At 35.4% G+C, this 72089-nt stretch overlaps 1 long non-coding RNA gene across 1 annotated transcript; it reads left to right on the forward strand.

Moving 5' to 3' along the window:
* The first annotated feature begins 25115 nt into the window (after positions 1 to 25115).
* Positions 25116 to 48908, forward strand: LOC128822145 (uncharacterized). The gene is made up of 3 exons (XR_008441368.1): positions 25116 to 25271; positions 25552 to 25681; positions 47574 to 48908. It is a non-coding gene; the product is annotated as an uncharacterized LOC128822145 (long non-coding RNA).
* Positions 48909 to 72089: the final 23181 nt, after the last annotated feature.

The following is a 72089-nucleotide window of genomic DNA, read 5'->3' on the forward strand; positions in this document are numbered from 1 at the left end:
CAGCAAAATAATGTTAGGATCATCTTGATCACCAGATAACATGGCTTGACAAAACTTACATAATCCCAGATTTTTTCTTTTAATTAGCCTTCATCATAATTGTTTAATTTAATAAAAAAAAACTCCACAGAATATGCTGAATTGGAAGGGAATCACAAAGATTATTGAGTCTAACTCCTGGTCCTGCACAGCACCATCCCCTAAGAATTACAGTGTTTTTGAGAGAGTTGTTAAAGACTTTTTGTTCTCTGTCAGGTTGGTGTTATGACCACTGCCCTGGGGAGCATGTTCTAGTCTCCCAACACCCTCTGAAAGTAAAGAAACTTTTCCTGATGTTCAACCTAAGCCTCCCCTGACACAGCTTTTGGTCATTCCCTTGGATCCTGTTACTGGTCACCACAGAGAAGAGATCAATGTCTGGCCCTCCTCTTCCCCTTATGAGGAAGTTGTAGATTGCAACAGGGTTTCCCCTCAGTCTCCTCTTCTCCAGGCTGAACAGACCAAGTGTCCTCAGCCACTCCTCATATGGCTTCTCCTCAAAGCTCTTTATGCTCCTTGTGGACACTCTCTAATATCTTAATATCTTTGTTATACTGTGGTGCCCAGAACTGCCCCCAGCACTCGAGATGAGGCTGCCCCAGCCCAGAGCAGAGGGGGACAATCCCCTCCCTTTCCCAGCTGGCAATGCTGTGCCTCATGTCCCCCAGGACAGGGTTGGCCCTTCTGGCTGCGAGGGCACTGCTGACTCAGATTCAACTTGCCATTGACCAGGACAGCCACGTCCCTTTCTGTGGCACCGCTTTCCAGCCTCTCATTCCCAGTCTGCCTATACATTGAGGGTTGCCAGGTGCAGAATCCAGCATTTTACCTTGTTAAACTTATTACCATGTAAAACTGGTGATTTCCCAGCCCTTTGGTTTGTTGTGATCTTTCTGCAGGGCATCCCTGCCTTCAAGGGAGTTGACAGTTCCTCCCAATTTCATATAATCTGTGAATTTCATATAATCTGTGAAATATCCCTTCCAGTTCTGCATCCAAGTCATTTATGAAGACATTGAAGAGCACAGGGCCTAATGTTAGGCCTGTTGAAATTTGAAGACTATAACATGTGGTGGGTAGCATCTAAAACCATTGAAATGACTGTATGATGAAAAGGTTTCCTAAATAAATGCAATGAATCCCAAAATTATTTAAACAAACATGAAAATAATGTGACCATCAATAAATACTTATTGATCTATTGAAATCAATACTTAGGAGGAAAGAGTTGAAAAAATTTGAATTTAATTGTATTTAGAGTTTTAAAAATTCTAATTGAATTTCAATAAGATCAAAAAGTATTGAAATAATGTGTTCTATATTAAATGGATAGATTTTTTGTATTATTCCATGAAGAAAAAATTTGAGATCAAAGGCATATCTTCAGTATGAAGAGTCTCTGTTCATACACAATATGGTAAGAGATCAGTTTTACTTTCTCAGTATCTTCAGAATTTCAGGCCACAAAGGAATAGCAGAAATAGTTTTGACATGAAAATAACAAATTCTACCTTTGTCCTTAATTTTCAAGATTTGTTGGTGCTATTAAAAGAGGAGAATTTGGGCATGTATCAATAGTTAGAATAAAGAAATCTAATTTGCAGTCTGTGACTTAATAGATGGAAATTCTTTGAAATATTTTTAGAAAGAATTAACTCTAATAGGAAAATGCTCATTATAAGATTTACTTGTCTGATTTATTTTCTCTAAGAATTCTAAACTTAAATAATCAAAAGTTTTGAAGTATTTGTATTTGCTAAAATCAAATCTTTTGTTTGAACTAAATATCTAAAAGATGAAAGGCAAAGCTCAACAGAAACAAATGCAGGGTTTCCCCTCCCACCCAATGAACCCATTATTGATGAATTTCTAATGATTAATTTCTGCACATTTTATAAGCAGTGTTTTTCTTTGAGAAAGGTAACCTACTATTTGAACAAAACATCTTGAAATCTTGGAGCTAGTGGAATTAGTATCTCTGATGATTTATTGTTCCTAACAGCTTCTATATCCAGCAAAGTAGATTCAGATCATCTCTTTGGTTGAGAGAGAGAAATTATCTAATAGCCTTCCTTTAAAAACCTGATGAAAATCAACCTAAAAAATAGCTCTATAGTTATATACATATAGATAGATTTATGCATATATTTAGTGCATATTTAAATAATGATTTCACAAAGTGGTAGAAATTAATAAGATTAGAACAGCAGTGTATTAGGGCTGTGCGAAACAAGATTGAACAATAGCTGTAAGCAATTCCATTTTCCCTTTGTTTTAAGAACATTTCTTTCTGTCTCCTATCATTATTTGCTAGGAGAAACACAAAATGCAAAATTCTGACAGGTTTTCTAGAAGGGTTTGGATGGGCTCTTCTTGAAAAAGAATTCTAGGGTTCTATTCACACACTTAAGCCTTAGGAAGTGATTTGTGCCTCATCAGTGTATGACATGGAATATTTCTCATCCTTTTCAGAGCTGGATTTTCATCCATTCCTGCAAATCTTATGTTTATTTTGTGTGTCCTCACCTATGAACTCACAATATTTTACTGCTTTGCATATGTATACATACTTTCTGGGGAAAAAAGGTCAAATATGATGATGATAATGATGATGATGGTGATGATGATGATTTAAAGTTACTATTTCCAGCATGTTTTGATTCTCCAGAAAGAATTCATGAAGGTTTTTGTACTTAAAAATAGTTATGATTAAATGTTTCTGTGGAACACTCTGATTAAATAAGAGACAAGAATGAAAAATGCTTATTTTGATGAAGTAGCAATACTTTAAAATACGTTTAATTTCTCCAACTTGTGTTTTATTTCTCATTATCATAAATTTTAATTTAAGTGATCAGAGGTACATGCATTGATCAGTTGCTCACTGTCTGGGTCTGGAGTAGGGCAAAACTTCAAAAATTTAAATATTATTAAAAACAGAATTATAAAAAAAAGAAAGTGAAAATGTTCTGAAGACTCTTCTTGTCATATAGTAGTCTTAATACCCTTTATTATTGTACAATTATGAAACCACCCAATGGTTATTTATAATGATGAACAGAGTAACATTGTTATTATTAGTAGCAAAATACTTTTGCTGCCCATGATTCAGTTTTTATGTGCTCATTTTTTGTGTAATCAGCAATATCTTATTTTGAGTCTTCTGTCAATAATCTATTAGCATAGCATTACATAGATAAACAACACTTGTTTTAAATTGCTTATAATTTAAGCTAAGAAGTAATAATAGGAACAGGAACAATAAGAAAAGGAAAAAAGATTAAATAGGCTTTTTGATTTCTTAGATAATCTCTGTAACTGTGAAATCTAACAAAACTTATTACATGGTTCCTATTGTTCGTTTTTTACCTTAACAGCATTCTCAAATTAAGAGCAGGTAGCTGCACCTCACAAACTGTGCGCTGGCATGTGGATTAGCAGCACCAAGATTCATTGCCTGTTTACGGTACTATTTTTTGAGCACTGCTTTGTATTTTTTAATTCCAAAATTGTTATCAGTGAGGCCATTGCTGTTACTTATCCATACCAGTGACTATGGGCAAATCCCTCTCAACCAGCCTAAAGGAGCAACTTTGAGGGGCACCCCACTCATGGGAGTAGTGTCGTGGTTTGACACAGAAGTGAATTTTTTCAGGAAGTTAGTAGTCAAACCAATCAGTAGTCAGGTTTAGATATTGGCATTTAGACTAATCACTGAAGGTATGGACACGCCTCAGAACACAGGGGGTTAAAAGCAAGAACTCCGAGAGGAGCTCTCTCTTTGGTTCTGGTCAGAGTGCAATGCAGACCTCCCCTGCCCAGCAACGGGCTGGGTGGGTGAGGGGAAGCCATGCGGCCTGAGAAAAGTAGGCCGGAGCCCCAGAGAGAGAAAAAGGTGGGGGGTGAAGGGAAGGGAACCAGGCTAACCCCCCTACTCCTCCCCACAGGTCCGAAGGGTGGAGGAACACTAAGATGTCCCAGGCAGCCCTCCCGGAAAGAAAGAGACAGAGAGCCTGGAGGCACCTGGAAATCGCTGCACAGAAGACAGAGGTGCGGGGAGAGGCAGGTGCCCAGCCTGGGAGTGTGGGAGTTCAGCAGCCTGCTGTGAGATCTCAGCAGGCTGAACTGTTGTCCCAAAACAAGAAACTGAACTGTTGTTCTTTTAGTTCTTAGCAAAGCATCCTTAAAAGAGCCCTATGGGCAGTCTGTCCATGCACGGTGGTGAGAGCACTGTAACATGGAAAAAAGAGTGTCACACTGACAGGTTATCTCCGGGCGGTGCCATGTGTGACATAGAAACACAGGAGGTGGCAACTGTGCTTCCTAAGGAGTCTATGGCACAGGAGAGGCTCCTCTCTCCCTTAATAGACTAAGTATTGATTAACTAAAAGATAAGAACGTGATTGATAGTCCAAGTTGTGTCTTACTGTAGTTTTGTTAGAATTAGGGGGAGGAGGAGGAATGTTTTAGAAAGTCTTCATCCTAGATTTAGGGTGTGTGTTTTTTATAGTAGTAGTAGTAGTTTAAATAAAGTTTTTTTTCCCTTTATTATTAAGCTTAAACCTGCTCTACTCTGTTCCTAATCACATCTCACCGCATTTATTTGAAAAGATGTATTTTCACAGGGGCTCTGGCATTGCGCCAGTGTCAAACCGTGACAAGTAATCGTCACACACACAGATAGACTGGGTGTTTTAGAAACTAAAAGTGATGCTTGGCTTTTATAGTATGAAGTGATTCAGTCAGATGTCTCCAGGCAGGCACCATCAGATCAGCAGCTCTAGGTAACTTATCAATGCTATCACTTTTTGGTTACTTTATCAGGAACTTTGTCTGCCACATCTTCACCAATGCCAGTTTCTGTTAGGAAACACTATTCTCCATATACTCAGGAAGTTTAACTTTGGAATTGGTGAATTAGGTTGATCTCAGCATTCTTCAGCAGCAAAAGCAGCATGAGGCCCCTTCCCCATCCACCACTGATAGATTTGCAATAAGGATTTATAGGATTTTTGTCACCATGCATTATGTTTGCTATGTATATATAAAGTAGCCAAATTCTTGCTAATAAATGATAATGTCTTTTTTTAAAGATCAGGTGTACCTGTGGAATGGCTTTGCAAAGTCAGAGTGACCTGTTGTGCTGGAGGAAGTAAAGAGGCATAGTGAGACTGTGGTTATAGTGCCTTGTTCAAGTGTCAGTGAGCCCTCTGAGGACCACTGTTATATTCAGGCTACATTAAGTTCTGTGAAAATTTCCTAGTGGCTGGTCAGGCAGAGTCGTAGAGATCTGTGCTTTGTTTCTTGATGGTACTTTTATCTTGGTAATTCTTTGTGAAGAAACATGGAAAATGGACACAATTTTACTTCAAGGAAATAAAACTGAGTAACACCATTCACCAATTTTGTGAAGATTTTTAATGAATGTTACAATCAAATTTTCAAACAATTAATTATTCTGTCATTGCTCTTAGGAACTTACATCTTATTTTGGCAGAGGGAAATGAAGCTACATTTAAGATGAATAATACTCTAGGACAAATTAATAATACACTGGGACATATGAAACTTTTTATATAGACTTATTACTGACAAATTTGTTCACTTTGCCTTCTTCCAACTTTCCTCATCTTGATATCTCCCTTTGTGATTTCTTCACATCTGTTCTAAAGAATACAGAGTACTACCCCTAATGATTGAGATATAATTGATGAATTTTTCTGTATGGCACTGGGTAGCTGAAGGAGATGTATGAAACAAGTATCTTCCTGCTGGAAGATATACATTATGCCATCTCAAACAAGTTGAGCTAATCGTGATACACGTCTAACACCTTTCTCTTAAAATTATAGTCAGTGTACTAATCAACTTTACAAATTTTACTTTCTATGACTAAAAAAAAAAACAAAAACACTGTACTGGTCTTTTTACATTTTATTCAACTGTTTCAGTAAGTCACAATGCAGTTCTCAGTGCACACTTGTTTCTGAATTAGCTTTCAACAATTTCATTGTTTTACCTTAGTCTCAGTAAAGCCTTTTATCAGCCTATGATGCTGCTTTTCTGAGTCTTTTTGAAGTCTATTTCCACCTCTATATTCACTGGCTCCATTTTTTTAAGTGTTTTAAAAGAATTTTAAGAAATTTTAAATTCCACCAAGGCACACAAGATAATCTCTTCCAAACCACTGATTTACAAAGTGAACAAAATCAGCTCTAATTTTAATGCTTATACTACCATTTCAGTCAAATTCTGCCACAAACTGTTTGATTTTCTGTGTCTAATAGCCATCTAGTTTTCTAACTTCAGGATTTTCAGCCCTTCTAGCATGTCAGCTATTTTTTGTCCACTTGTTCTGTTTTGTTTCTGAGGTAAACTTGTGGCAGGGCTATTTCACAGAAAGATGTGTAGAAGAGGGAGAGAGCCATGGGAGACTCTAGGATTAGCAAACACCAAAATTTTTAATGGTCTTTAAAGATCATTGAGACTAAATATGGTGAAGGTCAAGGAATATGTAGAGGCTTCATAGGTCTTAGATGAGACAGCATTCTGTTTTGCTCTACCCAATAAATTCGCACTGACTTCTGTTTTTTTAAATAAAAGGTTAGAAAAATTCCAAAAGGAAGATTGAAGATTAAGAATGTGGCAATGTCTATCATAAATAAGAGAGATGAATATTTGGAAATAGCAACACAAAGCAAGAAAAGAAATTTTAACCCTCAAGTCACACCTCACACAGCTGTTCTCACTGCTGCCATCAGTTACCAATGATAAGCTCTGCCACACCCTGCAGCCTGAAAGTATGAACAGCTGCATGTTTTTGTGGGAGCTCTTGTTGCATGCCGGGTTGGTTCAGTTAGGGGTTTTAATAAATGTTAGTTAGTCGGTTCTATGTACCCCCATTTTCCCCTCACAATGGTTTGCTCCAGGTTGTCTACCGTAGGAGCTTTCTCATCCATCTTATAGCCACCCCCTGTTCATTCCTGAAAGTTCTGTGTCAATCACCCCATCCTTGCAATCCCATTTGTCCCAGAACCCTGTACCCACCTCTGTTGTGTTCCCGTAGGTTGCTGTGATCCACGTCACTCCCCCGTTGTCTGTCCCCATTGGGCGAGGGGGGCTCCCGCCCCTGTCTGCCCGCTCCCTGTATAACCCCATGCTTCCTTTGTTCAATCTCCATTTTGTCCGTGTGTGCGCTTGGAGACGCTGCTCCAGCCACCGCAGCGGCCACGCGGGAAATAAACATTCTCCAGCCACGCAGGACAAGGTGTGCCTCCCTCGTCCCTTTGTGTCCTCTCAGCACTCGGCTGATAAACTGGCAAACCCACGCGGAGGCTCAGCCTTAGAGCTCCGCACATGTGGCAGCCCCAGTCTCCCGACCTAAAGGCAGCGCCACTAGCCGGGCACCCCAGCTGCCCAAGATCGGGGCGAGAAAAACCGAAGCCACAAGCTCTGGCTGGCTTGCCACACCAGATGAGTGCAGAAAACGTGTCCTCTGCCATGTGGATACCACAGCTGAGCTGCTTCTGGGAGGGTGATGACCAATTGAACAGATGTTTTGGCCTGGTGCGGTGACAATAGCCTTCCTTTGTGAGCTGTAGCCGTGCCCTGTTAGACTGCTCTGTCCACAGTTCTGCTGGTCATTTCTGCTTCTGAGGCTGCTCTGTAGAGTAGTGGGGTCAGCTGCAGTCCTTTAGGCAGCATGAGGCCTTCTTCAGTGTCTCTTCTGAGAGATGCCTTGTCCCAGCAGGTCTCTCTGCTGCCCTGATGCTTTCCTACTAGGCCTGCCTGGGACCTGCTTATCACAATGACTGACTGATTTAACTATACTATGTTCATTTTGATTTCATAGCTGTTTTGAATGAAAAATTAAGTGAACCAAAGTGGTCAAAAAAAGAGAAGTTATTTCAAAGGCTACTTTTCCTCAGCCTTCCAAATTTTTCCCAGAACTTGTTCCAGTAACTCGAGAACATGCAGCTGTTTGAATGTATCATGGTGTGGTGTTATCTATAGCTAAGCATAGGAAGCTGATACCATCTATGTTGTTTTTTTATGGCCTGGTTATTTGGTAGCAGGAGGGGTAGTGAGCACAGAAATTGGGGGGGGGGGTAGGGGGGGGGTCTTCTGTGAGAAGCTACCAGAAGCTTCCACCATGTCTGGCAGAGCCAATCCCTGATGGCTCTGAAGATGGACATGCTGCTGGCCAAAGCTATGCCAATTTGAGATGATGGTAACACCTCTGGGATAACATATTTAAGAAGAAAATAAAAACAAAGTGGTGTGCAGTGTTAATTCCAGCCAGAGAACAGGAGGAGGTGAGAACATGTGAGGTAAAACAACATGGAGACACCAAGGTCAGTGGAGAAGGAGGGTCAGGAAGTGCTCCAGGCACCAGAGCCGAGATTCCTCTGCAGGCTGTGGTGAGACCATGTCACCAGATGACACAAGGAAAAACGACGCACCACAGCTTTGGTCACGATGAAGAGACTAATTTATTTTTTCTGACTCCAATCTTTTATAGTTCTCAAAAGATGCCAGTGGATTGGAGGGTGAATGTGCCACCTCTCCAACGACACTGGACAAACTACCTGTACATCAAATTTCTCCGCCTCTATGAAAGAATGCAAAACAATAGGTTGTTTACAGAAAGTTGTGTGGGAAAGTTCTCGACAAGAATGTAAACTCAGAAGGATTTAGAAAACTCTTGATAACCAGGGCGACAAGACCATGCTGAAGCAGCTGTGCCCTGCAGCCCATGGGTCCACAGGGAATGCAGAGATCCACCTGCAGCCCATGGAGGAGGTGCCCATGCTGGAGTGGGTGGATGGCTGGAGGAGGCTGTGATGCAGTGGGAGACCCAGTGGAGAGAGGGCCCTTGCTTCCAGGCTGGAGCAGCCTGACCTTGGAGGACTGCACCCCGCTGAAAGAGAGAGACCCATGCCACAGCAGTTTTGGGAGGGCTGTCTGCCCATGGGGGCAGTTCATGCTGCAGCAGGTGCAGTATGGCTGCTGTTTGTGAGACTGGACCCACACTGGAGAAGTTCAGGGAGAGTTGTCTCCCATGGGAGGGACCCCACGGCCTCATAGGGGAAGGACTCCTCTCCTGGAGCAGTGGAAGAAAATCTTGGTGATGAACTGACCAAAACCCCCATGCCCTGTCTCCCTGTGCTGTTGGTAGGTGATGCCTTGGGTTTTAGCTTTTCTATTTTTCAGATTCTCTGCTGCCTGGTATGTAACTCTGAAACTTCATACTAGGTGTTAGTAAGTTCTCCTCACAGGGTAGTCAGGCAAAACAATCCCTTCCCAGCTAGAGAATCAAGGACAACCATTACCTAAAAAGCATAAACAATTGTGGAGAGAATGGGGCAAGCCAAGGGGTTGAAACTTCATGACCTGGAACTGTAATTGGACTATTGAACCCAGTATGTAGATGAACCAAAACAAAAGTGTAAAAACTCGTGACCAAGATCCATCTTGGATTCAACCTGGGTGTAGCCCTGGCCAGGCTCTTGTGCTGCCCAAGATGTATCCTTTAAGGCCTTTCAATAAATACCTATTTTGTCCATTTAGCTCTGTCTAGTCTCTGTTCCAGATCAGCCTTTTTAGGCATCAGTTCTGGCACCCCAGATAGGGCAGCGAGGCATCTGGAAAACCCCTGTACTGGAGGGGAGGGAGGGGTCTGGGGGGTGTGGGGGGGAAGGTATTTTAAGGGCTTATTTTACTTCTCACTATCCTCCTCTAATTTTGTTAGCAATAAATTCACTTTGTACTTCTAAGCTGAGCCTGTTTTGCCCTTGGAGTGTTTTCTCCTGGTCCTTATCTCACCTCATGAGCCCTTCATTAAATTTCTCTTTCTGCTGCTCAACTGTGGCAGGGGAGGGTGAGTGAATGACTGTCATGGGTGCCAGGCATTCGGCCAGTGTCAAACCATAACACCATCCAACAATGTTTTATCTGGGAGTACATTTTAACCAATGTGGTTGCAAAGAGCAGAAATAACGGTTCAATTCTTCAACACCGTATTGAAGAATTGTAATAGCATAGTTATACTAAGAAGAAAAATTGTGATTAAGGAGGTCACATTTCAGAGTTTGTAGGCTTTTTGATGTGGGAGTTTGCACAGAGGTAATGTGAACCATTCAAGGAAGTCCTCTATTTTGCCCTGGCTTCAGAAATAAATGCATTAATATTAAATTATTATTATATTTTATGTTAATCAGATCATATTCCCCTTTTTTCCCTAAATGAGTTATTGTTTAGCTAACTCTTATGTCACTATAATATCAGAATAACACCATTGTCTTTACTGAGGCTGCTCAGGCAAAGCAACCTTCTCAGGTGATCTTTTATCTGCTGATTTTATAAGTACATGCTTGTGTCTCAGCTGTTACACATGAATGATATTTAAGGCTTTGTGAAGACATCCCATAAAACCTTTCCAGCTTTAAGAAACATGTGAAAGAAAATGTAGTATTTTTATGGAATAGAAAAGTTTTAGATAGATATTAAGATTTATGTGACAGTAACACCACTTCTTTCATTGTAAATATGTATGTAAGTTGTGTCATGCATTATTCACTAATTTAAACAATATTTATAATGCCAGGAACTTTAAATTTATCTCCAAAAATTTTTAATTATACTACAATTATTACAAATTATTATTTGCTTTACTCTGCAAGTGGTCTACAAAGTCTCAGCTAACAATAAATTATCTGCCTTTTTCTAAAGACTCATATTCCAGACATCTTAATAAGGAATTTATATTTTTGAAAAGATTCCAAGTAATTAGTAAGAGTGAGATTTCCCTAAGACCTCTATTTTATATAAATGGTTAAATTATTTTATGCTACCAAATAAACATTACTGGGTTTTAAATGTCAGGTATTTAAATTCTCAGTTTAAGGAGATTAGTTTTCTAAAAGTCTATTGAATCTGAGGTCTGTTGCTTTGAGTATAACTTTTTACTACTGTATGAAAAAGCCATGAAAAAAAAAGAATTTTCTTTGGCAAGGAAAATCACCAGTATTTTATGTGCCACAAAATACTGCTGATGTATTTCCAGTGCCTAGAATATATACAGGTCAATATATAATATCTAAAATTCCTGCCTGTATGGATTCAACAACTGAGTTGTTTTAGGGTATTTTTATTTGGTAAATGAATGGGAAATCTTAGCTTTAACTATCATCTAAAAATGAATTTTTACTAAGCAGCTCTATATTTTTTGTCACATCCCAAACTGCTTATTTGCACTTTGATCTGTAGATGTTTGATCACGAATTTTAGCAAATCCATCATTTTCAGTGCACGAGGGAAGAGAACTTACAAAGTCAGGTGGTTGGCAGGAAAAAAAAATAAAAATAAAATTTTTAATGCTAATAGATATCCGTTTATGTGGCAGTAAAACTGTGGCAGTCTCTCATTTGAGCATTACTGGTAATTGTAGCTGCGCAACTTGTAAAACATGCCTTGAAAAGCTTGCTGTTTCTGGGGAAAGAAGATAATTATAAATCTGTGCGTCAGATAACTGGATCATTTTTTAGGTAAAATAAAGCTTGAGGCAAATACAGTCATAACCCTCACCATCATTTTTGTTGAGTGATTTTTCTGCAATCAGTTTTTTTAAAATTCTGTCTGTGCTCAAGTAGCAGCAGCTGCCAGAATATCAAGAGATCCAAACGGATTTCTGATACCTTGCAACTTACTATCAAAAGAAGATTGTGTAGGTATCATTTTCCAGTTTATGCTGCTCCTCTATTTCATCATTAAATGGTTCTTCAAGAGTTAAAAAGAAAACTGTGAGCACTCTCTTTGCTCAGGAGCCAACCAGCACGTGTAGCTGAATAGCATGTAGGTCACGGGCCTTTGGGTGTAATTCTAATCTCTGCTGACCCTGGAAGACAGCATTTATAAAAATGCATATCTTTGCACTTTTAAAGTGTTCTTTGAAAACACTTTGAGTGATCTTCAGCTGTTTTAGCATAAGAAGCCAGATATTCTCAATTGTCAGACATCTGTGTGGATGGGATTATACTTTTTTGGCAATTCTAACATGTAGCCATGACATTGTTAGGTATCTGAAATGGCTTTAATTGTTTATGTTTAAGCAGCGGAATCATACTAAGTATATATAGTCATTTGTAGAATTTTGGGAAACCACAGAGTTTGTTTTGATTTCATTGCAAATATGTTTTAGATGTATTTGTGGGAAGGGCTTTTAATGACTCTGAAGTGAACCCAGTCATCAAGAACAAAAATGATGTCCATATGTTGATAGAAACCCATTTTCCTCCCAAATATGCCTGTTGATTTTCCATTCTTTTCCTGGAATGATTTCACTTGAACAAAGAGGTTGTACTACCTGTAAATGTTACCCATTATCTTCTACAGGAGCTGCATATGTGTAATGAAGCTCAACCAACTTTGGAGTGGGCATATGATTACCTCTGAATGGCAGATAGCACAGGGATAATGGCATCACTTCCTTACTCTCCTCCAGTGATAGTGACATACTCTATAACCAACCTCAAGCAGTGTATGCAAACTGAGTGATCACATTGCAAGCAAATGGATTTATAATTCCTTGCCATATTGACACGTCTGTCATATTATTGCAGAGTTTTTCTTATTAGAATTGATATTTGATCTGTCTTCCATGCAGTGCAAGTAACCATACTGATTGCACCTTACCCATATCTTGCTTGAATAACTCTGCCAATTTTTTCCTGTGAAACTCAGTTACATTTATTAGGGTCTTCAACATGATGGCCATTAACATCAAGCTTCCGCATTTTCAGTTTTTAATGTAGTCTCCCATACGCATTTAACAACTCTGATTCTAATCACTGTATGTATTCTTTAGATGTTGGCTGTTAACAGCACCTTGTGACCAGTTTATTGAAACTGGCTAGCCAGCCTAACCTGCAAATTGTGTGGTGCATTGAGATAACTGCAGGCTGGGAAATTCTGGGGAAGATTATTACAAAGATTTATAATATTGCTATTGTACTTTGGGTATACAAATAGAAGTAGCATGGGCACAGCAGCTGTGTTGGAAAGTCAGTTGTTCTGTTGCCCTACAAGCTATGGATTTTCCATTAATCAAAATTGTCTGCTAAGTTCATCAAATAGAAAAAAAAAAGGAAATATCCATGACTTTAAAAATCCATTAACCAGACACAAGTTCTTCACCAGTTGCGCATATGCAGTACCATACACTTATTAATATTTTTTGTTCCTTGTTATGGGCTGAGTCTTCTAATGATTCCTTCTTTAATTCCTCTACAGATGCAGTTAATGTTCTATATGGCTCTACACTGGCCCTCAATTTTGCTTGACAATGAGACCTCTGATAAAAATGATATCTGAACACAGGGACAAAAAAAACATTGTAGTACATCTGGAGTAGTAGCATATTTGATAGAAAACCTGTTCTGCTTTTTCAAAAACTCATATGATGTTTTTAGCAACTGCAGATTAAAATTTGTAAAAATGATTTGAGAAACCTATGAGGGGAATAATTATATGTCAAGTATTAAGACAAAATTATCATGTCCGGAAATTTCACCAATAGAAATCTGAATGCTATGCTCAGCTATGGAATTTTAAATTAAGAAGGAGAGAGGTCTCTAGGTTGCATTCATTTTGGTACCTACTTTAGACTGTGACTAAAAAAGAAATACACATTTCTACAGCTGTTAAAACTTGTTCCTGCCACAAAAGGAAGAGGGAGAATCTCTCTTAAAATCTTGCTACTTCCGTGGAAGGTGCAAAGACTGTGAAACATCTGTGTTCCATCTGCATGAAAGGCATTTTATACATCATTATTTTTGAAGATTATTTCTGCTTCAGGGCATAGTAAAGTGTTGCCTTTTCACAATCAGGATAGTATGATGAACTTTTCTTTTTTCCTTTTTTTATTACATAATCGCTGAATAGTGAGATTAGTGAGACTGTCCTCAAGAACAATCCTCCTCATCTCAGAGTGGCTGGGGAGCAGGGCAAGCTGGGGGTCAGCCAGGGCAATCCCATCCCTGAAGATCAGGTGCCTTCAGGGGGATGGGGACAAGCTAAAACCCAGGGGGATAGAACACACCATCCAGACACTGCCCATGGAAACACAGAGGAATGTCTGCAGACAATGTGTGATCTGCTCCTTGAGAATTTATTGATTCAGGAAGGAAGTGCCTCCTGGTATGATTTAGGTAAGCTTAGGTTACTTCTATACCCCATGCTTGATTGCTTGGTCCTCTAGCTGCTCACACTGGTGGTTTGCTAGACAAATCTGTTTCTTTCTGACTGCCTGCCAACGTGCCCCAGACATGGGAAGCCTGTGGGACCAGGGTCTGGCAGCTGTGGAGAGCTATGAGTCACAGCTCTTCCTTCTGCTCCCTGTGGCTGCAATTATGTCTCTTGCATCTGTGCTCGGACTGTGTAGGAGGTGGTGGTTTTCATTGGGTGCATGTGCTGTGGCATACTTCTGCCCAGCCACAGGCATGAAAAAGTTCCTTTGTGTCACCACAGTCCTTTTACACAGAAAAGGGAGACAAAAACATTATATTTGGTATATTCTGCTATGCTATAAATAATTATTTATTCATTTATACATTCATCATTTCCTTTACTTTAGAATCTTTACCCTTTTCCAGCTTAATGGAATATTTTATAAATTTGAATGGAGTTGCGATTTTTCGTGTAGTTCTAATAAACACTACTGTTGTCCCTAATTGGCAGAGGGCAGTAGTGCATCTGGTAATTAGGACAGACATGTTTATCCAAATTTCATCTGCCTAAATTAGGGGATTATATTCCAACGTGCCTCACTGACACCCAAGAAAGAGAGAAGAAAAAGGCCTTTAAATAGGCTTACACAAATAAAAGCTGTGGAACGCATGTGTTATCTTTCCTCTTAAGTCAAACTGATCTTGGTTTTAATGTTTATCTAGCTTAGTGCAACTCCAGTTACATGAAATCCTGTTTAATTTTAATTCTCTTGTTATACTCACTCACAGAGAAGCTTATCTTAATTTCACTTTGTATTGTGTCAATGATACAAACACCACTTAATGTTTTTCTTCCACAGAAATGCTGGTCATGAGCATAGATGAGACTTATTTGTGTTGTAGTCAGTGCCCAATGCAATTGAGGCTCCCATATTTTCTGCAGCAGTACAACTAACCTGAATTGTTTGTTAAGAGTACTGAAGTCTGTAACACTACAGTGTTGCAGGCTGGAATTCCTTGTAGCTACAAAAAAGGTTTTGAAAATGGAGGTTGTGTCCTTGAGGTATTTAATTCAATTACATCATGTATTGCCCCTAGCTTTATATTTCTCTTGAATTACATATTGATTATCTAAAGTAGCAGAATAGTTTTGTGTGGAGAAATTGAAGGTTAGATAGATACGGAACAAAGAGAAGTGAACTTTACTTGGATATGTTTCAAGGATTGCTTGAGAACAATTTATTCCTGGTGAAAGTGGATAGCACTGAAATAGTTGTTAAGCCTGGTATTTCAAAATTATCAAATTGCTGACAGGGAAGAGACAGTTAATTTGTGTACCAGAGCATCTACAGAGTCATTAACCACAATTTGTTTACCACTTGCTGTGCTTTTGCATTGTGACTTTTTACAAATCCCTCTTTGTAGTGGCAAAATGCTAGCATTGCTTGGTACCTAGCAAAATGACACTATATTGATCTCAGCCTGGCGCAGTGTGCAATGGAAACTTCTGCAATGGAAATATCTGTTGATTTACACAAGTTCAAACACAAAGTACTAAGTTATCAGCAAGTGTGTGTTACTAACTCATTATTGTTTAAAAAAAAACCCCAAAACCACTGTGTTTTCTTTCCCTATGATTTATTTATACCTTTTTGTTTTTTATTCTCCTAGCTCTTTGCCATTTTTTTATTTGTGAGTTTTGGCAATTGGCATTTTTTTCTGCTTTATAGAATAGGGAATAGAATTAGTATTTTCCTGTGCAGTTGAACAAGTAGATGAAGTGAAAATAGTTACTTTAAAACCTCTCTGGAGAAAGGTCTGACCTCATTCAGCTGCTAACTGCTACATATCTATGCTCCAATTAAAGTTTGATGCTGAATTAGCAGTTAAAGTTGGTGTTGAATATTTTACAGGATTTTCCATTTCATCTTGTAGTAGTAGTATTATTACTGCAAATAACAAAAATGTTACTTATCTTCTGGTCTTTTTTCCCCTCTGTATTTTTTTTTTTTTTTGTTCATTCATTTGTTTTTATCAAAAAAGGCAAATCAAATCAAATTTCATTTGTTTCCTTGATTGGGAGAAAAATTCAATGTGGGCTCATAAATCACAGTAATGATTTCATTCAAATTCCAGCTGCGAGACGTTATTATTAAAATAGTTTTTCTTAATTAGCAATTGAATTGTTAGAAAAATGTTAATAATAAAATATTTAAAATAATATTTGCAGAACAAAATCCTGGTTTCAAATGCCCTGTACTAACTGCATATTGGAAATTTTTGCCCTGGTCTTGGCTCATCTACAAAAACCTATTGAGAGGTTACTGATGCTCCTTCTGGAGCATCTGCAGCAGATGTTCTAGAAGGACATTCTGAGATGTGTTCCATATGTTTCTGCCAGTTTAACTATAAGCAATTGATAATAGAGGCTGTCCTTTTGTCTGCATAAAAATATTTCCCTCTCTAGGACTGAATTCCCTTCCTTGAGTTCTGAATGAAATCATTATTTTACTCATTTTTGCCTTCTCTTTTCTTCTCTCCTTGTGTCCAGTTATTTTCTCTACTCTCTGATTTTTCGATTGTTGTTGCCTGTGCAACTTTTTCCTCTAATTGCTTCTATCAGTTGCTTAGTCATGTAGGTACTTCTGAGTTGAACTTTGGTAAAAATAAATTGGTTCCCTACCCTAGAAGGGAAAATTGCAATACTAGATAATGAACATATACTGCCTACTCAGATTTGACATTTCAATTTTTCAAAAAACTTTTTGCCTAATAGAGACAAGGTTGCTCTCACAAAGACTCCTTTGGCAATGGTTACAGTCAAAATGCACATATTGATTAGTATTCTCAACGTAGCCTATTATCTGCTTTGAAGACTGGTTCATTAAAATGTGTCCTGCTTCTACAATACAGAACTTGTGAAGACTACTGAGGCTTTAAAGAGTAATTTCTTAAAGGTTCCTATAGGTCTGTATAAAAGTAGAAAACTTCTCACCACCAAGTTGAGCTTCCTGAGGTATTCCAGGGTTTGCTAAAAGTGATTTTGTTGTTGTCATTTCCATATGTGTCATGGAAATCTATTCTTTAGGAAAAATAACTTTCCTAGGAATTAATAAGCTCAATTAATGAAAATAACATACAGACACAAACACATGCCCATATATGCACATCCATATATGCACACACCCATAATGAAATTACTCAGTTTTCTTCCTTTTAAACAGGCACTTTTAAATTCTTTGTCTGTACCTTTTACAAGATGTATGTAGATATCCTTATTTGTATTTAAAGAGGACTAAAGCATAGTCCTCTTTACTGTGGTAATTTAAAAATTGCATGTTAACACTCTACAAGCAAAAAATCTTACTAGGGAAATCAAGTGTCTGAGAGTTGGTCTTGCAATTATAAATGTTACATCTGCAAACCAATAGATCAAATTAAGATAAACTAATTACACAGTAGTTCCTAAATAAATTGCAAGTAATCCAGCAGAGTGGTCAGTATTTCAGATGGGATTTTGGTATCTCTACTCATGGAGAGGCTAGTTCACCAGGGGGTGAAATGGCAACTTTGATGATAAAACCAAGAACTATTGAGAAAAGGATTCAGAACACACAGGTAAGCACTGAATGCTTCTAAAAGCTTTTTTTTTTATCCCATATTTCTTACTGAATTATATTCTACTAATTGTCTTATGAATAATTTGAAAGAAGTATTGCTTCCTAGTTTTGATTGTTTCTTTGTTTTTCACAGATGGCAAGTAAAGATGTTACTCGCACAGACAAAACTGATGCAGCCCAAAGGGGTGGCTTTGGAGAAAGATGGTGGAACATAGCTCAGGACTGTAAATTACATTTTCAATTTAACAATTTCTTACAGATTTCAGCAATTTAAAGTATAGTTAAAAATAATGTAAAAAATTATTGTTTTATTCCTGTTAGGGAACACTCAATTCGCATGAGAAAATACAATTAGCAAAAATGGACTGCTATGTATGATTACGGCAGTAAACAAATATTTAATTTGAAAACTAAGGAAGCTAAAATGAAAATTTAGAACCATTAAAGACAAAAATTTGGCAAATCAGAATCAAAAGGAAGTACATCACATCGAGAAGAAAATAATATGACATAACTACAGCAGAACAAATGGAAATCATTAATCAGGATGCAATAGAATATAAGATTCTGATAAAAATCCATTTTTGTTCTTTTTTAAGAAAAACAAGGATATGTATGCACATATTTTTATGATAGAGTTTTGTTACTACATCAGAGCTAGAGAATTTCTCAAACAGGAATAATTGAAGTGGAATAATTTAAAATCAACTCAATACTTTCCATATTGTGTTTAAGAAGTTGGAGAAGAAGTGCTAGAAGGAATTAAAATTAGTTTCATTGATGTCAAAACCCAACTATTATTAATTGGAATTCCACTAATGAAATTTTTGAAGTGGAATCTTGATGTAATCTCAGAGTGCTACTCTAAAATTTTTACCATTGTTTCTTATGATTCCAGGCATAAAAAGCGACAAACTTCTACACAGAGGTAGGGAAGATATTTTGTAGTAAAAAAAAAAAAAAAGGTAAATATAAAAAAAGGCGTTTCTGTATGGTTGTAAGTAAAGTTGTGAAGTACAGTACTCAGTGTGATATCTGCACAGAGATGTGAAGCAGAAGAAATCTGCTTCTTAGAGAAGCAGAAAAATCAAGGTTTAAGGACACCTGCTCCAAAAGATGCTAGGATGGAGCATGAGCTCTTCTCAATGCTGCTCTGATGTGTGAGGCTGAGCAGCTGTCCTAAAGGTGATATTACTTACCCAAATGTGTGGAGAGCAACATGTTGACCAGCACCTGGGGAAACCCAAACACAAGGAGTTTGAACAAGTTCCTTCTCCTCTTTCTGTTGAGGAGTGTGAAAAACATGCACACCTTTGCTCTTTTTATTCACACACACACAGATGTGCACAATGACTCATTCTGTCTAAAAACCATGTAGAATTACCCCTTAAACAGACCCCAGCTCAAATCCCTGACAGCTGAAAGATGTAGCTTCTCTCCTTCTTGCTGATTGATCCAGATGAAGTTCACTTACAAACCACACTTACATCTGAGCAGATTAACATAGAAACCAGTTAGTGGTGGTGTTAAATTGAAGATAGGGTGCACTGCAGTGACATAGCAAAGGGCTTGGACAAACAAGCAGATTGCCCAGCAGCATGTTTACTCACAAGGCAGACCTCTTTTAAACCCACTCTATCCTATTTTCCTCCCTGATCAATTTTGATTCCTCCCTTTTCTCGGTTGTGGCTCTTCCCATAAACATCCTATAACAGATACTGCTCCTTTTCACAATTTCCTCATAACACACTGGAAGAAGTCTTGCACAGTCCACAAGCCACTGTGGGACTCAGAACAGTCTATTTTCCTCTTCCTTTCCTGATACAAGGATCTTCTGGAAAATAATTTTTATGACCAGGTTTGTGGGGTTTTTAGAGACATCAGATGAGAGCTCTGCACTTTGCTGATGTTTCCTTCATTTCCTGTTCCACAGAGCTTGCGCATCATGTTTTAGTTCATTACTTTTACAGAATTTTTTGGTAAGATTTTAGGCTGAATTACTAATAACCACAGACTCTCTGAAAGAAGAAATACTTCCATTTTGCTTATCTTCACATTAAGGATTAAGAAAAAGCTCAGAAAAAAAATATTCCCAAGTACTACAAATACCTAGAGGGATGTATGAAAAAAATAATAGATTTCAATTAGTTGCTAAATAATTAAACATAAGTGGATAAGCCAAAGAATATCAATTAATGATATAAGACAATCAGGGCAGAGCAGTAGTTCTGAAAGGTACACAGAAGCACTGGACATTACTGTTTTGACCATCTTTCTTTTTTTTTTTTTTTACATATTTTTCCTTCAATGGCACTTCTTTTCTTGCTTCTTTCTTCTAAGTCTGGACTAGTATTTTTTTAAACTGGTACTTTTTGTATTACAGGAATTATGTAGAAGGTTAATTCAAACAAAATAGAAATTGCATTAAAAGAGATTAAAAAAATTCCGGATTTTTTTTAGCAAATAACTACAAGACTATATAGGCAGATCACAGGGATTTCACTGTATTTACTTCTTCTCTTTACTGGACTTGATGAATAGCTCTTCATTTTTCATGTTTTTAATGTCAGATATGAGTCAGACACTTAATTCTCCCCCTTGGAGTTGTAGTCCAGATTTTATTCTCACTGAATTTTTTTTCAAGGATTAAATCTTAATTTCCAAGTGTGAGATACATTGTGGAACAGTTTATGGTCTTTAGAAAATACTTTTTTTGATATTGTGGGGGTTTCAAAATATTTTTGTAATTGAAATAGGTATTTTTATTTAACTATGTCCTATCAGTCCTTTTACAAAATGTGCCTTCAGAAGGATCCTGATAATTCTGGAGTTTTCCTAAGTATTGATATTTGTTTACTGGCTGTTTTAAAGTAGATTTTCTGATAACACAGTAAACTTACTCCCATTCTTTTATAATAGTTTTCCTAAAAGTTTATTCCTGGAAATCTGCTTGAAAGGTGCACATCACAATCTTGTACCTTTCTCGTATTTTTGAACACGTCAGACATCTCCTTTTTTCCATTGTCTATTTCTTTTCTCTATGCCAAGACTTTTTACTCAGGCAAAGACATTACACTAATTTCTTAGCCCTAGAATTTGGATAATTAGAAAAAGCATTTACATTTGGTTTAGACTTCTTTACTTAGCATTAGTTCTTCTGGTAGGTGAATCTATCAGGTCCATGGAAAGCTACAAGTCTTTCCACCATAAGAATATGCAGTTTGTATGAAGGGGTACTTTTTACTAGATACCTGTTTTAAAAAAATATAAAAGTAGAATCTTGCAGCTCAAGTAGTAGTGCAGTCTTGCTGGGCAAATTCAGTTTGAGAGGCTTATTTGTGCTCCAAATAATGCTTCATAATGGTTCTTTCAGGCTTTTTAATGAAGACTATTAACAAGTGCCATTTGCCCAAACAAAGTAAAACTATTTTTAATAAATCAATAATTGTAACTTTTCTATTTAATTTTGAACATTCTGCAGCACTGTAAGAACACTGACTTCAATGTAAACTTTAATACCATCTTTGTAGGATTATCTTATTCTTACAAGACCTATTGTCAGAACTCGAAGTGCAATATTAAAACTATTCTGTGTTTCACAACAAAATTTGATACATGTGCCAGTAAATTACATTTTCCATAACAAGTGGAAGAATTCTCTGTTGACAATAAAAATATTGTTGTTATACTTTGATTGCATTCAAAATGTTTTGGCACTAGTTTTATTGAAATGATCACTAGACATGAGTTGCAAAACCATGCCTCACAATAAGTGTGTGAATTTGTATCTTTTCCATATTCCTCATATTCTTTTATAGTGATATATTGAAAATAGACTTTGGATTAAATTAATTCAAAGAAGAGAATTAAAATATTCCAATATAATTGATAGAAGGATTATGAAGTGCCTTTACATGTCTTGATTGAAGCTGTTCGGCTGTGTACATGATACTAGAGCTCTCCTCTACCTAAGAATTTAGGAAAGCCATAACTTGACTGTGAATAAGAAAATATTCTTTGTCCTCTTTCCAATGCATTTCTGACTTAATAAGGGTATGTAATCATTGAGAATCCTGGTTCTAAACAGACATAAGCAACTAAGAGCTGAGTACATGGATGTAAACTAGCAAATTTGAAACACTAGGTCAAATTAAATATTTAAATTCTGAATAATACTATTCAATATATATATACAACTTCATGGAGATTTAAATTTTTGCCATTTTCTGACACTTATCCTTATTTAACATATAATAATGTCATAATTTCAGTGTATTCCTTTGTGATTTTAGTGCTGATTAATTTACCTCCCTCACCACTTTTTAATGTAAGTATTCTGTCTGCTGTCATCTGCATTTAGGGCTTGAGCAATTATAGAAATAAATGCCCTATGCCATCCTGGTTTCCTTGTAGCAAATTTATTTAATGCATACGTGATTTTGCAATAATATTGCTTGTTTTCAAGAAAAAAAAATATAATCTACCAGAATACTGGAGATGTATGCAGCAAAACTGCTTAATTTAGGTAAGATTCACATTATCATTCTGGTATTGAATGATGTGAAATATGTCTCAACTTTTTTGTACCCTGAAAAAACATTTGCTTTCTTGGAACTACTAGTAAGAAACAAAAATACAAACAAAAATATGTGGTTTACTTAACAAATATTAACTGAAATAAAGAGTGGTAGAAAAAACACTGGAAAAGCTGTGGTACATATGATAAAAAATATCTAATGAATCTCTGGTTTCACACATTTTTTATTGCTTTATAAAAGATGAAATCTTAAAATACGATTCAATATTCTCAGTTTGATTACATACTGACCTGGAAAATCTTACATGATCTATATGGACTCAAATCACTGACAACAAACACCTTTTGTTCTGAAGTTAAAAAATCATGTATCACATTAAATGCAGCAGCAAGCTATTCTCTCCAGTTACTCTCTGCAAGTGATCTGTTAAGAATAGCAAATATGTAAGCTAATTGTATTTAAAACTGTATTTGTTTTCAGTTCCTCAGCATTTCTGAATCATTTTGATGCAAGACCATACAGGTAATTTTTAGAAAGTAAAAGTATCTTTTCCTTACTTTGGTCATTAAAAATGTACTTTACATACATCTGTTCAATAAAAAAGTTTGTTTTCCCCTGTAATCTATGTCTTATTATATGGAAATATGCATTCACTGTCACAAAATGGGATTCAACTGTATGTAAGAAAAGGTTAAGAAGGATCCAGCCTCTTTTTGCTGTGCAGAATGGTTTGGAAGCTTGGAGATGGAAGCAGAATTGTGCTGGTTTCCACAGAAAGCATAAGATCAAACTACCCTGCTACAACCATTTTAAACTCAGCAGTACACAAACTGAGGGAAGGAGTCCATGGCTACTCAGAGATCAGTTGATGCTACATAATTTGCCAGCAGGATGGAAAATTAACATAACAGCAGAGAGAAGCTCTGCAAGAGAAGCTGCTGACCACACCTTTCTCATCAGCGCTCCCTACCTCACCCCTCTGAGAGTTATAGTCAATGTCTTGGTTTTCTGCAGCAAAACCCCATATATTTTCCCATTCATAGCAACCTGGGAATGAAAGAATTTGTATTTCTTATCAAAAGATATCTGATAGTCAGAGTTATGCAATGGAAAGCCAGGGTGAATATTAATGTTTTGTTACTGAGAAACAAAATGTTAACCGGTCAGACACTGAAGCAATTAAAGCAAAAGTATTGATTTCATGATATGGGAAAGGCAAATCATGACATATTGATACTATTTTTCATCCCCATAACCCTTTCTATCTTTGTTCTTGGATTATTTCTCATTAATTATTTTTTTCTAATAAAATAAGCAACTGTTATTTCATTATGAGCATAAGTTAAATACTTTCAACTCTAAAATTTTCCCTAATTATCAAAAGTTTCATAAGACTTCTACCTCTAAAAAGGGCAGACACCTCAAAAGGACAAATTGTGAAAATTTATGTTGAACATTGCATACAATTTTTACTGAAAATCCCCTGACATGACATGACTCCATTTCCAAACATATATTCAGGAATTGTTAAAGCATTCCAGTTAATAACATTATTGACCTTTTTTTATTTCAAACTCTTGGAGGAAAAACAAAAGAACGGGAGCTAAATATAAAGAAAACATATATAAAAGAATTATTATACTTCCTATATATAGGATTTATGAAATAAATATATGAAATCTAAAGTAAGAAAAGTATCCAACTTGGTGACAATACATAGTGTACACCAAATGTCCTCTACAATACAAAATCTGCCATCTATTTATGTTTATTTAATACTTGTTTATTCTTGGAGATATCCACGATTCAGCTGGATGAAGTCTGGAGCATAATGCTCCAACTTTGGACGTAACTCCAGTTTTTGCAGAGAATTGAACTTACACAGGACACTTACAACATAAATATTTTTATCATTCTATGCCAATTAGAAAAGACCACATTTTATCAATACTCTAGGTTACTAAGATGTTTGTAGTTTAGCAATGTAATAGATGAGGGAGTTTATGTGAAGGTATACACAGGACTGAGTTTGTATGTTCTTTTAAAAGAACATCATTAGCAATTCAGCAGGACCTCGTAGGAATCAAAATGGACTTTTTCAGTTGTGTATTCTGTGAATGTAAGAGATGAATAGAAAATATATCAACAACACTGGAAACATCTAAAGATAGGTGTGGGAGTCCTTAAAATCAGAGGGTTTTGGGAAAGCTGCAAAAGGCAGGCCTCAGAGACAGCAGAACTGTGATTAGAGCTAAGCAGTAGCCATAAGATTTGTCAGCAGAAAAATAATATGAGAAGCAGAAAATAAGGACAAATAAAACAATGGACAGTGTATTAATGCTTGTCCAGAATAACTCCCTAAGTTACAGAAAAGTATATCTAGCAAGATATTAGGAAGTTCTATGCTTAATAATGGAGCTCTGTGCATTGTATCTTAAGGCTTACAAGCAGGTATTGTATTTGAAATAAGTAAGCATTGCAACAATAATAAGCAACATTGTTTTAACTAAAGGTACATGTGCTTATAGTGGTTGGGTAGAACTACTGTCAATATGCTTTTGCTTTGTGTGATTGGTTCAAAAGCTTTTAAAGTAAATTGTAACATTAAGTTCTTTGCTGCCAGGGATATGAGCTGCTGGCATCTTCCCATTGTTATAACCATGTAATGAGACTGATGCTAGAAAATAAAACAGCTCGAGACGTGTTCCTTAGCAGTCCCGTCCCGTTCATGATTTGTACATAGAGCCCCGGCCGGCAATAATAGACAAAATTGTTTTTCCTTCATGATCACCATCAACCTCCTCGAAACCAAAGAAAGAAAAAAGAAAACCTCCACAATATTTGAAAAGGTAATAAATATTTCCTAAAATAGTCTTTAAATAAGCTGAGACAGGAAGCTCCAAATTATGCAAATAGACTTTTCCAATTAAAACAAAAAACAAAAATAGAACCCTGTTAGTTTTACTGTCTGATTGTTTTTCCTAACTTCCTATAGCTGTAGAAGACAAAATTTTTCAAATATTTTGCAGGGTTTTTTTGCTTTGTTTTGTTTTGTCATGAATAGCTGCATTTTTCATTAAAATGTCAGTCTTCACAGACAACAACCTTATTTAATGTCTTTTTGGCCAGTTTCTCCTGGACAGTCTTTACCATCTGCATTCATGTCTGGATCCCACACTCAGTATAATTTGTTGGAGGGAAGAATAAAAAAAGTCTGCAACAGAACCTCTGAGACAATTTCACACATCTGTTCCTGCAGGTGATCTTTCATTCTTTTTCATTTATAATTAATGAAAAATAATGGTGCTGACACAAGTTAATTACTATGAAAAATTACAGTTTATGCTATTCATTATTTTAATGGCAAATTACTTGAGCTTTTCAAACTGTGCCTAAGCAATTAGAAGTGTTCATAAGGAGTTCACCTGTGACTTTTTTTTTTTGTATGAGTTTGCACTCTGTGTAGTCAAAGGAACACACAATGTTTTTTATTAACTACTGAGGTAACACAAGAGATATTAATCACTAGTCCTGTATCTGAGGCATGAAAACTAAAAACAAACTGAGCATATGTTGATGTATCAGAGGTCAATTAACAATACACAAAAATATTCAGTATAGGTGCAATTTTCTCAGCATATCTAGAAGAAATATTAAACTATGTAATTTGAAAAAGATTTAATGTAAGAATTTGGAAATATTGTCATATCTTCACCAAAACATTAAATTACATCTCTAAAAATAGAATCAATATTCTCCTAATTAACACATTACAGTTAGAATTATGTTTCTTCTATATCTTGCTCTTCTTATAAATATGCAAATTAAAAATGTATATGTGATATTTTTCATATAGTTATAGATAATGTATATTTGAAACATATTAAACAAGTCTAATGTATGCAGGAAAATAATATAAAAAGTGACTCACCCAATATCTGAGAACATGTTGCTTTGTTTTTTATTTCAAAAGTTGAAATGAAGAGAAATAGTTTTGCTTTTACTGCACATCACTGGTATACATTGAATAATGTGTGGATTAATACAAAAACTACCTCAAGAAGCTGTTAAAACCTGTTTATCTTTCAACTAATTAGCTTTTAGACAGATTAAATCTTACTTCATTATTCATCAATCGACTGCTACATTAACCTTATAGAAACATATCAGTTTCAGGGCAAGGATTATCATGAATCACAGAACACAAAATGTAAAACAGCACTTCAATATACATTAAACATCTGATCCCCAAAACAAAACCAGACTGGCAGTATAAGATTTTGCTACATAATAGAAATCACAGGAAGCATAAAAAGTAGTACATGAAATTAAAAAAGAACCTAGAAATTTTATACTTTAAAAATACTGTAGACATTAAGTACTATAATTTCCATAAATATTTTACTCCTGACTGGAGTGCATCACTTGAGTATATCAATCTGATATACAAGAAATTAGGAATAGATGGAAATTTCTAGCAGGTCAAAAACACAGGGGGAAATGACCTGTCAGGAATTAACTAACTTTTACACATTTATTAAATTATATTTATTTTGGAATGTAAAAATAAATTAACTGCAAATTTTTATACCATATATGTAAAATGTCTCATGATTCAGAAGCTGAGAGTTATCTTAATTATTATTTTATTTTATTTTATTTTATTTTATTTTATTTTTGCATTATAAACAAGAATTGGTAAGAGCCAGGGTGCCTATTAGATCACCAGAAAACTGTAAATATAACTCAGACCTTATTTTAAATTTGTGGCATTACTGTTAGGCATTTCCAGAGTAAATGTCTGCAAACTACAAACAGGTTTTGCCTTTGTAATTCAGACAGACATTCACTGGGGACTATTCCAATACCACTGATTTAAAGCTAATAAATACATGAACTCAGGATCTTCCAATCTTGGAGTCTATTATCAAGACATTAAATATCTTTTCCTCCACATCTCTGTTGCTTGCTTACATTTCATGTAGTAGATTAAATTCAGCAGGGATACTCACCACCCCTGCCCCAAAAAAGGAGAAAAGTATTCATTTAGATTCTCTGTCTTCTGAGCTTGATTACCAGCATATAACTTAAAAACACTTGGCAATCAAGAATATGGGTCATCACATAAATAAATAGTGTCATTTATGTTACTCTCCTTGATGGAACTAGGCTTGTGAGGCCTGTGACCTGTGGAAGATAGGAGGATCCATTACCTTTTACACTGCTGTGATTTTTAAAATCAAAATCGTTAATGGGTATTTTAAACCTCCAAGTGTGGGAGTAACAGAATAAGGGCAAAGGATAACATTGTTTTTAAAGTTTGATAGCATGAAAAACTTGCACAAATGGTTTGAAACAGTATACATAAAGTAGGACCCACAGAGTGTTATAATGCCCAATTCACACTTTACATGTGTTTTCTTCTACTGTGCCAAATTTTAAAAAGTGATTTCTAATAATTTGAGAGTATCTTAGAGGTCCACCTATAATGTCTTTACTAATGGCAATAATAAAGAAGATATGACACTCAGCACAGTCTACCTATTACACATTTACTCAGAGATTTTAAATTATTTACCAAAATAACTGGACAATGAAAAATAAATTGTAAAAAAATAGTCAAATGGTTAACTTAAAAATGTAAAGGTCAGACAATTCCATACTGCATGTAATGTTTGCAAATGAATGGGTCTGTTAACTGGTTATAGACCTAAAATAAGGAAGTCAGTCCCTTATTTATCTACACTTTAAAATGACATGAAAGATTCAAGGACTTGAAAGTACATCCTGTTTTATACTTCTGTTCATTATGTTTTGTTCCAGATTAAGATAGAAAACTAACAAACAAACAAACCTGTTTTTTCCAGTTTGGTGACTTCTGCACATCCTAGGTTTTGTCACATGTGTATAAATAGGCTGTGTATATGTGTATAATGTGTATAATACATGTGTATAAATGTGTATAAAATAGGCTGGAGTAATTAAAGCCTGCCATCAGTGGGTCTCAGAACAGGGATCTTCATACTTATAACTGAGGCTCAGCATTTTAAACCAACAAGGTCTGAGATCAGACAATAGTCACAGAGGGTGAAAGACATCTGAAAAAATATGTGTTAGTAATATCTACCACTGTAAAATCACCTCAGAACTTTTCATCTATTTCTCCCCAAATAGTCCAAGAGCAGGATCAGACATTTTCAATATGCAATTTTTCTCATTCTAATGTAATTTTCTAATATAGGTCAAAAGAGATGTGCCCCAGAAGTTCATGATTTATCCCTGTGGATTACAAAGTGAGGCCAGGGTAAATAAATCAGGGACTCAATGTAAATGCTTGCATTGTAGATGTCAAAAGGTTGGTGAGATGAATCCCTCCTTGTGGCATGAAAAGTCTTAACAGCCCTGCTATAAATTGAGACAGAGACACCAGCAATCAGAAAGAAGCCTGAGAGAAATTATTTATGATTGCTAGGAAACATTATCTATCAGCTGAAAGAATGTCTCCTGCCCCCAACCTGTCTGCAGCCTGGACAACAAAACATGAACCATGATCAGTCTTAGTCAAAGGGAAAGTTAACAGCTGGCTGAACAGTTAAATCTTTCCCCTCCCATTAGCCTCTCTTAGAAAAACATCTTTACTGACTCTCAAATTCCCTTTCCACTCCTGTGAGGGAATAAGACACAATCAAGAACTGTTATTCCTTCTTTGTCCTGCTTAAAGTTCTCATAAAATGATGCTCAAACTAACCTTACTCATATTGAAGGGCAAAACAGGAAGGACTTAGATAAGTAGCAGACCCAGAACATAAATCAGGAATTCACAAGTAGCAAGTCACAAATAGAGAGAGAGGTATAGTTAAATTCCTCTTAAGCATATTTGGATAAAAAAAACAGTGAAATTATGCTTACTGTCTGGCATAAAATTAAATGACTCCCTGGCTGAATTATATGCACACTGAATTTCTCTGCTGAATTGAAAAATTTTGAAAATCAAACAGAAAAAAGCATTCAATTTCAGTAGAGTAATTCAGAATCTATCTAGCTGATGAATCCCATTTTAAACTTGCATTTTGATATTTTCTTCAAAAGACAAAAATGTAACATCCTAATCCCATCTAAGAAAAAGACAATGACTACTTGGACCTGTGCAGCTTTTATTCAGTGCTCATTTGTTCTGTTCTGGTCTGCAGTTCAGCTTAAGTTTGATGTATCATATTAATCTATTTTGTAGAAGTTGATCAATTAACTTGAGAAAACTCTGTGTAGTGTGAATTCAATCATATAACAAGCATAATTTAATACAAATCATGCATCAGACATTGATTTTTCTCAACTGCTTGGTAGAATTACCATCACTAAAAGATGCAGCCAAGCTGAACTAACAATATTAAGCATTTCTGCAATTTATCTCTTGCTATAATGAACATTAAGTGATACAATGACTAACAAGATTAATGATAAAATAAACATGCTAGTTAGATTCAGTCCACAGTTCAATTCAAAACAGTGTGACTTCTAATAATAACTGGGAATGCTAATATAAAGATGAACTTATTACTGGAATTTGAAAAAAAAAAATCCAGTAGTTATTTTTTAGTTCTATAAACTTCAAGTTCCTAGAATTACTGTTTCTAGTGTTAATGTCAATAGCTAATCTAAAAATAAAAGTCCAAACATAAACATTTCAGAATAATTCAAATGTCTTTATTATTTAAAGCCAGAAAAATAGTTTATAGAAACTTAATTGAAATTTCTTTACAAAGCATCCACATTTTCTAGTGCTTTGTATTTATATTAAGAAACCTACCAATCACATACAGCTTTTAGATTCTGAAACAAATGGAAACTTGTTCCTTTCAGAACAAAAGGAAACAGAGGTTCAGTATAAAAGAAAAAAAAAGGAACAGTTATGAAAATAAAAATTTAGAAATGTCTTCTGTCTTAATTTGTAGCAGATCTAGTGAAGACTGAAAATCTTGTTGACTCTTTAGCAGTGGTCAAATTTTGTTTGTTACATTTCTGTTCTTGTATTTTCTACTTGTGTGTGTGTGTGTGTGTGTGTGTGTTTTGTTATTGTTTGGGTTTAGTGGTTTTTCTTTTTTGCTATTCTTTTTTTTTTCCAAACACTGTAAAAATCTCATTCTCTGCTGAAAACACTTGCTGTTCTCTAGTGTTATCTCCCTAGAAAATAGAATTCAAGCAAATTTGCTTTGAATTTCTAGGACTGATACCAACATATTTTCTAGCACAAGTCACAATTTTCAGAAGGAAATAAAATGTTTAGGTTACTAAGCTGTAAAGAAGGTCCCTTGTGCCCACAGAGAGTTACTAGAATGTCAGATTGAGCATAAATCTTTGTTTACTATTATAGTATGAACTACTGCAGATATTCTCACATTTTGAAACATGGAGCAATTCATGGCATCAATGCTATCATTTGTTGTATTGAAAGTTACTTAACTACAGTGTAATTTTTATGAAGTTTCATTCCAAATACCTAATGGATGAGAAGGACAATGTTGAATGCCGCAAACTGAATCAATAATGAATAATATTTTGCATTTGGTGAGAGAAAATTGAATAATTCTTGCAACTACTCAGCCAAACCATGTCACTTTGATTTTACATATCAAACACAAAGAATTGCTCTTATACCGGTTAAGACTTTTTCTTAGCAATTTGTTGGAAAGCAATTTCAAAATGCTAATTGAAAAATAGCAAAGTGCTTTGTACACAACAAATCAATTGCTTTTTCCAGTATTTTTTGTAAGTGAAGTTTTGAAAGTTTTTTTCCGTATGCTTATGGAACTTAAATGTAATAGCAAGATGCTGCTGTTTCTGAGATCTTCAACAATGGCAAGATAAGTCATGAAGCAACACTGACAGCTGTTTTCATTAATTTACTGTAGTCTGGACTAAAAAAAAAATATGCATTTATATTTATAGAAGTATTTTGTTTAATTTAATAAACAATCACAGATACAAATAAACAATGTATCTTAAATACCACTCTGCACTACTTCTATTTGTGTCAATGACATGAAAAATAATAATAGCCAAGTCTTGGCTTTCGATTCCACAGCCTGCACAAACTATCCAATTGGTGATAAAATATCCATGAATATTCATTAAAATTCTTTACTATTTAATTATTCCCCTGGTCATAAGTCTAACACCACCTTCCCACCACCCCACCCCCCCCAACAAAACAAACCGGGGGGGAAAAGAAAGTGAAATTTGAGATAAACAGCTTCCTGAAAATTTTATTTATTTCTTAATTGGGTAAATATGCTCTAAGTCAACCATCTCCACTAAGTAAAGACAGGGAAGAAGTTTCCTTTGTAAGTACAAAGTCAAATGTTAAAGATTTCAAATGTCCCGGAATGCCAAAACTGATTTGCTTTACCAGCATTGTCCTTCAATATACATTTTAGCACTTTAATATATCTTGACAGAGTCTCCGTTTTTTACAACAGTTAAAAAAATTTCCTCTACCTGACCTCCATAAAATATCAAAATTTGGCTTATTTATAGCAGTATGGTTGAATATAGACATTCCAAATTTTTCCTCTGTAATAGAATAATTCTCACTATTACTTTTTAAATATGAAAAGTTCTTTGGTTTTTTGTCATGATGATTTTACTCTTAACTCCAAAATGTTAATTGAAAGAGGATGGTTTGGTGTTCCGTTAATTGGGAATCAAAGACTAAGGAAGACAAATATTTTAAAGGAAAAAATCAGAAGCTATTGAGATTTCACCCACCATACTAAAGCCATGATGTTATCCTTTTCTGACCTTAGCCTGAGTCCTTAAGACTTAAAGACATTTACAAGGCAGGGTAAAGAACTAAAGAAGCTGAGTGAGCTGTTTGTTATGACCTGTGAGTGGAGAGACTGGAAGCTAGAAGCAGGAGTCAAAACAAAAACAACTCATCAAGTAGTTTGTCCTTCCCAGAGGCAGATATCAAGGACAATTTTTGAAGGCTGAGTAGAAGGACAAAGGTTTGAAGATTTCCTTCCTCAATAATGTCCAAACTTAAGACTGCTTTTTCATTCATCACTGCCTCTTAAAGGACTTTATCATCCAGGCCACTATATAGTCTAAAGTTTGCTCACTAGAAGTCCAAGGTAGCCATTCTGCTGATCCTGGTTGTTACTTCTCTGGCCATTGGAAGTTCAATCATTTAAATTCTATGCCCAAGACAACCCCCAGTCATGGTGTCACCTATAAATCCTTCTCTATTTCCAAACAGCAGGTCCAGTGGGGCTATATCTATAGATTTCCTTTCACCAGCTATGTCAGGATGTATCTACCACACAGGAATGTTCCCTTCAGGCACCTTCTAGAGTGTTTCCTCCTAAGTGTTTTGAATTTCCAGCAGATATCTGGTAAGTTGGAGACCCTCACATGGGCAAGAGCTAGATTTCTACCAGCTGCTTGTAGAATATTTAATCTGCCTCTTTGTGCTGGTTGGATGCTTGATAACAGACTCCAACCAGGATATCTGCCTTGCTGGCTGATCCCAACTGCTCTTTCCAGCTCTTCTAACCACTTAACCCTGTTTTCACCATTGTCAAGCTCAAGCCAGTAAATACACTTCCTAGTATAAAAAACAACTACGCCATCACTTCTGAGGAGTTTGTAGCCATCTGTTGCAGCACTCTAATTTCCTGAGTCACCCCCCCACCTTTCTGTGATTGCAATTATATCATAGTTTCCTGCTGCACAGTGTACTTCAACTCCTCCTGTTTGTTCACCATGCTGCCACACATTACTGTAGATTCACTTTAGCTGAGCTATTGATCCCACCATCTATTTGGGTGGAGAAGCCTTAATTCCCATGTGAAAATTCTCAGTTTCTGTGTTTTCTAACACATCAGCAGCCATTACATCTCTGCTGCCGTGTGTATCTCCATTCTGTGGCTCCACCAAGATGACTATGACACTATGGACTTTAGTAGAGGGATGTTTCAAACGTGCTCCTGTGTACCCAGCACATGACAGAACAGACCAAGGAACCTTGACAGCACACCTCAGAATTTGATGCACTACCTCTAGGCTTACGTCTAGTGAGCCTGGTTCTAGCCCTTCCCTCTTCAAATCCAGTTTAATGCTTTTCAATGAGCCTTGACAAAGTCCTGCACAAAGATCCTTTGAGGCAGGTCTATCACATCTGCTGCCAGCAGTGTTTTGTAACATGAGCTAGACTAGACCAGACTACGCAAGGCTACACCAAAACAGTGCCAGCTGGAAGTGGCTTACAATGATCATCTAAGCCAAGCTCAAAATATCAAATTCTGCATACTTTTCAAATTTATGTTTCTGCACTTGGGGATTCTTTTCATTGGCTGGTTGAAATTTTAGCTTTAGTGCGTTTGTTTTCATTTTTTTCTATTTTTTTCCATGCATGTAAGAAATTACAAGGAAGAAGAAAAAATAAAGCTCAGAATACAGGTTTCAATTAAACTATGTATCTCAAAATATATATCTGGTATTAGTTAAAATTAATCTGAATGAAAAAGAAGAGGTACAGAAAGCATATTGGCTAACAATAAAGGTTCCAGAAGAAATTTGGCGTTACTGAACTTTATCCTTTTATGGAAAAGAGTCCCAAAATAAATTTCCCATAGTCACTAGAAAATTGTGCAGTTTTGGAAATGGATGAAATTATTTCCTAACCATGTCTTAACTGTTGTTCACATGGCTGTCATGAAATCCTTTAGTCTTTCTTTCCTGGGTGGCTTCACTTGATTTTATGGCAGGAAAACCAGATGCAGTTACTTTAACATGAACCAGTTTGAATACTACATACAGTTTAAAAATATTTAATTTAATTAATAATTTAATTTTTAATTTTGATTTTATTTACTCGCTAATTCCATGCAATTACTATGTATCATGCAAACAATGTCTTTTTCATTTACCCTGAATTTACTTGCTAATACTTCGAGTACCCTTTTGTTCTCTTATGGAAAGTAACAGACTATAAAAGAGAGATTGATTACTATTGAACTTTTGTGATTTTCTTAATGCATCAAAGTCCCTGTTTTATTTCTTTCTAATTTGTGCTATCTTTTCTTGCATATAGAGCCTACCAACTTCACAATACACCTCTTCAGCCCTTCAGATTTCCATTTATAATTTTAAATGAACACAGCAGATTATCTGCCTGGTTCTTCCCTGAGAGGAGTAGTCAAATACATCTGCATAAGATAAGGGTCTGGTTACAAGAAAAAAAAGATTGTGTCTGTGTAAACTTCTGTTGGTAGAAATCAGTGTTGGTGCTCTTGAAGGCTTTGAGCATCTGTGGGTAATAAGAAGAAAATAAATATTCTTAAATTCTGTTGAGCTCTAGTCTTTACAGTGATGGACAGCAGATAAATCTAGGTAATAAATTTTTCCTGTTCTGTTCCCTGTCCTTTTCTTACTACTTTATTACCATCTGATGGTCTTCTCACCACTATATTTTTCAATCTGTCATCTATCCAAGCAAGTAGCTGATATTCTGATATTCTTAGGTGTGTCTACCACTTTGTTGTGTACTCAAATTTCACCCTATTAATACAGGCACACTTGTCTTTTAGTTGGCAGCCAAAATCTGTTACAAAATCTGAATTCATGTGGTCAGAAAAATTTTGGAGAAAAACCTCTTCACTAATGTTTTGTGTATGACTTAAAATGTTCATGTTAATGCATATTCCTGGACAAATTGCAACTTTTTTGTTCACCAGCCCTTCATCTTCCAAATAGTGATGAATACCTTTTGATCAATATGGTGTCATTTACAGTAACACAAATCCAAAAGTAATTTAATGAAAGAAAATAAATAAATTTTTAAAAAATTATTAATTGTACGTTTAGAGTAAAGGCTCATCATAGAGAAAGAATGGTTTGTGAGAGAAATCAGACAAGAAAATAACTTCAATTAAGAAAAAAAAAAAGTACTATTTATTGCAAATATCTCAGCATGCACTCTTAGAGTGCTTATCTTATCTTTAAATATTCTTGTTAGATTATGTAGTTTTAATTTGTTTGATGCCTGATATGATCCATGCAATGCTTCTAAGGGAGCTGGCAGAAATGCTAGCTAAGCAGAGAGCTCCTACTTGGCTGGAAGTCAACAAATGTGATAAGAAGGAACAGAAGGAGGATCTGAGACCTACAAACTTGTCAGTCTGACCTGGATGCAGGGGTAGATTATGGAGCAGATCATTGTTAATGCCATTACACAGCAAGTACAGGTTAAGCAGGGGATCATGAAAATGGATTTATGAAAGGCAGGTCCTGCTTGACTGACACATTTACTCACAAGTCTTCATTTTTACATGTTAGTTACTGAGGCACTGAGGTGGTTTAGCCTGGAGAAAAGAAGGCTCAGGGAAGACCTCATCTTTCTCTTTTCCTGAATAAAAAGTGATAGGACAAGAGGAAAGGGTGTCAAGATGTACCAGTGTAAGTTTAGATTGGATACAAAGAACATTTTCTTTACCAAAAGGGATGCCAATCACTGGAGTAGCTGTTCAGGGAAGTGGTTAAATCACCATCCCTAGAGGTATTGAAAAGATGTGTGGATGTAGCACTAAGGGGCATAGTTTAGTGTTGGATCTGACAGTGCTGGCTTAACAGCTCAACTTAAGGATCTTAGAGGTCTTTCCCACTCTAAAGAATTCCATGATTCTATGATTGTAGTCTTTCTCCTAAGAATGATGCATAAAATGTTTATTCTATCACACAACACTGAAGAGCACACATTTTGGGTCAGGAAATATAATAAGATACAGATGAGGTCTATTAAGAAATGGAGCTGTATAGTAAATGAATTAGTAAAACCAAAAGGTTCCTACTTGATAAAACAAACTTGTAATCAAAATATAAAATGAAAATATGATACAGGCAAGCAGCAGATTTCCTCCAGAAACTCCCTCAAGTTTTTTTTATACTTTACTATAAATTGATCACTTTTGTCATCTACCTTTCAAATTTCTTAGAACCAATTTGATTTTTCTTTCCTGTTTCCAAAAGGAAACTGCTTAGTTTACAAGTCTAGAGTACAACAGAAGATGACAACAAAGACAGGTCGTAGCAGTCAATGATGCTATGGTATCACTGACTCTTCCTATAGCATCACATTTTTTTTTTTTCCTGTTATACCATTCTGTGAGCAACCATAGAGAGAAAAATATTACATAAGAAATTCAACTCATTGTTACATGAATTATAAATGCTAAAAGGGAGAACGCGTATGATAATATATCTGCATGGATCACCACTAAGCAGAAAAATGTCAAGTTTAATCTGATGATTGCTGGTTGGTCACTAAATTCTGCACTAGTCAAAAAAAAAAAAGAATTGAAAGAGTAAATGTTAATGAAAAGTTCTTTTAAAAAGCTGTCTGGTTTGTTTTGACTAGAACATAGTGATATTAGGGAACAAACGGAACTAAGCTGATAAAACCAGTATGTGTGTAATTGCAGATAATTAGAATCCTTTAGATAATATAAGATGCTTTATTTTAGCTATTTAAATATATTGCATACTTAGAGTAAGACAAATTCAATTTCCAAAGAATAATGCTTTATTAAACTTTTAATAATAAATTTTAAATAAAATTACATACTTTTATGTCTTCAGTTTTTTTTTAATACAATTTAATTGTGCATTTTAAGTTTACAAGTTGTTCAGGGTTTTCGGTCTTAAAGGCTCCAGTCTTAAGATACTTTGATGTCCACAGAAGGAATGATCACAGTGATTTTTTTCTGCGGTGGAATTCCTAATTACAGTTGTTAATGCAACTTCACAGGAAGTTCATTGCATGTTTTCCAGCAATCAAATAAAATCTCAGTTTCTATGAATATAATACTGTAAGAAACATATTCTTCTTAGAAGAAATACCTGCTTAAATTCCATACCCTGGATTGTCTCAGATTCCTACATGATACCATTTTTCACGGCATTGAAAGTGCAGCCCAGATTCTTGAAAATTAGCAAGGACATATTTCCTAATAGTGTAAGTAAATGCATTCCTAGTCAAATCAATGGACAAAATTGAACACAAAGAGCATTATTCCAGACTAGTGCCAGAAGATACTGGTGGTTTGTTTCATGTGAGAAGAATTTGAACTTTTTTTTTCTTTTGATTCAGGAAGACATCATTAGTTTAAAATAAAGCTTATCCATCTCTTATCTGTAATGTTATGATATGTAGACAAGTATGTGCCTATGTTTTCTTGAGTAGGGCAGATAATTAAAAAAAAGTTAAAAACCCCAAGATTACTATGACAAGATATAGCTTTATTCTCCCTAAACAGACTAAATTTTACTCGTTCTTCTATGTATCATGTTACAGCTCTTCTCTCTATGGTGATATTTGAGGAACTGTTAAAAACTTTGAATTTGTAGCTTTTCAGGTTTTGACCCATTTTTTGTAAACCCATTAAAAATAGGTCTATATATGAATGTGTATATGCACACACTTTTTTATTATAAAACTATAAAATACTATACAAGTCGCACAGTTATATATAAATGACCAGTGTCATTGCAGGTAGTGCTTTAGCATTTAGTATTTAATTTTGAAATAATTTAGTATTTTTGTTATTATTTATAATTTAAAATTCTGTTCCATTATGAAGATTCAGACTCAACTACTGAAAAAACAGCAAACAAAAAACGGCGCTTTTCTTTTTCCCTTGGGTTGCCTCGGCCTTCCCCAATACATAAATCTCTTTTCTTCAGTCCTGGATTTGAATTGAAGATGACTGATATTACTCTGGTGTGATAGGTCTGCATCATCAAATCAAAATTATATATGTGCACCTTTCTCCAATGAGGCCAAAAGCAGATGTAATAAAATAATAAGTTATGATGTAAATAAAGTTGTACTGCTTTGTGGTATGAAATAACTAACTAAAAAACCTTGTGCTAATGCTACACTACAAGGCTCACATAACACCTTGGATATTGCTCCTGATGGAATCACAAAATAGAAAATAGAAAAAGGAAGAAGGAAAGAAATAGGGAAAGGGATAGGAAAAAAAAATGACATAATTGACTCTCTTGGGAGGGCTCCTAAGTTGGATACACAAAAAAAAAAAAAAAAAAAAATTATCTTCCTAGCAAATAGAAGATGCTGACACAGCTATTCTTTGTGTTCACAAAAAGAAAGGCAAACCCCTTCTTTTTGATGGACATCATCATGATGATGAAATGTCTTTCTTTTGCAAATCACCTTCCAAAAATAAAATCTGGCTGGGATTCTACCACATATTAAATTTCCAATAGGGTGAAGATCTGGCTCAATTTGAAGCAAATTTGCATAAAACCAGAATAACACAAAAAGTAAAAAAAAAAAAAAAAAAAGAAAGAAAGAAAAAACCAAAAAGCAAACAAACAAACAAACAAACAAAAAACAAAACAGCCAAAAAAAAACATTTAGAAATTCAGAGACTTGCACTTCCTAGTATATTTTCTGAGGTCTATATTTCCCCAAAGCCAGAAATAATCTTACGGCCTTGAAAAATCCAATTGTAAATCAGACTCTTTGCATGGGAATTGTAAAAATCTAAAAATCTCATTTGAAAAGAACAGACAACTGTTGCAAACTCAAGTACAGCACACAGTTTTCATTAAAATTCTCTTCATAAAGAAAATCCTGTTGGACTGGACTAAACTGTCTGATACCAATAAACTTTATCAAAATGGGGAGTTTTTCTTTAACAACCATTGTTCTAGTTTTTCATCTCACACATTAAGCTTACCTTTTTTATACATATATAAACTATGGTTATACATTAAATGATACTTGAAATGATAATTTGTTACATCTCTACTGTTGAAAGATTTTGAGTTAAAAAGAGGCAATTTATTAAATTAATCAGTTTTTTTTCCTTTTGGTCTATACATTGGTCCTAAATTGTGCTTTTTCCAGTTATATAAGGAATTGTGTTTTGAATATGATAATAAATTAGTACAGTCTCTTTAAGGGAAAGAAGATTAAGTCTCTTTGCAAAAAATGCATGCTGCTATTACAGTATTGGTGGTTTTATATTACTCTGGCTCTTCAAACAGAAATTAGAACTGTTATTGAAGGAAATGTTAGGGATGGGCAAAGAACTTATGATCCTTTCTCCTAGTTTTACAGAAAAAAAAAGTTTATGTAAATTTTCTTAAGTAAAAGAATTAGATCTGGTAAATTTAGGCCAACATTGATGGATGCTGGTGGTATAAAGAAGGGTCAGAACATGGAATAATTCCCAGATTCTTGTAACAACAAGCAATTAGACCAGTTCAGTGTGAAGTTCCCTTTTTATTGAAGCAAAGTGAATAAAAAAAGTACCTGAAGGAAAAGGAGATGTATTTTTTTTCATATTCAAACTTTTTAAGAAGATTCTTTATTTACAAAAGCACTTTGAGAAAATTTTATTAATATGGATCAAATGGGCTGTTAAATTCAATATATTATTTGTCACTAAATTTTAGATAAATAATTTTCATCACAAAGAGGATTTTAGAAAATATTACATAAATTAAACAAATTCAAGCAGTATAACTTAGTATAGCAGAATATTTTTTACTTCTACAGAAAGGTCTAAGACACATTTGTCACTGTATTCAGGTTTAAAAATGTAAAATCTGCTCTCAGGTAAGCAAGATTTGTACTAAGGTACACTAAACTATTGCCATTCACTATCATAGACATGGTGTTTAAGTTATTTTCTGCAGTCTAGGTCTACAAAATAAGGACCGAACTATAATTCAACTATAATTCAAAGCATCAGAACTGCTGAACAAATTTATTTAATTTATAGCTTTAATTTTCAAAATAAAACACTTAAAATTAATGAGCATCCAAAAGAAATACCATTTCTAACTGAAAGGCAAATTTTTTAATGTTGAAAATGTCAAACCACAAAAATTAGGATCCTCTTAGTTGAATTGGAAGATTATTCAGAATCGTCCTGAATAAGGTATATGTCAATCTTGATTAAATGCCTTTACTGAAGGAACCCACATTATTCTGAAATTACAGTATTTCAAATTAGAAACATTTATTTCTGTTACATCCCATTTGATAATGAAATGAATATTTCAGTAAACTTCAAAAAGTGGCACACTGATCAGTGTTAATTATGCAGAAATTAAACATGATTGAAATAAAATTCTTTAACTACCAGTCTCAATATATAAGCACATTAGTAGTTGGGGATAAAAAAATCAAACAAAAGATTAAGCACCCTTTGAGGTCTCTTTAGTGAGATATTTTTGTACAAGTGTATATTTTGTAGGCAGGTGTCTCCTGTTCAGCCCACCATGGATGGAAATAATTTTAATACATTTGTACAATTAACAAAAAGCTGAAAAGATGAGATGCATTATAATATGCAAATGAGAAAACACTAAACAAGATATTCAGAAGAGACATGTCCAGAAGGAATGAAAGGTACAGAATGATGTCACAGGTTCATATGCCTGGTTACTAACACACAAGGAATATTTATTAACACAGATTTCATTGCTAGAGCTGGTTGACTCACATGAATCACCAGCTAGTGATACAAAGTATACAAATAACATCTTTTGTGACTCTACAGATATCCTTTTCACTCCTATAGTAAGAAACTTGAAGTTATAGTTAATGATTTTAGCAAATATTCCATATACCTGCAGATATCAATAGAAGGGCTGGAATCTCAAAATCAGTAGTGGAAGTACCTCTTCAGTAACATACTGTAAAGTAAACCTGCTTAAGAGCATTGGTAAATTGCACATAGATATCAAGTTCTCAAGACAGAGATAAATGTAGTATTAAAGCAAATCTGACTGAATCAGAGGTTGTGTGAGCAATAATTTATCAGTGTTGTGAGATGTGTAATGTGAATTGTAAAAGTTTGAACAATAACATTGTAAAACTAAATATAGTAGTATTTACATAGTTTTCAGAAAAACAATCCATAATGAATAATAAATTGCAAGGACAATTTGAAATAGTTATCATTTTATTAATACAGTTAACTTTTTATTTATATTTCTTTCACTAAACTAATGTGTTTGCTACTATTTTTCTGGTTTCTTAGTTTGATTTACAAATCTGTTTAATTTACTAAATTTTACTTTTAACTAACACATTAGATGTAGAATAGGGAAGAGCATTTCCTCAGTATTGGTCGCCTCTCTTATACTGTTTTGCTTCTGAAAGAGGTTCTTTTGATATTCTACTTGATTTTGAAAATCTGTCACATTACCTTCTTAATGCTCAGTTATGTGTACTTTTTAAAGTGCTCTGATGTTTTGCACCAAAGAGGAAGCTGGAATTCACACAAAGTGACAGCAAATCTGAAAATACAAAAAATCTGCGAATATGAAATCTCATAGATTGGCAGTTGGCCCAAACTTACTATTAACCTGATGAAAGAAAGGACTTTTTAATTAACATTTTCATCAAAGAATGTGTGACATGCTTAAAGAGTCTGACCAAGTATCAACAAGTCAAGAAAAACACTGATATAAATGTACTACACTATTTTATATTCAGTAAATGTATAATTTTTGGCCCCCAAAAGTTCCAGATACCAATGGTTCTCATCCCTTCTCGCCAATAAAAGAGGTTTTATTCACATATTTACTCATTCAAAATATTTCAGTATTCTTCCTAAGACTTTGACATAAGTTTTACTACCCACAACTTGTTCAATACACTATGGGTTATTTCTAATGTTATTTTTTTTTTCTTTTTTTGAGTTGTGAGAGATTTTTTGAAGATACCCTGATGTGATGTGTCATGGAATGAAAAGCAAGTCACAAGTTCATTATCAGATTATTTCTACTCATTAAATGGACCCTTTGAGATTTTAAAACAGTGAACTGGAAAGCTCTGGGGAACTATTTAAAGATTTTCAGGGCTCCAAGCTGATTTTTTTAACTGACTTTACTGTAACTTTTATGTGGATGACAATTTCCTCTTATCAGAAGATATTTCAGTCTAATGAAGTTTTAACATATAGAAAAACAGACACCTTATCTTGACTATTTGAAAAATACCTTAACTTTTTTTTTTTTTTGCTGTTGGTAATACATATCCAGTCTAGAGGAATATCAGCATACTATTAAAAAATCATATTTCAAAATATATGAGAAAATAAGCTAACCCATTCATACAATTAGTTAGCCGTGACTTTTTTTTTCCTTCTTTTTCCTTTTTTATTATTTAAATGGAAAGCAGAGCAGGACAATAATCTCCTCTGACAGGAGTTGCAGTCCTAAAGGACATTAAAGAGGATGCAGATTGCAGGCAAAAATGTAGATTTGAATAATTTGTTTCAGATTCACTGACCTTTTTTTTTTTTTTTTTTTTTTTTTTTTTTAATAGAACATGTATATTCCTTGAATTTTCAGCCAGTCTTAAAAATTACAATTGGAAAAAAAAAACCTTCATCATGGTTTTGGCTGCATGCCCTGCTTGTATTCAGGTCTTGCCATATTTTATAGTTTTTTAAACAGCTACTTCTCTTGCTGAGTGAATTTGAATGGAATACAGAATGACTCAGATTTTGGAAGCAATAGGCAAGCAAAGAAGTTACTATTTTTAACCGAATAATTTGAACCCTTGTAACCATGGCTGTGATATTTTCTGCTTGGGCCAGAGTTGTTCTAAGTCTTTTGAGACCTACTTTACCCCCTGAAACTCTGGCAGCAGCAAAAAAAGAGATAAGTACACTGACAATTTTCACAGGCTACTGAAAATTGATTCTTACCGGTTTAAAATACATTAAAAATTCTTTGCAAATTTGTCATTTGGAATCTTACAGAAAGAAGTTAATTAGAACCATAGCAATTTAATCTTAGGTATGCAGAATCTAAGAAAAAAAATACAAATAAGGAATTGCCCTTTCCCCCTTCTATTTCCCTTGAGAGCTGCATAGCTCTAAAAGCTGAGTAAGAGCACACAGGAAATGAAAAGAGCAGAATATTCAAACAATCATGTCTCACTTGGCAAAAGTTAAATACTTTAAAAAGGATCACTACAAATCCAAAATTTTCTTAACACTCACTTTATTTTGTCAATGACAAAGATCATGAAGCTTTAATGTGAAAACTTGTAGGCACTTTCTGTAAAAAGTCTGCATTAAGCTTACTCTGTTTGATTCTGCAATTATCAGGCAGTATCTTCTGCACAGTAGGAGCTCAAAGAGACATTCTTTCAAATATGCATGTTCTTCTGTTGAATTTATTAAAATTGGTAATTAATTAATAGGTGAAACATATACTTGCAAGACAGGACGAAGCAGTGTATGCTAAAGTATATATGTGCTTGGTAATGGAATATGCTAGTATAAAGTATCAACACTACTTTGGGTTGTCACATAGCTCATTTCTTCTTTTCCACAGTATGAGATAATGCATCTATCGACTGGGGCTGCTTATTGCCTTCCATTTCATCTTTTCATATTCTTCATTGTCTAGGAGTCTAAGGAGAAATATCAATATAAAAATTACAGTACTTGACACTAGCATTTTTCTTTTTTATTGTTATGCATTAAATATCATGCAGGAAAATTATGTTAGCTTAAAAGAGATTTTTTAAAAATAATTTTAAGGTAACATATTTTGTTTCCACCTTAATAACAAGTGCTGCTTTTATGTCTAAGCAATAGTACAATGTATCCACATAAGGAGGTATGAGAAAGTGAAATGTTTTCTTGTTTTCCCTTCTGTTTTGTAAATTACCTAAAAATAAACCCTCTGTACTGCAACCTCACTTAGAACAGAATCTTCAAAAATTAGAGGTGAAAAAAAATTACTTTCTGGCAAGGATGGCAGTTTATTTCCAGACTGACTTCATCAAAACACACATAACCTTACTCTTCATGTTAGCACTAGGCTGTTCCACTGTAATTTAGAAGTCCATATTTTGGGAGAAAAGGAAATAATTCTTTCTGTATTTGAGACAAAATAAATATTTATTTTCTTGCTTTATTCATCATATTGGAGTGATAATGCCCATCGGGGTGGAGAATTTAAATCAAAACTCACACAGAATTAGTTCTATTTGTCACATCTCTGTTTGTCACCACCATGTAGATGAGATGTATGTATACATGAATAATGAGTACCAAATTACAAACACTGTGTATTTGGAGAGAAAAGAATGAAAAAAAATAGTCCCCTAAGGAAAATCTTTGTATAAATTTTGTTGATTGTTTCATAAACACAAAGGCAAACTATTTATAAGAAACAATTTTTTTTTTCTCTTAGTAAACTTTCCCCAGACTGAATTGTAGTAATGCATTCAATATGAACTCTATCTTTATATGGATATATTTGAAACAATTAAACAGTGGTGCTTCAGTAATTTTCTGCATTATTTGACAATTAGAGTTTGATTACCTAAATCACATAGTATTACCCTAATTTAGTCAATGAAGGTATTATCTTGAGTTGTTACATGTCTCATGAGTCCTCCTCAAGATGCAGTCATTTATGCCACTATTTGGCATACAATGGAGAGGTTTTCTCTCCATTGATGTATCCTTGTATCTTAGTCAAGACTAGAAGATACATTTTCCTCAGAGATGGTCCTGTTTCCAAGCCTCAGAAAATCCCATGCAAAACAATCCGAGCAGCAACATGCAATTCTTTTCACTATGTAGATACCTGAGGATATATGTGATAGATTGGTCATCATGTCAAAGGCATCAGAAACTTTTGTTTGTGGAGTAGACATGGCAAAAAGTATTAAATTATCTCAGATTTTGTCACATTAAAATCATTATCAAAATTAGTATAATGACAAATTGCTATGTGTTTATGTACTAAATAAAAAGCAGACAACACATCCAAAGATTTTCCAGGAGTCGCCAAATTAAAAAGAAAGGAAAATATTCTAACTATTCATTTATGTTAGCATTAAATAACAGACACAAGATTTCTCTTCCTCCATAAAATTCTGTAAGCAAGCCTATTGAACCAATCCAAAGCTTCAGTCTCTAGCTCTCACTAAAGGCTTTATTGTGTGACACCAAATTTAAGAACAGAGCTAACTCTGGGGCTCATTCAAATTTAAGCCTTTTTTCTGCTCCTTATGTGTTAACATTTCTTCATCAGTTTCTTGTGAAGTCAAGACAGAAAGAATAGTTTACAATTTCTTCTCCCAAAAGCAAGTCATCAGTGGTCTTCATCTACCACAAGAATCAGTTACTGACTCTCTTTATATTTCCCTAGTCTTTAAAAAGTGCTTAACCCCTTATGAGACATGATGCCTTTTTCTTCATTAATCTAAAAAACAAATATAATTGCTATGAAGAGAATTTAAAAATTCCTTATCAGGAAGGGCAGATAGCAGTAATGAAATCATGGTACATTTTGACTCCTAGCTTTGTCAAAATTTAGACCTGGCATAACCACTAATCTTTTTACTTTGGTTGTTACACACTGAAGTCTATATTTACAAGAATGCTTTGCTTTTTTTTTTTTATCTTCATAATTCAATATTGGCTATTATCATGCAGCCTTCCAAATTCAAAATAACAGTTATGTTCATTCGGGAGATAAATGGAAATGAATCTAAATTAAATTTCATCTCCTTGATGCACTAATTACAAAAGCCCTATAAAAAATCCTTGATAACAAGTCAAGACCAAGCATGAAATATGGTTCATTTTGACTTGCTTTTAAAAGAGAATATGCCAAGAAACATTACCCAAAGTCATGCTAGTCTTACTATTATGTTCAGATTGGCTTCCTTTAGCCAAGTTCTTCACAGAACACTCAAGAACGCAGCTAGTTATTCAATTTGCCATATATTTTATCCAGTTGGCAAGATATTAAATGAAATTTCTAGTAGATTACTGATAAACAACCAACCCCTTTCAGTGGAAAAATATATGCCTTCCCATGAAAGTCATAATTGTAGCTAAGCAAGTGAAAGACTTCAGAACTGTGAACATGCAATCAATTTCAAGTGGCCAACCAAATCACTTATAAATTGTAAATACTTGTGACCTCAAGAAATAAGTCAGATGATCTTGTCAATGTTATTCAAGAAAATACTCATTAATCAATTTTTTTTTTGCATTATTTGGCCCTGTAGCTGAGGATGACATATATAAAAGAGCATCACAACATTTGTGTTTTAAAAAGTACAACTCTCTTTGTGTTGTACCTCGCTGAATCTTAAGAAGTAAAACAAATACTTTAAAAGTTATTTCCATTTTTTTTTAATTCTTATCATTAATGAAGCAGGTGAGGGCTTTTATTTAAACCTTATAATAAGGTTGTAGTTTTTGGGTTGCTGCAAATGTCAGTAGGAGGAATTCACATAAGAGCTAACCTGGGATTAATAATATTAAATGTGCTCATTGCAGTCAAAAATCCTTGCAATGAAAGGTCACTGTTAGCTTTGAGTTCCAAAAATAGAACTGTCTTTTAAAGACTATCAAAACCAATATTAAAAAATCAGAAAAGCATTTGAGAATCTTACCTGTGTGACTTTTGCACTAAAGCAAAAGCACTAAAGTAAAAGCAAAAGCAAAAGCACTGTGTGACTTTTGCACTAAAGCAGGATGGATAAATGTAATAACTTGTAATAAGGAATGATAACTTGTAATATGGAATAATGGCTTTTGTGTTGTAACAGACTAAGATGCCCATAGATAAAAGGATCACTTTCCTGATCAATATTTTTAATTGAAGGATAAATTTGCTGCATAAATTCTACCAAGAAACCCTTTCATTCATCTTGCCTCTCCTAGTCATCTGCTAAGCAAAAAAGTATACAGTTTTTGTCATCCACATTTCCTTGGCAGGTAAAAAGTCTTCAACCACCTACACACCACATTTAGAGGAGGAAAAATTTAATTACATCATACAATAATGTGAAACATTAAGACAGCAGGTGCAGTTGTTTTTACAAAAGCTGGTCAAATTCTATTGATAACAGGAATTCTTGTATTACAGTCTTTTGGTAGCACTGTTAATAAGCATACTGTTAATGGTGATGATAATTTATCTATAATCTTTTGCTTTTATATCAACTACACCTCATGTCCATTTTCTCATAAGTGGTAATTAGTGACCATTGTGTCTGTGCTCAATCACAAGACTATAGTGAATGACTTAAATTTATAACTTATGTTATTTATGTCATGTTTCAGGGAAGGGTGTGGATTTTGGCTCCATTCAAACAATATGACATCAAAAATAAAATGACAAGAAAGAAGAGAATTTTGTCTCATTTTGATTATAAATGCCATAAATGAAAGTTGGGTTCCAGAGAAGACATCTCACTATATCAAACCTAGCCAAGCTAAACAAATAAATAAAACAAACAAGCAAGCAAATAAACACAACTTCAAAACAAATAACAAAACTGAAGACAAATGTGGGATCTCATCCTGCTGAGATTTTTACCTCAGATGCTTTTACAGAGGGTTTTGACCGCAGATCATGGTGGACAGTATACTGAGAGGGCACTTCCCAAGAACAGTGGTTTCTTGGGAGCCAGTATGCTAATAGGACTATCCTATATTTGGTCAAGTTTCCAGTTGTTTTTCTCCACTGGTTCAGGACTTTTTTCTTATAAGGTCATGTTCTGAGTTCACATTCGTGATTGGACCTTTGTCCTCACATGCCTGTCGGAGTTTGCCCCGCCCAGGGGTCTTTGGAATCTAGTACGTGTAACCTGCAGTTTTCAAGTTGGTTATTTTCGTTATTAAAGTTTTTATTTTCTGGGCTTGTCCATCACTTCCGTTCCTCATTTTTTAGCCAGCATCTCCTGGTGAAGACAAGCAAGGAGATCACACTGAGCTTCGAAGCTCCATAAAAAAAGCCACACATTTCCACATTTTAGTTAGCGGCAAGGAATTAGGGAACAGAATCATTTTGCCTCAAGGGAGGGACTAGTTATGAAAGTGAAGTAGAAAATATACTGATCTGAGGAAGTCCTGAGAAAGTTTGGCCTGACCAAATGTCTTGGTAAGGGATGAGTTTGTTGAGTTGTAGTCTCACAGACATTAGTAAATTGTAGTAAAAAATTTGAAAAATATTGAAACTCAGGACACTAGCTGTATAAAGATTGTCTGAACAAAAAGACATTATTTTAAACAGAGCATTAGTGGTTGTGTTGGGTTTGCATGGCATGATTTGGGTAGCGGGGGACCACAGAGGTGGCTTCTGTGAGAAGCTACCAGAAGCTTCTGCCATGTCTGGCAGAGACAGTCCCTGATGGCTCTGAAGATGGACATGCTGCTGGCCAAATCTGGTCTAATTAAAGATGATGGTAACACCTCTGGGATAACATATTTAAGAAGAAAATAAAAACAAAGTGGAGCACAGTGTTAATTCCAGCTAGACAAGATGAGGAGGTGAGAAATGTGAGGGAAAACAACATGGAGACACCAAGGTCAGTGGAGAAGGACAGGGAGGAGCTGCTCCAGGCACCAGAGCCAAGATTCCTCTGCAGGCTGTGGTGAGACCATGCTGAAGCAGCTGTGCCCTGCAGCCCATGGGTCCACAGGGAATGCAGAGATCCACCCGCAGCCCATGAGGGAGGTGCCCATGCTGGAGTGGGTGGATGGCTGGAGGAGGCTGTGATGCAGTGGGAGACCCAGTGGAGAGAGGGCCCTTGCTTCCAGGCTGGAGCAGCCTGTCCTTGGAGGACTGCACCCCGTTGAAAGAGAGAGACCCATGCCACAGCAGTTTTGGGAGGACTGTTAGCCAATGGGAGGAAATCATGTTGCTGCAGTTTTGGGAGGACTGCTGCTTGTGAGATTGGAACCACACTGGAAAAGGAAGGGACCCCACGGCCTCACAGGGGAAGGACTCCTCTCCCTGAGCAGTGGAAGGACACCTTTGGTGACAAAATGACCAAACTTCTCATGCCTGGTCCCCTGTGCTGTCGCTGGGAAGGAGGGATGGCTGGGATGAAAAACATGTTTTAAGGACTTATTTTACTTCTCATTAACCTCCTCTGATTTGTTAGTAATAAATTCACTATGTACTTCTGAGCTGAGCCTGTTTTGCCCTTCGAGTGTTTTCTCCTGGTCCTTATCTAACCTCATGAACCCTTCACTAAATTTTTCTTTCCTCTGTCCAGCTGTGACAGGGGAGGGTGATTAAGTGGTGCCAGGCAGTCAGCCAGTGTGAAAACATGACAACAATGTAACATATGTTCATTACCCAATTTAACCACCAAGAAATATTTAATTGCTCTCTGGTTTTGATTCTGCAAATAAATAATAATATTTACATTCTTGTCTTCATCTAACTAGAAAGTAATCTAATGGATTTAGCTGCCTACAGTGATTTAAGAGGCCTTAGAATATCCTATGTGATAGTATTGCTTGCCAGGAGAAAAATGATGAGGAGGAGAAGGAAAGGAGATAAGGAAAAGAATGTGGAAAAAAAAGGAGAAGAAGAATAAGAGGAAGAGAAGGAGGAGAAGAAAAACAGAAGAAGCAAGATGTGTTAATTTCTTATGTCTTCATTTCTCCTCTTAGCAGAGTCCACTTTTCTTGTCATCATGCTGGTTTCTCCTCACAAAAAAGCTCCCTTTCATCAGGGATTATCATGTAGATAATTACCTGTAAGATGTGGAGTCTCTTTCGTACTAGGTTTCCCTTAACTCCTGTAAGACATAGAATGTACACCTCCATTGATTTTTACCCACCTTACCATCTCAATAGATCACTGCAGAACAATGTAAGTATAAGAAAAAACAGTTAAAATTTAGAGGCTTGTTGATGACAGAGGGTCCAATAAGAGGCAAAATATAACTCTCATCTGTCATGGGGATTCAGGTTATATGTATGATGTCATTCTGGAGATCACTAGATTAATGTATTAATTAGGTCACTGAACTTCTGGGTTTTGGGTTTGGTTAACATTTAATCTCCACTTAGTTTCTGAAATATAACTTTTTTTTTTTTAAGGAATACTGTGAAACAATACAAAACATCACTGAACCTATCTTTAAGAACAGTGCAGTATTACACTGTTTTTTAAAGTTAAAAAAAACCCCAAGAACAGCAGAGAGGAAAAAAAGTTGTATTACTGTAAGCAGCATGGGTTGAAGTAGACAGTTTAATAGGGTAAGCAAATGCTGAGCACACAAGAAAATCTTTTCAGCCCTTCCCATGCAGTGGCAGCTGTTCAGCCATCCCCAGGAAACTGTAACTCCATCAAGCATAGCAATGACTTGGGTCATCAAAACACCATCCCTCCCACTGTCCCATCTCTTCCTTCTTCTCTCTTCTGCTTTATATACAAAGCACGATGCCATAAGGTATTGAATCCCTATGGTCAGTTGGGGTCAGCTGTCAGGTGTCTCCTTCCCACGCCTTGTTCACCCCAGCCTTCTTATTTCTGGGGTGAGAAGCTGAAAATCCTTGATGCTGTGCAAGCCCTGCTCAGCAGTAACAAAAACATCCCTGTGTTATCAACATTGTTTTCAGCACAAAACAAAACACAGCCCCAACCAGCATGCAACAACAACATCCTTGTCTCTAAATAGAAGAGATAAGGATATGATGAGTGGACCTCTCAATGAATAAGGAATTATCTGCATGGTCACAGTTAAAGAGCTGCTGACAGCTCAATATCCAAGTGGAGATCAGCATCATCAGCATCATAGGTAGCATTCCTCAACAGCTGGTATTGAGACTGGATTTTTTTTAACATCATTATCGAGGACATGGACAGGGGATGGAGTGCAGCAAATTTGCTAAGAGGGACCTTGACAAGCTGGCAAGGTGGATCAGTGCAAACTTCGTGAAGTTTAACAAGGACAAATGCATTCTGCACCTGCCTCAAGGAAATCTCCAATATGGATGCAGGCAGAGTGATGAATATATTGAGAGCAGACCTGTGGAGAAGGCCTTTGAGGTACTGGTGAATATTAAACTTAATATGAACTGGCAGTGTGAACTCACACCCCAGCAAATGAACAGTATCCTTTAGGACTGCACCAAAAGCATTGTGGCAAGAGGTTGAGGGAGGTGTTTACCCTTCTGTTCCACACTGGTGAGGCCCTATCTGGAAGACTGTGCCAAGCTCTGGAATCCCCAGTATAAGACATGGACCTGCTTGAACAAGCCTGAAGGAGGGTCAAGAAGATGATCAAGAGGATCTGAATCACCTCTCATATATGGAGAGGGTGAGAGAGTTGGGATGTTCAGCTTGAAAAAGAGAAAGCTCCAAGAACACCTTACAGCAGCCTTCCAGAAGCTAAAGATGGTCTACAGGAGAGCTGGAGAGGGACTTTTCACAATGGCATAGGGTAACATAATGAGAGGTTATGATTTTAAACTGGAAGAGAGTAGGTTTGGATTAGATAGTGGGTAGAAGTTCTTTATTGAGCGGGTGGCACTGGAATAGGTAACCCAGAGAAGATGTGGATGCCCTCTCCCAGTGAGAATGCATAACAGTTTTGTATAAGACTTCTGATCACTCTTCAAATGGCATGAAATAGGTTTTTGCAACCAGAAGTACACTAGTTTCATATGCCTCTATTTAACAGAGGTAGACACAATCATGAATAGCTGAAAAAGCAACATCTTAGACATCCAGACAGTATAAAGAAATCTGCCCAACATACACAGACTTTTCTCTGATGTCAAAAAACAAGTAGTATCTCTGAAAATGCACAGGATAGCTGTAGGTGGCTGTGCATAAATTAGGAAACTTTTACATTTAACATAACACATTTCACAAAGCTCATTAATGATCAAATATTCCAAAATTAGGGCAGTAACCTTGTTTTGAAACGGCAATTACACAAACTTTGCAGATATTTAATAAGCAATTGTAAATCTATAACAATAATTTTGGAGGATATCTGTGCAGTATCAAGGGTCTTGGCCAGTTTTCATTAAAAGTTCAGACCCTTCATATTCATCTGTTTTCAGTGGGAAATTAAATTAAAGTTGTTACTTGAATTTCAAATATCCTTGTTGAACTAGCAAAATATAACTACGGACTTCTAAAAGTGCAACTGTATAGATTTAATACATTTTAGCACTGCCTCAGTAGGTATTAAATAATCACACTTACCACAATTTCTATTAGACTTTGTTCTTTGTGACATTTTCAAGTAATCTCAAGATAATTCAGAAAACATTTAACCTTATGATCCTTTCCAGTGCAATATTAAGGTTTTTAAAATGACTGATATGCTTAAATTTTGCCACATCTTTGTGTACTTGAAAAACATAATAGGAAGATTTACATATGCCTTATGTACTGTGGTTTGAGTCCTTGTCTTATCTAAATGAAAATGTCATTGATTTCATAGTGAGACAGGCCTTCGTCTCTATGTAGTTACAAGGTATTAGGAACAATAGATCTACTTACTAACCTGTGTTTAAATTCTCCAAGATTTACAGTTCTCTTTAATTTTTTTTTAGTTAAAATCTCTCAGAATTCTAAAAAGGATTTTACTTTTGTTTAATGTTCATATATATGGTATTGTATTTTGATTATATATTTTCAGAACAATTTAATTGTTGATTTTTTAAGTGAATGTATTATAAAAATGTGTAGCTCTTTCTTAGGAAAGATCCTGGCAGCCACCACCCAAGAAGCTCTCTCCCTGTCTTGTTTAAACCCAGACTGTGGGCTTTTCCTAAAATAATGAAGTTGTGGAATTCCCTTTTTCCTATTGCAACAAAATTTAACACTTCTTTTATAATCTCATTAACCAGTCTGGTCAACTGATTGATTGCAATGGAACCTGTAACAGATGCTGTTTAAGCACACCTCACAATCCTGCCAACTTTCTGGACCATTCTTTCTTCCATTATTCTCAGCATCAATGTATTTATAATACTATAATCATGACCATTTTTGTTACTGTTTTCAATTTTTCCTGAAGATTTTGCATTCCAGAAAGAAATACTGTTTTATATTCTGAGAACATTCAACAGAAAATATCGTTTTCCAGAAACAGAAATATAATCTTCAACAGCAGCCTTTGGAGCACAGATTGGAACAGGAATCAGATCATCTGTTTCACTTTGGCAGGTAGTAAACTATGCATCCCTGAAACAGGGAGGGATGAGAGGGAAATAAAAATGATACATGACAAAAACACCTGAATTTGAGGCCTGAACTATGAGAACAGCTAGTGTTGAAGCACAGTAGTATAGCTGCTTTTCCTGAATACAGTCAAAGCTCGTGCTTCATGCACTGTACATTTGAGATGGATGTTCTCAATAGCAACAGTAAAAGCTAAATACATCAGATTTTCTGCAACTGAACAAAACCATATAGAGTTGAACTGATTATGGGTCATAATTAGCAACTCAGTTCCCTCCTATGCCATATTTCATGTTCAGAAGTATCTGCTCTTCATGATCCTGCTAACATCTAACAGAGTTCTAAATGGGAGAAAACCCCTTGAGGGAGTAAAGACTGGAAAGGTTTTGTCTTTTTTTTTTTTTTTTTTTTTTTTTACTTGCTAATAGTTTCAGTAAGCACTGAGTGTGCGTCTAGATCAGACAAAACTAAAGTTCTCTTTCCTTGTCTGGTGACACAAGGAAGACCACCTTTTTTCTGCAATGAGTACTACAAAAATAATGCAGAACACTGAGTTATAAACTCAAAATAATTGCATACTGCATTTTAATTGAAATCTGCCTCATTAAGAGCAGAGGATTGACAGTCACCATGGAAGGAATTATTCTCTCTATCAAATAAGATTTTTCCAATTAAAAAGAATAGCTACCAGTTGTGTTCTTCTGAATCCCAGTTCTGAAATCCATGGGACTTTATTTTTAAAGCTCATTTAGAGTCACTAGCTCAATTAATTTTGGAAACTCATCTGGTGTTACTAACTACAGTGAATTTTTGCAGTAAAAAGTGCAACTATAAGAAAATCCAGATAGTATCAGTGTTTCATGTTGTCTCACAACCATAACACAAGAGTTAGAAGTCTTTGTGATTTATAGTACTTGTTTGCAAAAGGACTAATTTGAGATTTTTGTCAGGTAAACAAAAATTTAGATCTGTGATAGTTGTCTGAACTATACAATTAATGAAGAGAGATGTAGCTTTGCCAGTTTTCAAAGTAAGTACAACTATCCTACTGGGCAGGTATGACACACATCTGTGTCTGTAAAGCAGGGCCAATCCTTATAGAAGACACCGATATCAGATCACATTTCAAAGTGAGCAGCTATGAAATTTGATATTAACACCTATTCAGTTGCTCTAAGTATTAGGTACTAGAATTGTGTTCCAATATGCCTTAAGTATGATTAGTATGATTACTTACTTGCATCTCAGAGGAGGTAGGAAGGAAAGGTAACTAATGTCACTGAAGCACATAGATGTTTTGGTGATAAATAAAACAGAAACACCTGCAAAGAAATTAGAAGTAATTCTTTATATACCATAATAGCTGATAGAGCTGTTCTTATGTGAGACAAAAAAAGATGGGAGGAGGAAAACAAAGACACACAAAATATTATATTTTAGATTACATGAAGTAAAATTCTGCAGTTAAGCATGCGTTACAACATCTAATACAAACTTAAGTGAGTATTGTTTCTTTTTCTGATTACTATCAGAAAACATGTGTTCCTTAATATATTTTGAGAAACAGAAAACAATACCTACAAATCAGGTGATTCCTGTGTTGAAAATTAAAAACACACATATGAGATGGTTCTATTAAGATTAAAATGAATGGTTCAGTCTTTTCAAAATACTAAGTTCTTTCAGCTGGTACAAAGAAGCAAATGAAATCTGTGAGCATTTACTGCATAAGTTATAGTTTACCTAGCATAATACTGTTGCATTTTCTTAGATCTTTCATCTACATATACATAAAAATGTGGTAGGATTCTATCCTGTATAAAGTCATAGTAAAAACCATAGGCTTTTTGGGTTTTGGTTTGTGTTTTTTTGGTGCTTTTTTTTTTTTTTTTTTTTTTTTTTTTTTTTTTTTTTTTTTTTTTGTTTTTTTGTTTTTTGTTTTGTTTTGTTTGTTTGTTTGTTTTGTTTTGATTTGATTTGAATTTATATTATCTTACTAATTAAGACCCTATGGAAGACATGAAGACATTTAATTTAAAAAAAAAACAACAAAATTTGCATGTAGTTTTACACTTCCATTTCTGCAGGTGGCAGAAGAAATGTTCTTATGTCAGAAGGGGTGATTTGAATTAGATGCAAGCAGAAACATGAATAACAGAATATAAATAAGTGGTGCATGTTTAATCAGTACAAAGATGTACCAATTTGTTTCTTCAGAAGTGAGAGCATTGTGCTGTATATCACAAGGTTACACTAAGAAATAAGATATAAAGCTCTAAGTACTGTAGATTTTGATGGATTGATATCTGTCCCACTAACTCCGGGGAGGGGATAAGGCTGAAGTCTGCTCTGAATATCCAGGTAACTGGTAACAAAATTGACAGACAGTGTATTTGCCCTAATAGAACACTTTAATTCCATATTTAAGAGATAGTAAGTACTTATAACCTACTACTCTCTTTAACACTGTGATCCACAAAAAAATTGGTGATATTTTTAAAAATTATTATCACTGCCTACTTCACTACCTTTAAAATAATTTTCTGTTTAATTAGCTCACATCTTCCTTGTCTGAGAGACAATTCAAAACCCTTGAGTGAGTGTCTTCTATCTGAAAACCTGTTAATATTTAATGCTTCTCATTTTAACATCTTACTTTTCACATGTTCATCCATTGTATAAAAAATTATTTCAAGGATTAACACTTATTTTGATTTAGCTCAACATGTATGTTGTTAATGCACTATGTTCTTAGGTGGTGAAAGAAAACACTTATCTCTATGAACCTTTTAACTCATTCATTTACTACTTTCTTTGCAGGAGAAGTATATACCATCTCTTTAGAACTGAATAAATTTCTAGAGCAGTTAGAATATCTGCAATCTTTCTCTGCAATAGAGATCAGAGTCTCATAGATTTATCTACTTTCTTTTAAAGAAAAAAATAAAATCCAAATAAACTGAAAGCAAGGAATAGGAATACAAGACACCAACATGAATACATTCTGTCAAAGATCCTTCTAAGTCATCCATTTAACCCCATTCCCAAGGCTTTTCTGGTAGAAAATACTTTCAACTTAAGGTGAATTGTTTTCTCACACCCCTGACAAAAATTTGGACATCCAGAGATGTGTCACAGACACAGTCAGAAAACCATCTTTGAGAACACCTTCTTTTGACCTGCTCTCCTCTCCCTGTATTTCTACATGTATAATTGTATTCCTAAAGGAAATTTTTGAAGAAACATGGGAATTCCCCATTCAATTAAAAGAGAATAATTCCATTTATCAGCTTCTTCCAGTTGCTCCAGTGTCTCCAGTTCTGCTTTCATAAGTTAAGGTTACATTGACCAAAAAGTTCACTGATCAGTCAGGTCACTATCAGACTGTGCCCTGCATAATGAGATCACATGGCACCTTTCTTACATCCCAGTGTATTCACCATGCTGGCCCCTGAACACACAGTTATCTAAGCATCCTTAAATTTCAGTTTTAAAAATCTCTAGGGCCAAATTGGTATCTGGAAAAAAGCTGTGGCAGAGGACACCCATGGCTGCTAGAAATGCAGTCTCAAACATGTTAAATCAGTATAAAAATTCCTTGCAGGTTTTGGTATTTTCCAGAGACATGTAATGCCATTATTTGTGAATGGCCCAGCACCATTCCCAGCAGGCAGTTTGTGTGCAGCTACCCTTTTCGGAGGCTAAGGAAATGTAGTAGCAGAGGTGTGTTTTTCTGTGCCCATCAGCCATGCCAGCTGAAAAATGAATGCTCCCAGAATAATTTAATTAATTATTCATGTGTCCAGCCAGTAACAACATTAGTAATATAGAATTTTAAAATTACTGCTTTGAAGAAATAGCAGAAATCTTATTTGATCCTTGATTATGATAGGAACTATGGGCAAGCCAGAATTTGGAATGATTGAGTCTTTTTTCCCCTTTTTATAGTTGTCTTTCTGGTTCCTAGACTGAGTTATAGTTTCTTTTGGATTCAGAAAATGTCACAGATATTTTTAATCCTTTCTAAAATTTAGTTTCTAAATGTGTCTGTGTTTATTTGCAGTTTAATAAAATACACTATCATCTTTGAATCAACATGATTCTTAAGAACTAATAATTTAAAAGGAAAATTATGCACCTTTTCGAGCAAGTAAATATGCTGAAAAATAATATAATTTCTTGAGCATGTGTCACAGTAATACCATCAATATTATTGTCATTATCCATCAGCTGACATGTAAATTACACATTCTCTAAAGCTGAGTGTGATATGAAGTGACAAAAACGTAGATAAGGGCACTCTTCTGAAACCATGGAAGGTTTTGCATCTAAGGTACTGGAACACCTCCAAAGAGATCAAGAAGTCCATATGTTTCAGAAGTAGGGATATGTTTGCAGTTCTTTTCTCAGGAAAAGCTGGCATATGAGCCCAGAAGTATTTCTGGGACTGCATGTTTCAATTTATGGGGTGTCATTTTCAAGGAGAGAGTTTGGGAGGGAATACAAACATCTGTTCTTCTCTGGCAGCTGTAGCAACAAGAATAACAAGAAGGGCAGACCAGTCCACTGATGTCCATTACCAAGTGGAAGTGGTTTGATTATAGCTTCTAATACTCCCGTTACTTATGCCCACTGGCATAAAACATGTTCAAAAAACTGGAGGCCCTGAGAGCAAATCTTTCCCCAGTCCTATCATCTTCATCTCTCTGAGCCTCCCACCCCACTCCACATCCCAACAACTAACCAGCCTTAAATTTGAAAGAGATCAAATTGTTAATGGGAAATTAAAGTACTTTCTTATCATGACATTATGTTGTTAAGCTATAGTCTTTACATAGAGCTCAATACTTTACTGACAACCAGTTCTGAAAATTCTGAAATTGAAAATTACTGAAAAGTTTTGTGAACTAACTGTTACAATAATTTGTTTCTGTGAGAAGAACTTTCATGATCCAGATTGTTCTCTTCCCACATGACTTCAGCTGATATTGCTGTGTCACAGAATGGTTCCCTAAGCAGAAATAGACAGATTGATCAGAGTGAGTCTGAGTCAGCTTATTCTTCTTGGGTTAAAGAATTCCAAACACTGACTAAACTCAGGGGGAAATGAATATATTAATATTTTAACCAAAGTTCTTCCTTTTTGCCTTATCAGCATGATGATTGTTTCCCTGTTGTGGTTGCTTTAATTAAAAGTTAAAGAAATGCTACTTTTTTCTAAGTTTATCAGTGATATCTTTAAACACCTGAGTATGTTACCCAGACAAATTACAGAGGGATTTACACCACAGGTGCATTTAAAAGTTGATACAATTTTCTTTGTTCTTTGTATATTCTATTGCAACATTTAAAATGCCTTTTCAAGAAACAGCAGCATGAGCATTTAACTGAAAAATTAGATGGCAAACATAACATGAGCTATTGTATGTTGTCCGCAGTTTTAGCTAAGAAGACACTTTTAAGCTAAACTGCATTTTGAGGAAGGATCCAGCAAATAATTTAACACCACCTTTTATCCAGATTCATAGGAAAAAAAAGTTCTGTACATGGAATTGATCGGAAAAGACAGGCAGCTGATTAATCAAATTTGAGCATATTTGAAAATGAAACAAGACACTTTCTCCTCAACCTAGTGGCCTTTTCCATTCTTTTTTAGCTTACGGTGGAATCCTAAATCTTTCTTGGTCAGCTCTACGATAGTATTCATACAATTTAACAAGTGGTTATATAACAGCCTTTGCCTTGTTATTAAATAAAATTTATGATTATAGAGAATCTTGATTTAAGGGTATCAAAAATGCCCCAGATCCCCAGATAAGTTATCACATTGATTGGTTGCTCCTATAGTTAAAAATTAAGGTTTCTTTTCTAGTTGAACCTCTTCTTTTGGAAAATAGGATGCTTTTTTTTGCTGAATTAAAGAAAGCAAATAAAATGAAAGTACACCCAGATCCCTCTCTCAAGGCAGGTACTCAATGGTAAGTCACCTCTTCATCCTCAATGAGAAGAGGTAAATGTTTTGAGCCCACAGTTGTTGCTAGAGCTCGAATACTACTTCTTGAAATGGGATCAGATTAATATTCTCCAAAAGGTTTCTAAGTAGGTACTCTGAAGTGTAAAAAAATCCACCTAGACATATATCATACATGGCATACTCAACAGAGTGAAAAACCGTCATCGAAGATATAGGGGACAGTAAAGAAAGTGACTTATGAACGCCATCATTCAGAAGTATAAAAGGCAAAAAGCCCCTCCTTTATTCAACTGTCTACTTTTATATCTTTCTTCACTACAGGTGGACCTGATTAGTCATTTAATTAATACATTTCACATGATTGGCTAATTAACAAGACACCCATTTGGTAAACAACCTTACTGAACAACCTTACTGTAAACATCATGTAAGACACATTAACATGGTCACAGCTGCAGAGATTAAGGACTGTTTATAATTCTTTTCTTTGAGCTTCTCCCAGCTTTTCCCAGAACAATGCCTGGGAAACTCTGTTTTCCTCTGTGACCTGAAAGCTACCACCACATGTAACCATAGGGCTGAGCATTTTTTACATACACTTGTAAACAAATATTTTGAAATATTTGACTCGCCACGTGAAAATTTGCCAACAACACAGACTGTTGAATGATTACATTGTCAGGTTTCTGTTGACTTCTGTATCCCTCTTTCACAACCTTTTGTCCAGAAAATCAACAGAGTCAACATAATATCAGACACTTAAACACTTCATAATGCAAGTCAGAGGGAGAGCATAAGAAATTTATAAATGGAGACCAAAGAAAATTCAGTGTGTGTCTCTGTGGGGCTGAAATCATGAAACATTGACTGCGGCATTGCATTCATTTCCCCAGTCTCGGGCAACTCTGGAGAGCCCGGCTAAAGGCTCTGTTTCTTGGCAGGACCAGGGCACCATGTGTCCCGGGCGCTGTGGTGTTCAGTGCACCGGGGTAGGGCTGGCCATGCTCCATGGCCGGTGCTGGGGCGAGGCAGAGAGGCGAAGGAGGCACACCTTGTCCTTGCGGTTGGCTGGAGAGGGTTTATTGTCACATGGAACTGCGATGGAGAACAGCGGCCACTCCCTAGCGCCGCATGGACAAGATGGCTGCAAACAAAGGAACGTGTGGGGTTTTATAGGGGGCGGGCAGATACGGGCGGAAGCCCTCATGCCCAGTGGGGACAGGAAATGTGGCAGTGATGTGGGCCACGGTGACCAGTGGGAACACGGTGGGGATGGATACAGGGCTCTGGGATGAACAGGGACACGGGGATGGGGTGACTGACAGGGGAGTTTCAGGAATGAACAGGGGGTGGTCACAGGAGTGACATGGGGAATCTCCAATGGCAGGCAGCCTGGAGCGAACCATCACTGGGGGAACAGGGGTGTACAAAGAACCAGCTAACTAACATTATAAAACTCTAATCTGAACGCAACCCGGGATGCAACAATTGACAGATTTTTTTTGTGATCCACATTTCTTTTCTTTATACTTCATTGATATACAAGACGTCATATTTTCTCTTCATGAAATGAACATAGAGATATATTGTCTAATAAGTATACTTGAAGTTACACAAAAATACCCAAACTCCAACTATGTTGCATCACAAAATATTTTGTAGAAGCTCAGGAAAGATTTAATTCCAGTGGCACAAGCAGTACAGGGACCACAGTTGGAAAGTATCTGCTTGTTTATGCTCTTTTGTTTTGCAGGCATCTTATTTAAACAGTGTCCCAATATCCTCTTCTCCCTTTAATCCTTGAATATTGGTGGAATTGAGGATTAATCAGATTTGTTATCTCCTTGTCTAGGTTTTCTTTTTCTAAAGAGAATACTTTTTATGTTCTGCCAATTTTATGAGAAGATTTTATAGTGTGACGCAAAGAATAACGTAAAAGTTAGTGTCAAGCCTCAGAATAAAGATCAAGGATGGTAATCAAAGGACAACACAAATAACCTACAGGTGACCAGGGATCAATGCCAATTCAAGGCCTGCTGCTTTACTGAAATATTTATGAGTAGTTCTTTGTGAGAATGGTAATCTAGATAAAATTCATCAAAGAACTGGCTTGTGCAGAATCTTGGGAAAGATCTATGATGGCAATGGAAAAAAACCCAAGATGCAGAGCTAATGAAGACCAAGTCATGCTGTTCTTCCAGGTAAGAAATTCTGAAGTGTTAACCCTGTGTCAGAGCCCAGTAATAAGTACTATTTCATGGGATTTCCTCTGCCTACAGTTTAGAGAGTTAGACTGAATGTCTGGCACAAGATCCAATATGTAGAAAAGGTACTATTTATCAAGTAATTAAGTAATTAGAAGAATCAGTAATGTCATACTTTAAAAAGAGGGAAGTATGATGATGTTTATTTTTAACCCTTGGCTAATATAGTCTTACTTGTTAGAATAGCCTATTAGCTCTCTGTGGCAGAAGAAAGTGTGCCATAATCTGACAGATTATTTAACACATCTAGGAATTTTCAGATTGTTATTTAAACATAAGAAAAACTGGAACAAGAAATCGTATTGAATCCTTTTCTTATTTTCATCATGTATAGAATATAATTTTCAAGTTCTACAATCTGTAAGCTATTCCTCTAGATACAGAAATAAAATTCAGAAATTCACATTAATTTACTGATTTTTTTATGTCATTAAAATTAAATTTTAAAGCTAGGTAGTCTTGAAAATAATTTTCTTATGCTTGATATATATATATTTACTTTTATCTGGTGACTAATATTTGTGGAATAGAGTGGTATAAACAATTACATGTTACTCTAAATTTCAGGGAAGACTCATATGATTTCTCAAATCCCAATGGACAGAAAACATGTTTGTTCTATAACAAATTTAATAATTTCCAGGGGAAAAAAAGCATTCCTTGTAGTAAACATTTCTATTATTTTCCTGTGTTTTCGTTCCAGTTAATCTCCTTGGATTTTGTTTGGTTGGTTTTTTATTTGTTTTGGGGGTTGTTGTTTTGGATTGTTTTATTGTTTGTTTGGGTTTGGGTTTTAGAGGGTGGGGGTGTGTTTTCTCTGAGTATTGTTTTGAAGTCGTTTATTTGTTGGTATTCTGCTTATTTAGGATATGAAATATACCTTTAAAAATAAGAGGTGATTCCTTTTTGTTTGTGTTTTGATTCTGGATGTTCCTGCTTTGAAAGTATTTAAAAGAAATTTATTGATCATTTAAAACTTTATACAAAATATTCTCAAATTGGAAATGCATTATTTTGTAATGTGGGAAACAAGTACTTTAATTTCATAATCAGGTTTTATGAAATCTATTTATTAATCATATTTTGCAATAGTTTTTTCATTCGAAAATTATCATCTGTCAGTCAAGTAAAATCCAGCAAAACCCTAGCATCTTTCAAAACAGCTCTACATCCCATAAAGGTCAATGGAATTAAGGTGATGGACTATCATTAAGAAAAATGGCAGCTTGAGAAAGTAATATTTCTTTCACTCTGCTCATTTGGACTGAGGTCTACAGCTGCTTCTCTCTGTGTGCTCTCTGCTTCCTGACACAATAAGGCACCAACATTTTTCTCTGAGTGCAGATTCACTTCATTGTCATTGTGACATTTAAAAGGCAATAACCATTTTAAAAATGGCATTTTAACAAATGGCAAATCTGACCTCATGTTGAGAACAATAGATGAAAAAAGAGCCTTTATTAGAGAAAATTTGAAGCAATAATCGCTACCAACGAACCAAAAAATCAAAGAAGGCAAAAAATAGTAATTTGTAGTGAAAAATTTAATATTTAAATTTATTTGCTGTCTAGAAGAAAAAGAAGAGAAAATACGGTGTGCTCGTATGAATTGGAATGAATGTAGAAATGAAGGAAGACACACAGAGTATATTTCTTCAAGGAGTCACACAATTAAATTTGGTAGAAGATCAGGGGAATAAAATTCAGCAGTGACAAAGAAAAAAGAAAATTGAAAGAAAGTTATAATCGAACTTGGGTCACAAAATACTCTTAGCGATGTGTGTTTACTAAATAGTGCAGTTGCACAATACATAAGAGTGCTTATCTGACTTCATTAATATTCCATACTTTATTACCATTGTCTTCATCTGAATACCATTCAGATGGTATTCAGCTAAAAAGTGTTGTCTTCCTTAAATGAGAATTTTTGTCCTTCATGGTTTGTTTCTATGCTAACTGATTCACAGTTCTCCTATAAATTAAACCCATCCTAAATTATCTTTCATATTTACTTTTTTCCTCTACTTTAGAGCACAGTTGTTCCAAAAGCAGTTTTTGGTATGAAAGGTTTTGTAAGTAAAGATGCTTTGAAATATTTCCGAATTCTTTTCCTTATTTTCAGATTTTTAATTAATTTTATAACACACTAAATAATTGTTTTCTTTATTATTTTTATTTTTTTAAAGGCACAAGAAAATCAGTAAGTTAAATTAGAAAGTGTGGATGTGGGTGGATTTATTTAAGATAGCATATGCAGAAAAAGAGAAACTAGACCCTTATACATGAAGAAGATGCATTTTACAAACAAGGGAAAATATCAGAGCGTGGCAGGAGGTCCCACTTCAAAGAACATAGTTTCTTTTTGCTGAGTTTTTTGCCTAATGGTGCTGCCTCTTTAAACATCAACACTGTATTAATCACAGGAAAGAGTACAGGTTGCAGATCAAGTCTGCGGGTTCCTCTCTGGTGACTTCACATAAAAGATGTCCCTCTTATCCAAGTAATTCAGGAGTGAAAAATATTACAGATGTTGAATTTATGTGAATGCTTGCTCCCTGTTTATTAACTCATCAATCTTGTGAGAAATAAAAGTACCAAACAGGCAAGTGCGCTTTTCTTATCCTGGCAGCTCAACAGGGTCTAAAAGTAATCAATATCTGTAATTACTAAATCCTTCCAGGATATTTTAACCCTTCTTTAGTAGTCTACTTCCACATCTTACTGGTTGATCAAATCCAAAGATAATTAGAAAGAATGAAGTTTAATTACTGCACTGACACCTTTCATATATTTCTCAGTCTTATTATAATTGGGTCTGTCGTAATGGCAGACTGTGTTTTTTTCCTTGTTTAATTTGATTAATTACTAGAGCTTGCTCAGTAAAAAAGCATAAGTAGAGCAGATAAGCATAAAATATGCAGAGATACCCTGTAAATAGATCTTTTTTTGCCATGCAAGTTTTTTTTGAAATTTGATTTTGATTCACATACATTTATCTCTGTGTGTGTTTGTGTTCACACAATTTTAAGAAAAATCAGAAATATTTATGAGCAACGAAGATTTTTAAAGTTTCAGGTCGCAGTGAAACATTTCTGAGAGCATTCAAAACAGAAAAAAAATTTGTTTATTTCATCCCTATTTTGCTAAATTTCTAAAAAGAAATTGCTTTTTTAAGAAGTGCCCTTAAAAAAAAAAGATTTTTTTTTCCTGTTCACTCACATTATCTGATTAAAATAGTCTTTTTTTTTTCATCTCTAAACTGTGGGAAAGGAGAATCCAGATTTCTTTTGAAGCTCTTGAAGATATTATACATCAGTTAAACAAGTTTGATGTTGGATTTTAGTCTGAGTAATTACCAGCTAAAAGTATATTTAAATAAATTATTGCAGATACTATATTAGGTAGAGTCATAATTTAGTCCTTTTAAATTAAAAATGCAAACATTGTGAGTGGCTTACCACAGACATATGCAAAGTTTAAGTGTGGTACCAGACCTCTGGATCAAAAAGAAATTCTTGTTTTACAAAGATAATGACTTGTTTAATACCTTTTTTTTGCCATTCTCATTTTCTGGTGTGACTTATGCTCATGGAGTTTTGAGTAAAAATTTTTTTCAGCACAGATATTTTAAATTAGGAGTTAATACTAATGTGGGTTTTGAGTCATTACTTTTATAAGCATTTTATTTGTCTGATTAATACAGCTATTTCTATATATAGAATAAAAACTTGAAAACGTTTTAAAAAAATTGTATTACCATGTTTTACAATTTTTTAAGAAACTTTAAGTACAATAGGCACACTTTATAACTTGAAGTCAGAGGAGGGCCAAATCAATGGACTGGGTAATTTCTGACCTTTTTTCACAATTTACATGATTTTTAAAATTCACAACATAATCAACCTATTATTCAGTATAGAAATTATGAAAAGAGTATTTTTATGTATATTATGGAAAACCAGAAAGAATAACTACTGGCTAGAAAGCTATTGCCAAAGGGCAAATATCTTAGGTTGTTGTTAGAAAGAGTAGAAATTTATTCAAATTCTAAGATCATGGCTTGGTACCAAAATGTCATTAGTACCAGCTGCAATCCAAAACCTATATATTGGAGATGTCAAACTGACCCACTGAGATGGAAGATTTGTTGGAGTTTTTATGTAGAGCCCTGCTGTGAGTAAAACTACTTATTTTATATTGAATTCAGTGGCAATCTTAGGTATGGTTGAGGGCTTCTGTTAAGGTTGTTGTTTTCCTATCTCTGTATATAATTTTAAAGCTCCTATGAATGGAAAACAAATGATTTTTTATGTCTTACTCTAATCTTTCCCTTGTCTAACATTTGACAAATGTTTCTCAATCTGCAATTTCGAACACTTTATGCTTCCAGTGGATTCTATATTAATAATGTTGTAATTTTTTTAGGTAGTTCATGTAAGACTTCTTTTTTTTTTTTTCATTTTATATTGAAAAATTAGTCAGTTTTTGTGATATTGTGTCCCGTGGTCTGTATAGAGCTTCATTCCTCTTTATATTATGGTAGGTTTATGTTTCTTTCATATGTAAAATATAGAACACATAAAAATACCTATTAAATTATGTTATAGGTTTCTTTCTGGTCCAAAATAGTTTTCATTATGTAATTCAGTAATCTAGATTAGAAACCAATTAAAAATAAATATACTTAAGGTTGAAGAACAAACTATATAAAGTTGACCCAAGCTATTTTCATAAGCTTTTAAATTTTGGAAATCTTTATTGCAAAACCTAGAATAGTTGTCTTGATTTCACAGACAGAACAATTTTTTCTTAATTTTTTGTATAATATGTACATATAGGAAGATAGCAAGTAGTTCAGATAAGTGAGATGAGACTGTGGAAGTTTTCATCACACATATACCTATTTCAAAAATATAAGACTCTCTTCCCTCTTTTGACTTAAAGTTACTTTGTGAACCACACACATATCCATGAGGATAAAATTTTAAAACAGTGGAAAGAAGTTGCATGCACTGCTCCAATAAGGCACCCACTGTAGGTCAGAAGTAAAAAAACACTCCTTGAAAGAGCAAACAAGGCAAGGAGGTGCGTACATATCAAATGGCCAGAGATTGCTTTAGGGGACTTTTTATAGGACTAGATAGAAACTCAGCATTCTGCTTTACTTCAGGAGCCTTCTTGGGTTCAAAGTTCTTGACAGGCTTAATTATTTACATGTATAGCATAATCAGTACAGACTGAAAAACTATTTGAAAAATAGCATGAAATCAGATTCTTCCATGATTGCTTTATCAACTTTCTTCCACTGGCTGTAAATGTGACATTCTTCTATGTGTGTGTATATATATGTGTGTATGTATATATCTATATGAATACAGAATTATTTAGTGCTAATAATTTTAATCCCAGCCACTACTAAATGAGACCAATAAAAAATTTGCTTTTTTTTCATTCTTTGTAAAATGTTAAGAGTTGAAGTCAGTTTCTGAATGATCTTTAAATGGAGGATTCTATCTGGGTTTGTTTCAGATGCATATAATCTCTATAACCAAAAAACTGTGTTGCTCAAGGACAAATGAGATTATTTTATTTTTAGTGAAATTAACAAGCTGTGAAAAAAAAGTCATCCGTGTTACATAGCGGCTGCCAGTTTGGAGAATTTCTACAAATGCCAGTATATGCATATAAGCCATTTCTAGTGGTGATAGCACTGCCTCTGAAGATAGACCAGCTTAAAGGTATGCATGGGGGTCTTAAAAACACATGGAGTGAAACTAAAGCTCAGTCTCACAAACTTGGAATCGCTGTTTCAGTACAAGGGAAATCTCAGGCAGAAAACAGCCTACATGTGCGTGCTACTATACATATATATGCACTTTGTGTTTCAGAGTTTATCCTGAGAGTCAAGGTTTAAAGTCAGGATAGAAAATCAGGGACTTTTAGGTTATTTATTTAGAATTTATCTGCATTAAAGAGGAAGAAGTTTAAAGCCAATGGGAAAATCAAGACAGAGTTCTAAAAATATGTGTGTCTGAAATAACCTTTCTGGTTTTAACTAATCTCAGAAGATAGTTATCAGTGTAGAGTCTATTAGGAAGCTCAGAATTAAAGTTTGTAGCTGGAGTTGCAGCACATTAAATATAAGGATTCAGAGAAGGTCTTAGAACCAAAACCAAAATATTTAAATAGTTTTCTGTTAATGTTTCCACTACTTTCTTTACAAGTCTTTGTGTCATATTAAAGCTTATTTGATTACTTCTCAGGATCCAGTTCAGCCTCAGTTCCTTCCATATCACAGTATAATTATGCCTTGTAAAATACTAAATAAAATAACAGTGTGATTTTTCATCACAGTGTTACCTTCATCTTTTTTTTGCTTCAAGTTAATATCAAAATAACAGAAATATCAGAAATACCTGGCAGGTTTTTTCCTAGGTTTTGTTATTGCAGTGCTGTTTTAAGAGATTTTATAATAAGAACAAAATCAAACCACTTCAAAGAAAACATCTTATTGCTTAATTAGCTACATGGCAGAAGCAGTTGCTTTTAACTGCTCCTCAACACACTCAAAATTGTCCTATAATTTTACTTCCTTACTTTTTTAGGCAGTAATAATTCAAGAACCTATACATGTGAATGATGTAGATCTTGATTCTAGAAGTGAAAAGCTAGGGGAAAATGAAAAATTGCTCTGACTATAAAAAGCTTAAAGAAGTCTTCCAGTACCAAAAGTGGCCTGCAAGAAAGCTCTAGAGGGACATTTTGCAAGAGCATGTAGTGACAGGACAAGGGGAAATGGCTTTAAACTGAAATAAGGTAGGTTAGGATATTAGGAATTAATTCTTTAATCTGAGGCTGGTGAGAACAGGCTGACCAGAGAAACTGTGTGTACCCTGTTCCTGGAAGTGTTCAAGGCTGGGTGGGGTTTTGAACCCCCGGGTCAAGTGGAAGATGTCCCTGTCTTGGCAGAGGGGCTGGAACAAGATGATCTTTCAAGTCCCTTCCAACTGAAAACATTCTATGATACTACAATTATATAAAGATTACAGAATTTTTCAGTGTAGTTTATGAGGCTTATGTATACATATATAAATGTACACATATATATGCTATCTCAATATAGTTATATTACTCAACCAGACTGTGATGCCAGAATAGTTTCTTTTTATTCTCTTGGCTGGAGGAGCTGGGGACTGCTAAAGAAACATTCCTTTTTATCTAACAAACTGTGTGTGCTTAGGTTTAAGCATAAAATTGTAGTCTTAAAGTATGTATGTTTCTTGTTGCATAAAGATAAAGCAGAAGAGTTATCCCCTAGTTAGATGATGCTAAACACAATTCTATGAGCATGTATCAAATATTTAAGATGCCTTCCAAACCAAAGCATGCTGTGATTCTGTAAGTCTTTTGTTTGAGCTCCATCCTTTGAGTTTTCTAAAGGGAATCAATCTGAAAATCGTGCTGACAGAAATCTCAACAGATTATAGAGCTGTATTTTGAAGCTAATAAAATTTCAATCTCCCTGACAGTTGCTTCAGAATTCTTTGACCACCAACATTATTATTGTGTTGGTTACCTGACTGTACTGACCAGGCATAGATTAAAAATATTGACTCTCCAAAGCTGCAAAAGGAAAATTGATAAAACATATCAATCGGACATCAGTTAACAGTTTTGCCTTTTATTCTTTATTCAGCTCAGGCCATTACCTTTGTGAGAATAATAATGTTCACTTGTTCAAAATGTAATGCTTTTTTTATTTTGCTTTTTGAGGGGGCTGTGTGTGTGTGGTAAATACATCACTACAGGGAGCATTTTGTTTCTGCACAGGTGTAGTGGTTTTGGTTTGTTAGTTTGAGATTTCTTGGCTAATGCACTAATTAAATGTGGTGGGTTTAGTGCTGGCCAAATGCCAGTACACCTACTAAAATATACTTATTTATTTTCTGCTGTGAGATAGCATTAGGAGGAAGGCAAAGCAGGCTCAAACTTAAAACGGGTATAAAGAAAGATTTATTAACAGTTGCTAAAAGAAATAATAATAAGAATTAGAATAAAACCTTTAGAATATTTTTCCTCCCACTATGACTTTTTCTTTCCCACTACTATTTTATAGAAACAATTCAGTCGGTTTATCACCTCTAGAATAGTCTGTGTTCAGTTCACTAAGGAAGAGGAGTCCCTCTTGTCATTTTATGGAGACTTTTCCACAAGAAAACAGTTCTCTCGTGGCTTTTAATTTCCACGAATAGCAGCCACCCGGGTATCTGCGATCGTGGAGTCCCTCCCATCATTCACAGCTTTCCCACAGCTGCATTTATGGGCCATGTCAATTTATGGGGTACTATTTTAAGGATGAGCTATTCAAGAGCAAATGTTTCTCTTTATCTATCTCTGAGATCATCTCCATCTCTGGGAACAGAGGTCTTCTGCTGAGGAAGGGGAACAGAGGGTCTTCATCACTCTTCTCTCTCTGTTCAAATTTCTACTTCAACATCTGTTAACTTTAGCATAGATGCCTTTGCTCATATCTACAATTTGAATGCTTCATCTGTTTATAATTTCAATAAGTTACAGGGAAAAAGAGTCTGATGTATCAATTACATTCTTCTCCATGGCTTCACAAGAGGCCTTTAGTCTAAACTTAAACTATCTCCTCATTCTCCTTCTATCTGGGACTTGACTCTTTTCTTTATTAACCTTGGTCTTTACGTTGATCTTCTACATGTCTTCAGTTTGTCCTTTTATCTCACCTGAGGGAGGACTGAAGGTATACAAGTCCTACTTGTGTACTGAAAGTGTTAATATATTGCTCCAGGCCTGCAGACGGTCACGTAATCCCTGCCAGGCAGGACTGAAGCAGTCACGGTGATGGATTTTTAGATCGTATTGGAGGGGTTGTGTCAGGATCTTAGGGGGCCTGGCTAGAATGGTTGCACCTGCTCTGGCTGCATGGCTAGTCTCTGGCCTCTGCTGTGTTCATTTCCAGCCACGGGGCTGTTTTCTGTGTGGGCTGCAGAGCCGCCTCTGGGATTTTTCAGTGGCTTTGCTGGGGGGAGGGCCAGGATCTCAGCAGCCAGGCTAGGACTCAGCAGCCTGTTATGAACAAGTTCAGTATGGTTAGAGCTGTTAATACACTTACAGTTGTGATAAGCTAATTGTGTTAATAAATGTTAAACCCTTGATGTACCCCCCACTGTAAACCCCCTCACATACACCCTTGCTGTACCCCTCACTGTCAATTCCTTTACATACACCCTTGCTATATTCCCACACTGTTAACCCCCTTACACACCCTGGTTGTACCCCCCCTTGTGCCCACCCCACTGTTAACCCCCTCACACACACCCTGGTTGTACCCCCTTCTCCTGTACCCTTATTGAATCCCTCTGGTATTGCCTCTGCTGCGCCCCAAAATGGCAGCTGGAAATGGTCCCGGGTATATGCAAATTAAGCAAAGCTCAAGAAAACTCAACAAAAGACCCTAGAAACAATGAGCCAATCTAAAATTTGGAAAACTAAGTGACTAGACCTACTGGGGAGAAGTCGCTCTACCCCACCAACAGAGTTTTGGAGGTCACCACCACCTAGTGTAACTGGACTAGAATGAGGACCCTAGCCAATGAGCCAGAAGATGTCTTTCTAGGCACACCCATGAGGATGGAAGCCCCAGTTCCGCTGTGAAGCAGAACTGATCACCTCCTCCTCTGTGTCACCAAAGGGAGCAGCGGCGCTGTGTGTTAAACCCCTCGGGCCCCCACCCAGAGCTGATCACTTAATAAAGGCCTTAAAAGGGAGCTGGTCTCCTGGCACATTTATTTCAAGCCGATGGCCTCCCCTCCCCATGCCCAGGAGCCACTGGGGCCCGGCCTGGCAGGACAGGGCCTGATGAGCTCCCCGGAAAGGGGCCCAGCCCTGCAGCAGGGGTCACCCGGCCTGGCCAAGACAGGAGGGCCAGGCTGGCTTGGTTACATGTTCCCAGACTGGAAAGAAAAGACAGAAATTCCTAGGGTTTGTTTGGTTTAAAATGTGAATCTCACAGAGGCAGATCTAGTTTTTAATTTGCTATTAAAATGCTTATTCTCAAAGCTAGCCAGCAATTGGTTTTGCTAAGCACAAAGGAAGTTTTCAGCATTTCCTATCAGAAAAAAAATCACTTCTGTGGCTCCAGTGGAAAACCAGCACAACGGGGTACTTGCCTGGCTTTACAATTGAGAAAGATTAATATAGTACTTTGCTTTCAGGACAATTTAGAGCTTGCATGCTAAAAATAGTAGGAGACAAAGCGAATCAATCAGAAAAAAAAGTAGACTTTTAAAAAGAACGTCAAAAATAAATATATTTGCCCTAAAAAACAACCTATTCCAGTGCCTCACCACCATTACAGTAAACAATTTCTTC

The sequence above is a fragment of the Vidua macroura genome, chromosome Z, assembly GCF_024509145.1.
Source record: "Vidua macroura isolate BioBank_ID:100142 chromosome Z, ASM2450914v1, whole genome shotgun sequence".
NCBI classification, from domain to species: Eukaryota; Metazoa; Chordata; class Aves; order Passeriformes; family Viduidae; genus Vidua; species Vidua macroura.